The 72,089-nt window shown below is 46.0% G+C and overlaps 1 long non-coding RNA gene across 1 annotated transcript; it reads right to left on the reverse strand.

The window, feature by feature from the left end:
* Positions 1-5,697: 5,697 nt before the first annotated feature.
* LOC133227261 (uncharacterized) lies at positions 5,698-35,767 on the reverse strand. The gene is made up of 2 exons (XR_009729792.1): positions 31,131-35,767; positions 5,698-6,887 (listed from the first exon to the last, which is right to left on the reverse strand). It is a non-coding gene; the product is annotated as an uncharacterized LOC133227261 (long non-coding RNA).
* Between the last annotated feature and the right edge of the window lie 36,322 nt (positions 35,768-72,089).

Here is a 72,089-nt window from a genome sequence, read left to right on the forward strand (position 1 = left end):
TTTGTGGTGTTTTGTGACTAGCTTCTTTCACTTCGTATGAGGTTTTCAAGGTTCATGCATGTATATACTTAATTCCTTTTTATAGTTGAATAATATTCCATCTATGGATATAGCACATTTTGTATTTATGTATTCATCAGTTGATGGACATTTTGATTGCTTCTACTTTTTAACTATTATCAACAGTGCTACTATGAACATTCATGTACAAGTTTTTGTATGAATGTATGTGTCTATTTTTCTTGGGTATATACCTAGGAGTAGAATTGCTGGGTCACGTGGTAACTCTGTCTTTAACATTTTGAGGAACTGCCAGACTGTTTTCCAAAGCAGTAGCACCATTTTACATTTCCACCAGCAGTGAATGAGAACAACCTATTCATTTTAATGCCAAATTCTCATTAACTCCTATAGGAATTCCCTTTGGATAGAAGGACTGGCTCCCAGCCTTCAATGCTGAAGGAAGAAGTATTTGCTGTGGCTGCCTTTGCTTTCAGCCCTGCTTGGAACTTATTTTAGAGTATCCAGGCCACCCTCCTTGGCTTCATGCAGACTCAACCTCTGGGACGGTTAGGATGGAATGCTTATTTTCCTGTTTCTCAGGAGTATTTTCAGGAGGGAAATTCTTTGTGATCCTTGGAATGGAATAGCACAATTTTGTAGAGTCTGTTGGTGGTGGTTGCCACAACAAAAGGAATAGCTGTAATACTTAACATCATTGAACGTTAGCCTTGGAAGGGACAGGCAAGAGATCATTTAGGCCAGGCATGGTAAATAAGCTGCAACAATCAGCTCAATTGTAGGCACATGGGATTATGAAGCCTGTCCAGGCTCAGGAGAAAGGCTGGGATTGATTAACGATGTCTGCCCTGGTGACAGGAGGGCACCAGTCATGGCACATGTGCTACCTATTTGCTTTCCCTGATTGAAGCCAGCCATAGTACAGCTGAGGCTGCAGCCAAGGTCACACAGCTGGTTAATGACAGAGTCAGGGCAAGAAATCATTTCAACATTTTTTTCCTCTGAGCCATACAGCCCCCAGTTCTGAAACGTGTCTCATAAAGGGACCTGCATAGGGACAGGACCACATCTACCAGTCAGCAGATCAGTTTCCACCCTGCTATATTCAGACAGTTCTCATCAATGTCTGCAAGAATTATTCCATCAATATGAAAAAGGATATATATGTGTATAAGTGAGTCACTGCTGTACAGCAGAAATTAACACAACATAGTAAATCAATTACAATAAAATTTAAAAAAGAATTACTCCAAAACTCAAACTAGTTAATGATTATAAAGGCTTAGTAAATGCTAACTAATAAAGAGGGGCCATTCCCACCTCCTGAACCCCCATATCTCCAGCACTCACGTGGAACGCCCTTTGAAGTCCACAAATTTGATGCATTTGTACACAGGGAGTGTTGAGGGGGATGGGTTTGGACCAAAACAAAGAAGTTAAGCCACTTCTGATTTGAAAGGCAACAATTGTGTGTGCGCTTTCCACTTGAACAAAGAGAAAGAAGCTCCATATTCAGCCCTTATTCAGTAAGGATCAAGGTGATTCTAAGGGAGAAAAAATGATTTTTTATAGGGAAGAAATGAATATTATCTATAAAAGATAACTGTTTTTAAAATCCTCAAATCTGTTCACTTCATTAGGATGTAAAATATATCTTTCTCCTTTTCCACTTTATTAATGAATTAAATTAGATACCAACAAAAAATTACATGGAAGAAATCAGAGACCTTTTGTAACTAATTCCTTTTCCTTTTAAATATCATTATATAAAAACAGATATAATACAAAAATGATCTTCCTTCTCCTTCTGTCCCTCTACCTCTTTTTTCCCTTTTCTTCCCATCATCACTAGAGACCCACCATATGTCCTGTATCCCACCAGGATTCAGGGGAGTGAGCCACAGTCTCTGCACCTGAAGAGCTCAGTCCCATGGGGCCTGTGCTGCTTCCCAACCCAGGGGGAGGCAGTAACCAAGTGGTTCCAGGGAAAGGCTCTGGAAGACCAGTAGGTGGTCCATGGGCAGAAATGCAGGAGAAAGCATTCCATGATGAGGATGCACAAAGGCATGGAAGGCTTCCAGAAATGCAAAAAGGTGAAGATGCTAAAGCAGAAGATGTATGTGGAGGAGGGAGGACTTTAGAGGAGGGAAGGTGGCCTCTCCTCTCAGGCTCCTGGAGAGAACCTGGCTCCAAACCCTTTATGTGGAGAAGACTGATTTTTTCATCAAATGGTTGAAATTAAATGCTGAATGCAGGCAGGTGTGTATGTGAGAGTCTAGAGAGGAGAGAGACTCATGTTTTATTTATCCATTCATTCTTTGATGGACATTTGGATTGTTTTCCCTTTTTTGGCAATTATGAGTAATGCCGCCATGAACATTCACGGGCAAGTTTTCAGGGGACCCTGTGTTTTCATTTCCTTAAGTTATAGACGTAGGAGTGGAAATACTGGGTCAAATCAACTCTGTTTGACATTTTGAGAAATTGCCAAACTGTTTTTCCCAGATATCTTTTAAATCTGAATTTAAAAGATAATTTAAAACTTTCGAAATACATGACTTTCCTCCAACAATTATATAGCTGTGCTTCTCAAGGATTATGTGCATATTATTGTCAAATGACAAAACTAAAACAAGTTAGTAATGAGTTTGATGTCCTTTATTCAAGGGAAAACAACCCATGCCTTGGAGGAATACAGTGCTCTTCTCAAGGGATTTTGGTCAAGAGTGAGGCTTTAGTCTATTAGAGGCAACAAAGGAGCGACTTGGAAATAGGGCATGACTGGCTGGGAGGTTGGGGCATTTCCTTATAAGGCTCAGGCCTGATTTTCCAGGGTAAGGTGAGCCAGCTGAAGCTGAACTGGGGGTTGTGATTGGTGATAGCTTGCCTTGATGGAAAGGTGTTTCCTGTTAAGTGCAGGTTGATTTAGGGTTGAAACTCCTGGCTTGAGCTGGGCCTTGGGTCAGCCTCCATTCTGTGAGTCCAGATCCATGAACTAACTTTATCATTATTTAAGCAGGGTGGGGTTTCCCAAGTGGCACTAGGGGTAAAGAATCCGCCTGCTAATGCAGGAGACATAAGAGACCAGAGATATTAAGAGAAGCAGGTTCGATCCCTGGGCTGGAAAGATCCCCTGGAGGAAGACATGGCAACCCACTCCAGTATTCTTGCCTGGATAATTCCATGGACAGAGGAGACTGGCAGGCTATGGTCCATAGGATCACAAAGAGCAGGACACAACTGAAGTGACTTAGCACACATGCACAAGCAGGACATTTAAAAATATTTATTATTTGTTTGGCTGTCTCGAGTCTTAGTTGCGGCATGCGGGATCTTCATGCGTGGCCTGCAGACTCTCTAGTTGTGGCTCACGGGCTCAGTTGCTCTAAGGCATTTGGGATCTTAGTTGCCAGACCAAGGATTTAACCAGTGACCCTTGCATTGCAAGGCAAATCTTTACCTACTGGACCAGGAAGTCCCAAGCAGGGCATCTCTTAGACCTGCAGTTCAAGGCTAGAGCAAATGAGACTCAGGGGGACTAGGACTAAAAAGATCTCCATCCTACCAGGAGATCACAGGTCAGTGCCTCAGACTCGTGCAGGAGTGGCTTTCTGCCTGCCTGGCTAAAACCTCTTGCTTTTATACAGAAACAATGGCTTTGAGCAATGCTCATATCTCTTAGATCTCCCTTTCTCTGTAACTGACCAGAGTCTATGGGATCAATTAGGTTGAAGGCAAAGGCCTTCAACTTGTGGGGCTTTTGAATTCCCACAGCAACTTTGTAAACACCAAGTGAAACCCTCATCATGACCGGAAGATCCAAGCAACAGTTCCTTTCCTGGGTCCCAGGAGCCCACATTGGGGAAGGCAATGGAATGAACAAAGGGGTCATTGAGCCTAACAGCAATGGGGTAGGGAAGGGCCTAGCCCAAAGAGCTACTCCGAACCATGTGCTCTGGGTCCAGGTGCTTATTTATTCCTCTTTTTATAAAGGAGGAAACTGAGAGCTCGGACGCCCCACAGCAGTTAAAAAGGCAAGACAGAAATGAAGACAGAGTGGGTCTGCATCCCACCTGGGCCACCATAGCTGTGATCTGGGGCCTAGAGGCTGGAACAGGAGCGAGGGCCTGGCATCCACGCCACATCATTCAGGGGCCTTCCAGCACCAGCACCTGATCCAGCCCAGCAGAGCGGCTCTCCCTGATATTTTGGAAGCAATCATATATTTTTAATGACCTGCAAAATCTCCCTGTGAGAAGGGAGGGAGAGTTGAAATTACAGCCAAGCAATTTGCATTGCGAATAAGTTATCCTGCCTCCTGCTCTCCAAGAATATGCAGAAATAAATGCCTCCTAATGAACCCTGGGGGGCTGAGGCTTTGATATGAATTCTGCTGCAGGGGTAAAGAGTTCTAGCCAGACTGAAACTCAGCGTGAAGTTGGAGCAGGAGGGCTGGGGCAGTCCCCTTCAGAGAGAGGGAAAAAAGAAATTGGATTATCTTGCTAGCAGTTGGTGTTTTTCTATCTCTTAGAACCACAGATTAGTGCTCCCCTCCTTCAGATGGTTGGGGAGGGTGGGGAGAGATTCCATTTAGCCCTATTTCTCCAGCCAGCTGCTCACCTGCTTGTAACCCTTCCACCCTGGCCACTGTCAAGCTCCTTCTAGATTCCCTGGACATACAGAGACCAGGAGCTCCAAAGATTTTGCCTTTTCCGGAACTAAAAAAGACCTATTAAACATAGATGGGCTTCCCTGGTGGCTCAGACAGTAAAGAAACTGCTGCAATGTAGAAGACACAGGTTCCATCCCTGGGTCAGGAAGATCGCCTGGACAAGGGAATGGCTACCCATTCCAGTATTCTTGCCTGGAGAATTCCATGGACACAGGAGCCTGGTGGGCTGCAGTCCATGGGGTCGCAAAGAGTTGGACACAACTGAGTGACTTTCACTTTCGTTTTCATTAAACATAGATAGATGGATGGATAGATAGATAGATGATAAACAATCTTTCTATCTAAAGTCAGGTAACCTTTAGTTCTGGCTGCCATAAGGAAAACACCAGCGCCCACCCCCGACCTCTCGCCGCCCTCCCAGAGCCTACAGGGTCTGTGTTTATTCTGCACAGTGAAGTGTGTGTGTGTGTGGAGCGGGGACAAGTACGTGCTTGCAGGCCTGAGCTGTGTGGGGGCTGGCCTGTGAGCTGAGTGGTGTGGATCTGAGGGCATGTGGATGTGGTATTTGTGTGGGCTTGAGAGGTGTGGTAATGATAGTTTGTGTGGACTTGTGAAAGAGAGGAGGTGGGGAGGCCTGTTCACAGCCTCCCTGGGGAGTTGGTGGGGCTGGGCAAAAGCCCAGGTCGGACAAAGGGAATCCATTCGCAGCAGACCCAGAACTCCGTGCTTCTCTGCAGCTTCCTTGTCCTCACCTCTCCCCAGGACTGCAAACACATTCGTGACCCAGATTCTCACCCTCCCCTCTGGCCCTGCTCGAGGAGCTTGGAAGCTCAACAAAGGCCCTGAGACCTTGTGCCATGAAACAGGGCCCTTCAGAGGTTAAGAAGTGGGTGCATCCATCAGATAATTTGATTTCAAAGCCCACATCCACTGATCAGAAAGAGTAGACCATATTCTTCTATCCCTCTACTTATTTCCTCATCTGGGAAAACAGAGATGGTAGAGGATGTGGTAAATGCTTTATTGTTCAGTCGCCATGTACTAATAAATATGAGTTATTGGGGTGAATGGGTTGGGACTAATCAGCAGTGTAGAATCCTATTATTGCAACCAGTGTTGGGGTAAGATGATTTAACCTTCCTTTTTTATTGAATGAAAGATTTGTTCAATTCTGTAGTGCTTTACAATTTTCAAAAGCTTCACACACATGATTTCATATAATGCCATAATAACCCTTTTTTAAATTGTATAATCTCCTATCCCTATATGGCCTCCCCTCCCCCCCATTAGTCTCTTCTCTGTTTCTGTGATTCTGCTTCTTTTTTTTTGCTTTATTCACAAGTTTGTTATATTTATCTATCTATCACTATCTATCTATCTATCACTATAGATCTATCAATAGATAAATATATCGATAGAGCGAGCTGTCTATACACCTAGCGATCTATAAATCTATCACTATCTATATGTGATAGATAGTATTTGTCTTTCTTGGACTTATTTCACTTAGCATAATGACCTCCAAGTCTATCTGTGTTGCTGCAAATGGCAAAATTTTGTTCTTTTTTATGGGCAGGTAACATTCCATCGTGCATATGTGTGTGTGTGCAAATATATATACGTCATGTCTTCCTTATCCTTTCCTCTGTGATGGACACTTCTGCTGCTTCCATATCTTGGCACTGGAAATAATGCTGCTATGAACACTGGGATACATTTATCTTTTTAAATTAGTGCTTCTGTTTTTCAGATATATACCCAGCAGTATAATTTCTGGGTCATATGGTAGTTCTATTTTTAGTTTTGTGAGAAACCTCCATACTTTTTTCCACAGTGGCTGCACCAGTTCACATTCCTACCAACAATGTAGAGGAGCCCCCTTTTCTCCATACCTCGTCCATGTTTGTTATTTGTGTTCTTTTTGATGATGGCTATTCTGACAGGTGTAAGGTGATATCTCATTGTATTTCCCTGATGATTAGCGATATTGATCATCTTTTCACATGTAATTTAGCCTTTTTAAGATACTCTGAGGGACAGCAGGCAGAGGTTTGTGGGTTAGGGCCATACCCAAGGACATAAATAACCCTTGTTATAGGAAAGATCTGTGCCGGCAAGGGTGTTTTCAGTGTATCCGTGCTGGTGATGGCACAGTGTACATTTGTTTCAGGAGCTTGTCTACATCAAGATGTCCCTGGAAAAAAAAGAGGAGCCATTATAGATTAAAAACAAACTTGAGCCATATTAAATCAAATGAACTTGGGAGCACTGATTAGATCCTGATTTAAATGAATCAAGTATTTAAAAATTATGAGACAATCAAGAAAATATGAACATTGAATGGATATTAGATAATATTAAAAACAGATTGTTATAGAGAACAGACTTATGGACACGGGGGCAGGGGTTGGAAGGAGAAAGTGAAATGAATACAGAGAGTGTTTGGAAACATATACACTAACATAGCTAAAATAGAGTGGGAATTTGCTGTATGACTCAGGGCACTCAAAGCAGGGCTCTGTGACAACCTAGAGGGGTGAAATGGGGAGGGAGGTGGAAGGGACGCTCAAGAAGGAGGGGATATATGTATACCTGTGGCTGATTCATGGTGATGTATGGCAGAAACCAGCACAATATTGTAATTATCCTTCAATTAAAAATAAATGAAGGGAAAAAATAAAAACGTATTGTTAATATTTTTAGATGTGTGCATGGCATTGTGGTTAGACTAAAAGGACAGACAGTCTTTATCTCTTAGAAAATATACTGAAATGGGTGGAATGATAAAATGTTCGGGATTCAAGTTAAAATAATCTATCTTGAGGTTTGGGAAGCAGGGAGAAGCAAATCAAATGAGATTGGCAAGCTGATGGTTCAAGGGGTTCCACTATACAATTAGATTTTCTCTAATCTCGTGTGTTCAAACATTTCCAAAATTAAAATATTAAGAAGGAAAGAAGAAGCCCTTTCTGGAGTTGCCACTTGGAAGGTGGCTTCTGCCCTCCCCCAGTGTCACCAGGACAATTCAGGCCCTTGACCAACAGGGAGGGGCACAGCTGAGCAGGGCATCCTAAGCCCTATAAATCAACAAGCACAGCTGAAGCCATTTAGTAGGAAGCTTGTTAATAAGAAAAATCTGGTTTAAATGGGTCATTTTATTGGGAAGAGGGAACAGAAGATGATGGATACCAGGGCCGCCCTGGCAGTGGGGAAGTTTATACTAGTGCCAAGCTCTTCCTCACAGGTTCCGATTGGATTGCATTAACTCCATCACCACCCTGAACCTTTTCCAGGATGGTGAACCCAAAGTGGGAGCAACAGGAGTGGGGGCTGGGCCTGGAGCATGTACAGGGGAAGGTACTGTTGGGTGATCAACTTCCTCATAGATGGGGGGTGTCTCCCAGGGGTGCTGGGAGTTTTCATATTCTAGAGAAGCCACATCTGGAATCTAGCATAGACTCTCATGGACCCAGGGCAGAAAAGTGAAGGAGAAAACAGTCAACTCGAAAGACAAGAAGGTTTTAAGTAGAGCACGTGCTCAGTCACTTCAGCTGTGTCCAACTCTTTGCTATAGACTGTAGCCCACCAGGCTCCTCTGTCGGGATTTTCCAGGCAAGAATACTGGAATGGGTTGCTGGTCCCTTCTCCAGAGGATCTTCCCAACCCAGGGAACCTGCATCTCCTGCATTGCAGGCAGAGTCTTTACCACTGAGACAGCAGGGAAGCCCATAAGTAGAGTAACCTGAGCCAAAGACAGAGGGAAGGCCTCCTGTAGGAGTGGGACTTTGAAGGGGGATCTTAATGGAAATAACCCAAGAGGGACCCTGAGAAATAATGTAGCCAAACCCAGGTGAGGATACTTGTGGTTAAATTGCACTGGAAAGTGGTTTTGATGAAAGAGGCCTTGGAGGGTCACATGACTTGGCTTGCTCAGCCCAAGGCCTAAGAAGACCTAAGCACCTGAATCCAGGGCTTTTAGGTAGTGACAGGCCGAGGCAAGGGACCCTGGAGGAACCAGGAACTCAGCTTTCTATCCTTTCTGAATTTGCCAGCAACCCAGGGCTGCTGCAAGGGTCAGAGGAAGAGTGCTGAATTTGGAGTTAAAACACTCAAGTTCCAGCTTTGCTATTTCCCAGTGGCAAAACTTTGGGAAAGTGGCAAATCACTTGCATTCCATCAGCCTCAATTTCTCTATTGGCAACAGGATGAATGACATGTTTTGTTTTGTTTTTTAACTTTTTATTTTATATTGCGATATAGCCAATTAACAATGTTGTGATAGTTTCAGGTGAGCTTGAAGGCACTCAGCCTTGCACACACATGTATCCATTCTCCCCCAAGCTCCCCTGGCATCCAGCCTACCACATAACATTGAGCTGAGTTCCATGACCACACCTGTTTTACAGGTTGCTGAAGACAGTTATTTATGCAGTAAAAAGTGCATAGGATTTGAAGACAAGCTGTGGAGGCTCAAGCGCAGGCCTCACCAACCATGAGCTGTGGGCCTCTGAGGCCCTATTTCCTCATCTGAAAAATGGGAGAAGAATACCAGCTTAACAGGAAGACATATAGGGGAAATGTAATCAATTTATCACAGTGCCTAGCTCCGGAAAACACTCAATAATATTAGCAATTGGCATTAATAATATAATACACAAGAACAGAAAAGAGGTTAAATGTAGGTAGTCTCTAAGAATGACATAGAGAAAGCACCCTGGTTGAGAGAAGGAGCTCAGATCTTCCCAGACTTCGGGCATCTCAGCATTGACTTCGGGCACTTTGCTTTTATCTTTTCACAAAGAGCACAGGGACCACCCTGTTATAATACAGGCATCCTTCTGCATTGACAGGTAGCAGACCTGGAAGTGCCTATTAGATCAATAAAGTCACTTGATTGATCTGAGATCTTTCTCCACAGGCAGAAATGTACAGAAACTGTAGCCTGGGCATGATCAAGGTTTAAGAGAAGAGATAGGGAGCTTCAAAATTGGGAAAATAAAGGCAGACTATTGTTTTAATCTTGAGATTAACTGGGTGCCTTCAAAAGAAACTTTAACATGAACAGTGATTTGTAGGTCAAAAATCTTAGCATGAAGCAAAAAAAAAGAATCTTGTTTGCATTATTCATACTCATGGGGGGTGTGTGTGTGTGTGCATATATATATATATATATATCTTTAAATAAGACGTGCAGTCATTTTTCCCAGAGTTTGTACCTTGTGGTTACTAAAGAGACAGTTATGACACTTCCTTTGCTAAATTAAACCACGTCCACTTCACCCACATTTGTTCCTGGCTCTGCCACACAGTAACACCCCTCCGTGTCCTGGCCAGGCCTCTGCCTGGGCTGGTCCCCACCCCTCCCACAGAGCCGGAGGCAAGCCCAGCCGATGGCGGGATGTTTTCCTTCCCGTCTGCCCCACGGTTCCCTGATGGTAGACGCCTAGGGTGTGAAAGTGCACACCTCCAAAGTCAGCCTTCTGGTCCAAGAGGCCTCAGGAGGAAGCCAGCAGTCCCTCCATTTCCTGTGGGTGAAGGATTATGTGATGGAAACAGATCGCCCCCCATTCCTCTTCCCAAGTCACACACGCCCAGCCCAGCGCCTGAGTTAGCAAACAAATGACATCCAATTAAGGCTGGACTAAGACCCCAGAATTTAAAAATAGGTGTTTGGACTTTCAGGCTTTTTTGTCTCCTTCCGGCTCCATTGCCACACTCTTCTCTGTAGGGAGATACTGAGCTGGGAACAGTCCCTGCATGCACAAAGGGTTACTCCCCTCGTGGAGGGGGGCTGGAATTCTACACCCCCACTGGTTTGCTTGCTGCTGTTTTCCTGTTGCTTTTCTTCCATTTTTCTTCTATCTTGAAGGCTCATTAGGAACTCTGTGAGTTAGAAGACGTTTGTGTCACCAGGCTCTGCACTGCCAGCTGGGCACCAGGCAGGGTATACGCACCCTGTTGACACGGGCCAGCACAGGCCAGGGGGCCTCACAGGCCCGCAGCACTTTTTACATGGAGATGAGCTGCCACTTGGCTCCTTCTGTAACTAATCACCAGTGTTGTTGAAATATTACTACTTCTGTTACAACCACTAATGCCCCAAATGAGGAACAGGTGCTTTAGGGTAACATCAAGCACGGATGTTACTTCTCATTGGGAGCTCCAGCCCGCCCAGTGAATATCCAGGGAACCCGTTTGATTTCAGGGCCATGTTGCTGCCTCTGTTGACAGAGTTGGAACAGTGCTGGGATCGGCAGATACAGGATCCCTGTATCCTGTATAAACCCAGGCTGCCCTGAGGAAGGTTTGAGGAGCACAAGATCTAAAAATAAAAAGAGAGAGACACAGGAGGAGGGAGTGCTAAGGGCATGAGCCTTGGAGTTCACCCAGCCTCAGTTTGAGTCTTAGCTTCAGCCTTCATTAGCTGTGAGACCTTGGACCACTACTTTCCCTCTCTGAGCTAGTCGCTTCATTCAAAACACAATAATATCAGGGTTGTTATGAGGGCTCAAAGTAATGTAAGCAGGTGGTGAGCACAGTGCCTGGCACCCAGTAGGGGCTCCATAATGGAAGCCGTTACAGTTACATTGCGCCGGGTGGCTGATGCCTTTCACAGAGCCCGTCCCCTCCTCCACACACACACACCATGCCTGACATGCCCAGGGTCCCTAGCAAAGTAACTGGCTTATGATTTATACTTCTCTCCATGCTGACCCCATATCCAAACCAGATGGAGATCATAGTCATGCCAACAACCAGCATTTGCGTTTCCCTTCCTGGCTTATAAAGCACACACATCCACATCCCACTTCTCCATTCTCAGAGCTACCTTGTTGGGTATCTGTGCATCCATACTATTTTCAGAAGAGAAAGTGAACGCTTAGAGAGGGTAAGCGAGGTGCCCAAAGTCACACAATGTACAAATGGCAGACCCAAGACTGAAGTTCAGTGTCCTTTCTGCCACTGCAAACTCCCTGTTGCTCAGCACCCTGCCATGAAAGGAGGAAAACATACCCATCCCCTCTCCGAGACAACACTTCGCATCTCTCCAGGGCTATCTGCTAGGAAATTAACCAATTTACCTGTGACAATGCAGAAGCAGCTGTCAATAGCTTACCCTTCCCAAGGTAAATATTTGTATTTGGATGAGGATCTTTTATTGACTGGAAGAATTGATGCTTTTGAACTGTGGTGTTGGAGAAGACTCTTGAGAGTCCCTTGGACTGCAAGGAGATCAGCCCTGGGATTTCTTTGGAAGGAATGATGCTAAAGCTGAAACTCCAGTACTTTGGCCACCTCATGTGAAGAGTTGACTCATTGGAAAAGACTCTGATGCTGGGAGGGATTGGGGGCAGGAGGAGAAGGGGACGACAGAGGATGAGATGGCTGGATGGCATCGCTGACTCGATGGACGTGAGTCTGAGTGAACTCCGGGAGTTGGTGATGGACAGGGAGGCCTGGCGTGCTTCGATTCATGAGGTCGCAAAGAGTCGGACACAACTGAGCGACTGAACTGAACTGAACACAAAGGAATTATTTTCTGGTCTTATGCTGAGGGAATTACAATAACCCTCTAGGTGACTGCTTTTCCTTCTCTGTGGAAGACGTGTTACACACGTTGAGGCTATGACCACATGAAATGAAGGGAAGATATCACACAATTATAAAGCTGTCAGCAGGAATTCCCTGGTGATCCAGGGGTTAGGCCTCCACACTACCCCACTGGGGTCCTGGGTTCAATCCTTAGTCTGGGAACAGCAAGCAGTGTGGCCAAAAAAAAAAAAAGTTAGTAATCTTTAACTCAGTAAAGCATAGCCCAATAATTGGATCACTCTATACTAGATTTAATTCCATCTTCTCCCCCAACTAGACTCAGTACTGGGCTCTGGCTGAGTGGCTCTGGCCAAAGAGTACCAGTTTAACCTTTCTGGGCTGAGCTGAGGGAACCGCGAGCTTTTCAATGACATCCACATCTCTGATGTTAACAACACCCTGTGAGGCTGTGTGAGGTAGGTGCTATTTTCCCTTACACAGATAAGGATACAGAGAGGTTCCAAAGGCATGCCTGAGGTGCCCAAGATCCCAGGCTAGCATGCAGTGGTACCCGGACCAGTCCTGCCCTTTCAGAAGGGTGCCTCTTCTACTTCTTCCTGCAGACCTCGTACCTCCTGGGTGTTTGTGAAGTGAAGCAGCCACAAGTTTATTCTCCCACGTTACTCGGCACTGGCCATCTGCAGACGAAACAGTGAATCATGGAGACAAGTAGAACCCATGGAGGCCACCCTGTCCACCACCGCATTATATCTGAGTGTGGACCCTGGAACTCCACTGTGAGGTGGGTTTGAAGAGTGCATGGAGACAACTCTCTCCCCAAATAGAAGCCATGGGAAGTAAGCCTTAGCTGTCTTGTTAGCTAGGGTCGGGGGTTAAGGGAGGTTAGAGGTTGACTTAAGACATACTCTCTAAGAATGTGAAGAGTTAACTGTGTCTGTCATTTTCTTAGGACAAGGCAAGAAGTTGTGGGTTTATGTCATGATGCAAAGAAATAGGGTAGACATTAGAATGGTCTGACCATGAAGACCACTAAAATAGACTCATTCAAAAGAGGAGAGGATGCTGCTTCTTTGGAGATTTGTAGCAAGTTGGTTAGTTGCTGGGTAGGGTAGCATACCCATCATGGAGATGAGGAAACTGAAGTTTAGGATTATTAGATTTCCCTTTGAGCCTTATGGCCAACAACTGCTAGAAGATACCATATAAACAAAAAGCATAACTCACTTATTTTTAATTGAATAATCGTTACTTCTAATTTGGGATGATTTCAACAATGATTCTTCTTGTACTTCTATTTTGGCTCTCTAGGGGCAATTTGAAGTTTCCTGGTAATTTATCATTTTAACCACAGTTTTCCTGAGGCAGTAAGTTTATATGGGAAAAGAGTTTACTCCAAATCTTAAAGTTTTTTCCTACAGTATGATTTACCCTCACACTAAACACACATGTCATTATCTCATAAGCTCATAATTGCCTACTCCTCTAACCTTGACATCTCCAGAACAGGTAGCCTTCTTCAAAGAATATATCATCGTAACACCAGTACAAAATGCAGATGACCCTGCATGACAGATAGAGAAGTTTTTTTGTTTTTTTTTTTAATGGAAATAACACCCAAGAAAGAGAGAAATAAAAGGCGCTCTGTGACCCTGACTTTATACTTTGTCCTCCATGGATTGGAAGTTCCTGCCCTTCGTACCCACAGATGAGGAGGCTGATCTGTACCCGGAGGGCAGGTGCTCCATAGCCTTTCTGGGAGGTGATGGTTTACACAGATCCAGACACACTCTGGTCCTCCCTCCCTCATTCGTGTGAGACAGCTCCCTGAGGAGCAAGTGGGGGACTAAACTGCCAGCCTTTGGGGCTGAACCTGTGGCTTTATTTTATCCTGTGCTCACCAGACAGCATGAATGATATAGAAACGAATCGAATCACTGACTGAAACTCTGGTACACAATAGAGCAGCGTCTCCCAACCTTTCTCACAAACAGGCATATAGAAACAATCACGCACCATAACAATAACATGATAATAATCCAGAGAAAGCAGATAAGATTGCTAGCAAGCAATTGCATGGCTCCTGCCACTCCAGGACGTTCCTGACCTGCAATGGGTGAAGGGCCAGTATTTTGTGCCACCTACTGGGAGGCTCTGGAGAGAGCACAATGGTTAGAGCAGAGTGGTACCAGGTGGGAGACGGCTGTGCAGTTAGATGAGTTGGATTTTTTTTTTTTTTGAAATATAGTTGACTTACAATGTTGTGTTAATTACTGCTATACAGCAAAATGACTCAGTTACATAAACATATACATACATTCTTTTCCATATTCTTTTCCATCATGGTTTATCACAGGATATTGAATGTAGTTCCCTGTACTATATGGTAGATCTTATTGTTCATCCATTCTGTATATACCAGTTTGCATCTGCTGGGAGGTATTGGGGGCAGGAGGAGAAGGGGACGACAGAGGATGAGATGGCTGGATGGCATCACTGACTCAATGGACGTGAGTCTGAGTGAACTCCGGGAGTTGGTGATGGACAGGGAGGCCTGGCGTGCTGGGATTCATGGGGTCACAAAGAGTTGGACACGACTGAGCGACTGATCTGATCTGATCTGAACCTCAATCCATCCATCTCCCACTCCCCTCGACAACCACAAGTCTATTCTCGATGTCCGTGATTCTGTTTGTTTCATAGATAGATCCATGAATTTGTGGCATATTTTAGATTCTACATATAAGTAATATCAGACGGTGTTTATCTTTCTCTTTCTGACTTGCTTCACTTAGTATGATACTCTCGAGGTCCATCCATGTTGCTGCAAATGGCATTATATCATGCTTTTTTATGGCTGAGTAGTATTCCATTGTATATATGTATCATCTTTATCCATTCCTCTGTTGATGGACACTTAGGTTGTTACCATGTCCTGGCTATTGTGAATAGTGCTGCTGTGAAATAAGGATGCATGTATTTTTGAATTATAGTTTTGTGGATATATGCCCAGGAGTGTGATTGCTGGTTCATATGGTAATTTTATTTTTAGTTTTCTGAGATGGGTTAAATGTGAGTCCTGGCTCAGTCATTAATGGTCTTAGGTGAGTTGTTTAATCTCTCCTTGCCTCAGTTTCTTCACAGGTGTAATAGGATGAATAATAGTATATACTTCGTGGGACTATTTTAAGGATCAAATGAGTTAATCCATGTAAAGTGCTTACTAAAATGTCTGGCACAGAGCAAGCAACTGGAGAAATGGCATCTGCTGCTGTTACTGCTGTATTCACTCCACAGTCCCAGGGTCTGCTTCCCAGCAAAGAGCAAGCATAAACAGTAACGTGCTCCCAATCCAGTTAGAAATCACACTCAGATGATTCATGGTTTTCTCAAAATCTGTACCTGCTTTTTTCTTCTCTATCAGTCCATCTCTAATATGGCCATAGACGTCTAAGAGGGAGCAGTAAAAAAGGAAAGAAAATGGACTTGGGAGCAGGAATTTCACATCCCAGTCCTGGTTCTCCTGCTGGATAAATCACCTCACCATTCTGGTCCTCAAACTCTTCATGGATCAAGAGATGGTGGTTGACCAGATGACTGCAGAGATCTTTCCTGCTCTAAGATGTCATGGAATGCTTTGTGAATTAGAATTGGAGTATGAGGTGTGTGTGCTTGGTCACTGGTGCCTACATCTGCATCACTGATTTCCAGGAAGATTAACACAAAAGGAGTTAATGTTTTCTCTGAGTCAAAACACCCAATACATCCCACCTGCCATAAGAACATATCTTCAACTCACCGTGGTTGCCCTCCCAATAGCTGAATTCTAAATTAGAGGCTTTTATAACTCAAGAATGAATCCGTAAATATGTCTCCTAGGTAACATCTTGTTAGCTTCATTGCTCAAAGCCCTTGAAAATAATAGAACTGCATTTCTTTTTAAAAATAGTAACTCAGACATCTCATTTAGGCCTCCCACCCAATTAGTCTGAATTAGTAAAATGTGTTCATTTCTTTCCCGATGAGAACATTGAATAAAAACATTGGATGAATACATTGTATTCATCCATGAGAAATACATATAAAATGTGATTTCCCAGCACCTAGGATTGTTCTTACCTAGCTCTGTTTTTTCAGAGGTGGTTATAACATGTACATCCTTCTTGCTATTAAAAATTAATATCTCAGCCCATATAGTCACTCAGAAATAACAGCCAGAGCAACATCTCAATTTAATCCTGGTCCTGACAAGAACCATCTCCCTCCTGCAGAGTTTGAGGAGAATTTTCTCTCCCTTTCTTTTTCCCCATCCTTCTAGAAAGGATGGCTCTCTGAAGCCATTTCTCCGACCACCTGTGTACCAGCTGTACTGCTCCTGCTGAATGTCAGAACATCCCAGCCCAGTGAAGAGGGGAGGTGGGGCAGAGCTATGTGGCCTGAAGGACTTGGCAGAACAAAGCCCCACTAAGCAGGGCCCTGTGTTTTCACTGACATGAATGCCCAGTGAAATGCTCTGGGAAGCCCAGCCCAGGCCTGTGTCAGAAAGACTTTCCTGGAGTTTGAACACATACCACAGGCTCAAAAGACCACCAGTCTCATCCAACCAGTAGAACAGTGTTCTACTGAGCCTTGGAGAGAGCTCAAACCTGCTGCTCAGGATGGGCTGGTAACCTGAAGTGGAGCCAGGCCAACAACTGGGTGTCCTCAGAGACGTCAAAAGGGTGTGGGAGAGCCACAGGGCCTGCAGGGGTGGCACTCATATGAGGACCAGCATCCAGGCGTGGGGAGGAGTAAGATGAATGTGGCCAGGACGTTTACTGCCCACTGCCTTTGACAAATGACGATGGTCAGCAGAATGAATTCACCAGCAAAGAAGACACAACTCACAGGGCAGCCACGGAGCCCTTTAAGAAGTGCCTTTTTTCTCCCCTAGTGGTGTGGCCATCACCAAGGCAGAGAGAAATAGGCCCCCAAGAGTGGCCTGGGTCAACCAGACTTCCCCATGACTTGCTTCCTGTGATAGGCAGAAGGGTGGCCCCCAAAGATATCTAGGTCCTAATCCCTGGAACCTGAAAACATTCCCTTACCTGGTGAAAAGGAATCTGCTGATGCAATTGAACTGAGGCTCTTGAGATGGAGAGATTACCCTGAATTATCTGGGTGGGCCCTGAATGTCATCACAAGTGTCCTTATAAGAGAGAGGTAGAGGGAGATTTGACTACAGAAGATGAGAGGGTGATACGAGGCCTGAAGCAGAGATTGGAGTGACGCTTCTTGAAAATGGAGGAAGGGGACTTCCCCTCCCATCTAGTAGTTAAGACTGCGCAGTCCCACTGAAGGGAGTGCAGGTTCAATCCCTGGTCAGGGAACTAAAATCCCACATGCCACATGATAATGGCCAAAAAAATGGAGGAAGGGCTACAGGCTAAGGAGTAAGGCAGCCACTGGAAACCAAAAGGGTAAAGAAGTAGATTCTCCTCTAGAGCCTCCAGGAGGGCCCAGCCCTACTAACACCTTGATTTCAACCCAATAAAATTGATTTCCCACTCCTGGCCTCTGGTAAGTACTGTAAGAGTATAAATTCATTTTATTTTAAGCCACTAAACGTGTGGCCATTTGTTTCAGCAGCAATAGGAAATTGCAAACGTTCCCAAGAGTAGGGGATGCCCCAGTGGCAGGACCTTCTTTTATGGCAGAGAAATTCCTGAAAGACAAAAAGGAGAGTCAGTGCACTTTTGGGCAGATACACCCCAGCCTAAACACCATGCCTCTTTGGCCAACGCTGGGAATGCCTGGGGCAGGGGTGGAGGAAGAGAACTGGCGTTTATTGAGCACCATATTTAAGCCTCACAGCAGCCTGGTGAGGTAGATGTTAGGACTCCAGGTTCTGGTGAAGAGCACTAAGCTGACATTTTGGTCATTTGTCCAAGGTCACAGCTCATCAGCTGCAGTTCCCCAGGGAAGTTTGCTCCCACTCCTCTGCCCTGTGTGCCCTTTGCTTAAGGATCCTCCACAGTGAGAGATGGGGGCAGGCAGTTGCTGTGGCTACAGTTTCAAGGAGCTCATTCATTCATTCATTCACTAAACAGTTAGCCAGCACCTCCCAGTTGTTAGGTCCTGTGCTGGAGGAAAAGAAGCGACCTTCTGCTGCAGGCCACTTACAAGCTGCTGCTGCTTCAGTCGTCTTCGACTCTGTGTGACCCCACAGACGGCAGCCCACCAGGCTCCCCCATCCCTGGGATTCTCCAGGCAAGAACACTGGAGTGGGTTGCCATTTCCTTCTCCAATGCATGAAAGTGAAAAATGAAAGTGAAGTTGCTCAGTTGTGTCCGACTCTTCGAGACCTCATCGACTGCAGCCTACCAGGCTCCTCCATCCATGGGATTTTCCAGGCAAGAGCACTGGAGTAGGGTGCCATTGCCTTCTCCGACTTACAAGTCAGGAGCAGACTTTTACAACACAAGTCGTGTTGTCATTTCCCTCTGAAAACCCCACGGCCCACCTCAGGCAAGGACGGTTGGCACAAAGGCTCACTCACAGTCCACAAGGAGAGTTCTCTTGTTTTCCCAAGAAGGAGCCAAAACTTGGCCTTGTTGGTGACTTTTCAGAACAAGGAATGCCCCTGTCTTGCACTCAGGGCACCTTCCTGGGGGTGCACATAGGTTTTCACCCCCACCCACCAGGGGTGAGTTCTGACTAATGATCAGTTTAGGGACACAGTCTGTGGCCAGTGGATCACACCTGCTACACTTGATCCAGAGTTCACCCGGCCTTATTCTATGACTTTAGGCTCTATGGGAGACCACTGCAGGGCCTAAGACTTGCAGTTGCATCAACTGCTCTGTCCCTCAGGTGTGGACCCGGAAGGCTCTGCTGAGTTTTGACTGGACGTCTCTCTCTCTTTCGTCCTCTCCCATCAATGGTGCTGACTTTGTGTCCTGTTTGGTCTTCTCTTGTTGGTTGTTTCACATAGGATATTTTCAGTCTCAAATAACAAAATCCAATCCAAACTGTCTCAAATAATCAAGGTATTTTATTGGCTCCATTTAACTGAAAAAGTCTAGAGGTAGGGCTGGTTTCTAGGGAGGCTTGTTCTAGTGCTTCAAGCAATGCAGCCAGGCCATTTGTTTTCTCTCCATTTCTCAGCTTTGTTTCCTCATCAGACTCTACCCATATGAAGTTCTCTTCTCATGACCCCCTAGAGTGGCTGGCAGTACCCAAAACTGAGTCTGGTTGGCTCTTATGGGCAGGCTAGGGTGACGTTGCCAACTGGGAGCCAGTCTAGGCTAGGAGAATTGTTATGCACTGATGTTTTAGAGATGATCACATGCTCCCTATATAGCACTAGGGGAGGAATCATAGCTGAGAAGGGGAGTGTGATTTCCCACAGGAAACTGGGGCTGTCCTGAAGAAAGGGAAGAGAAGAATGGATGATACTGGAGATCCAAACCAGAAAAAAAAAAATGTCTATGAAATGTCTACAAAACTGATAGGATTTTGTTGTTGTTTTGATCTTAAATGAACAAATGTTCTACCCTTCTTAATACTTCCTTAGAGTAAATAATCTTGCGAGGTCTTCCTTAATTTAGTACTTATAATATCACATACTCCATAACACCCTGGTGACCAGATTTCTTTTTCATTAGGGCTACTAGGCTTTTAGATGCCGACTCTTCCCTCTGTGAGCTCTGCATGTCCCCTAAAAGAAGCAGTGCTGAAATATTGCCCTTGATTAATCACAGCCCAATTATCTAGTTTGTGGATTATCAGGGCTCCTCCTTTTTTCTTCCCACATCCTGCCTGCCTTTTAGTCAACCCCTGCTCATTAACAAACCTGCCTGAAAAGATAGGGTAAAAAAAAAAAAAGAAAAAGAAATGGAAATGGAAATGGAACTCTAAATCAGCCAGTTTAGCTTCTTACCAACCCTGGTAAAAATGTTTGAGGAGGAAGTTGAAAAGAAGTGATGGCATGAGATTTACCTTAAATTTCCAAGATCTGTGATAACTTTGTGAACCCCTTCCACCCTTTTGTGAGCCTCTTCCACCCCTTACCCGATCCTTCTTAGAGATATTGAAAACAGCTGAATTCTCAGAAAAGGCACATTCCTCAGATACCCAGACATTTCAAACGGCTCCCAAGTATCTCAATAACTTTTTAAAATAAACTTTCTTTTTAAATCAAGATGATTGGTTTCTCTCTCTCTCCTTCACCGGAGTGTAGTTGTTTTACAATGTTGTTAGCCTCTGCTGTACAGCAAAGTGAATCAGCTATATGTATACATATATCTCCTCTTTTTTTGGATTATCTTCACATTTAGGTCACCACAGAGCACCGAGTAGAGTTCCCTGTGCTATACAGTAGGTTTTCATTAGTTATCTATTTTACATGTAGTATCAATAGTGTATATACATAAACCCCAATCTCCCAATTCACCCCACCACTGTCCTTTCCCCCTTGGTATTCATGCATTTACTCTCTGTGTGTGTCTCTATTTCTGCTTTGCAAATAGGTTCATCTATACCATTTTTCTAGATTCCAGATATATGCATTAATATATGATATTTGTTTTTCTTTTTCTGATTGAAGGGAAGACCTGTTGAAAGGATAAGAGCTCAAATCCACTCCCAGATGGAGAATTCAGACCCCACAGCTCAGTTTCCTAGTGTGTGGGAGTCAATAACACTTGTTTAACCTGGTAACCAAAGTAAAGGGGGTCGGGGGCAAGGTGGAGCTAGCAGGAACCCCTTCCAACAAACCAGAGTCCTTCTATCACCTTCACTGAGCATCTGATCACTATTTCTACCTGCCACCCTCATCTAGCTGATTTCTCCTAATTCTGGAGGGCTGGATAAGGATTGATGACCACCTCTGGGTTTTCATGTCTCCTTAGCAAATTCAAACAAAAGAGAAAAGGACATCTATTTTTTAAAGAACATTCTTTCCCAATATCTAAAAACAAGTCATTTTCCTTTGGACTTATCTTTCTCCTGACCACTCCTGGTGGAACAGACTTCCAATTCGACTACTACTGGAATTGGTAGGAGAGAAGAGCCAAGATTAGAAAGACCCAGCTCCCTCATGTCATCTTGTGAGAGTAACTCAGTGGCTTGAGGTTCAGTAGTGAAACTGGGGGAAATGTGTTCAAGTGTAGTCCACGCATCCCACATTCAGCCTGTAGGTCTGAGTAGACAATCAGGGTTGGGGGCCTGTTTCAGTCTATTCAGGCTGCTGTAACCAAATAGACTGATGGTATATAAAAAACAGACAGTTGTTTCTCATAGTCCTGGAGATTGGAAAGTCCAAGATCAAGGTTCCAGCAGATTTGGTGTCTGATGAGGACTGATGCGTCCCTGGTTCATAGATGGCTGCTGGTCTTTTCACTACATCCTCACGTGGTATAAGGGGACAGTTCTTGAGGGGGTCTCTCTTTTTTTTAATTAAAGAAAATTTAACAAATTTCTACATTCAACATGGTCATGCCATTTTATAAACATACAAACATTCCATTCAGTAGCTCAGTCGTGTCCAACTCTTTGTGACCCATGGACGGCAGCATGCCAGGCCTCCCTGTCCATCACCAACTCCCGGAGTTTTCTCAAATTCATGTCCATAGAATTGGTGATGCCATCCAACCATCTCATCTTCTGTCGTCCCCTTCTCCTCCCTCCTTCAGTCTTTCCCAGCATCAGTGTATTTCAAATGAGTCAGTTCTTCACATCAGGTGGCCAAAGTATTAGAGTTTCAGCTTCAGCATCAGTCCTTCCAATGAATATTCAGGACTGATTTCCCTTAGGTTTGACTGGTTGGATCTCCTTGCTGTCCAAGGAACTCTCAAGAGTCTTCTCCAACACCACAGTTTGAAAGCATCAATTCTTTGGTGCTCAGCTTTCTTTATACTCCAACTCTCACATCCATACATTCCTACTGGAAAAACCATAGCTTTGACTAGGCAGAACTTTGTTGGCAAAGTAATGTCTCTGCTTTTTAATATGCTTCCAGGTTGGTCATAACTTTTCTTCCAAAGAGCAAGCCTCTTTTAATTTCATGGCTGCAGTCACCATCTGCAATGATATGGAGTCCAAAAAAATAAAGTCTGTCACTGTTTCCACTGTTGCCCCATCTATTTGCTATAAAGTGATGGGACCAGTTACCATGATCTTCATTTTCTGAATGTTGACGTTTAAGCCAACTTTTTCACTCTCCTCTTTCACTTTCATCAAGAGGCTCTTTAGTTCTTCTTTGCTTTCTGCCATAAGTGTTGTCATCTGCATATCTGAGGTTATTGATATTTCTCCCGGCAATCTTGATTCCAGCTTGTGCTTCTTCCAGCCCAGCATTTCTCATGATGTACTCTGCATATAAGTTAAATAAGCAGGGTGACAATGTACAGCCTTGACATACTCCTTTTCCTATTTGGAACTAGTCTGTTGTTCCATGTCCAGTTCTAACTGTTGCTTCCTGACCTGCATACAGATTTCTCAAGAGGCAGGTCAGGTGGTCTGGTATTCCCATCTCTTTCAGCATTTTTCACAGTTTGTTGTGATAAACACAGTCAAAGGCTTTGGCATAGTCAATAAAGCAGAAATAGACATTTTTCTGGAACTCTCTTGCTTTTTCCATGATCCAGCGGATGTTGGCAATTTGATCTCTGGTTCCTCTGCCTTTTCTAAATCCAGCTTGAACATCTGGGAGTTTATGGTTCATGTACTGCTGAAGCCTGGCTTGGAGAATTTTGAGCATTGCTTTACTAGCATGTGAGATGAGTGCACTTGTGTGGTAGTTTGAACATTCTTTGGCATACAAACAATATCTTCCATTAAATTACAATGTGCTCAGAGACAGTCATGTGTCTGAGTCATGTGGCCTCACATGTGGGGTTTAGGACAGCAGTTTCCTCAGAGGAGAAATTCAAATAAATGGTCATAGAACTTGACAATTATGGAGCTCTAAGGCTTCATAGAGGAGGAAAAGGAGGAAGGAAGGAAACCATATATGAGGGAACCTTTGAAAACATCATGGAAGCTCACAGTTCTGTTGTCATAATCCATAATCCAAGTCTACCCAGAGGCCATTTCACATATTGAATTAAAGGTGGGGAGTTTGTGAAAAGACTATAATGATTATTCACCTTCCTAGAAAACAGAAGAAATGCTTCTTCAAAATCAGTACTGATATTAGTATGGCTTATCAAGATGTCTCTACAGACTCCCAGAGTCCAGTTGGAGGAGTGTGTCCAGTAATACCTCTGGGAGGTGAGGACTGAGCTCCTTCCTGGGTCTATTTTATGAGGGCACTGATCCCCCCTGTGAGGGTTCCACCCTCATGACCTAATCCCCTCCCAAATGCTCCACCTCCAAATACCATAATTTGGGGGATTATGCTTCAGCATATGAATTTTGCTGGGACACACATGTTCAGTCTACGGCAGGGCTGGCACTTTCTTTCACCAGCAGTGGAGTTTGGTGACTTGCACATTTATGGACAGAGAGTTAAATCAGACATTGCTGGCAACTTCTCCCAGCAATGTTTAGAAGGGTCATAAGCAACCCATGCCCTCAGCAATGTTAGAGGTGTCTGTCATCATGATAGCATGATGCACTGCTGGACTCAGAAAATAATGGACTTCAAATCCCCATTTCTCACCCAGGCCTGTGGCCAAGTGAGGCAAATAATAACCTCTCTGAGCCTCATTGTCTCATCTGGAAATGTGAACTTCATAGGTTGTTCTGAGGATCAAATGCATTCATGGACATAGATGTGTGCAAACCACACTCCAAATCTGGATAATGATAATGACAATCAGGATGCCTGGATAGATGCCGTCCTCCTTATGGCCACAGTCAGTAAGTGAATAAACTTGGGAGGAGGGATGTTCCACCTGGACCACCCCCAGATGCCTTCCCTTGTGACAGTAATTGTCTCCTTAAAAACTCAAGCTTCAACTCTGCTCCAGCTGGGTTGACTTCACAGCTGCCTCCCATCCTACTAAGAGACATGCCCTCTCCCCACTGCCCATCATTTACAGTTCCCTCCCTGGTGGTAAGATGATAAAGAATCCACCTGCAATGCAGAGATACAGGTTTGATCCCTGGCTTGGGAAGAACCCCTGGAGAAGGAAATGACAACCCACTCCAGTAATCTTGCCCAAAGAATTCCATGGAGAGAGGAGCCTGGCAAACTACAGTCCATGGAGTTGCAAAAAGTTGGACACCACTGAGCGACTAACACTTTCACTGCCCACTGAGGGCTGAAAACATCTGCCTTGGGCAACATGACTTCATTTGCTTATCCAGTCTCATCACTGCCCTAGTGATGGGCACCAGGAGTGTCACACATAGACAACATTATGTAATCCTTATTTGTAGGTGACAGTATAGTAACAGTTGTTATTATTACCCATTTTTACATGGGAAGAATCTGAGACCCAGAAAAAGATTAGGCTGCTTGTCTTGGACCCTAACAAAGCTAGAGCTTCCCTCCAAGAAGCTGACAACTCCTCTTTAGGATGGTTGGTCCTCTGAGCCCCTGGAAGTTTCCTATAGGACCTCTGGACTTAGCTCCACTAAGTTCCATGCAGTTGTACCCTGGCCCCCACCCAACAACCTCACAAATGAACAGATGCCCATGAAGGAAACAGATCCTACTCCAGCTGGGTCTCAGGAACCTGAGGATTAATTTCCCTGCAAGCCAGTTTGTTAGACACTGTGTTGGCAGATGAGGAGAGAAGCTATCCGTTCAATTCAGTTGCTCAGTTGTGTCCAGCTCTTTGCAACCCCATGGACTGCAGGATGCCAGGCTTCCTTGTCCATCACCAACTCCTGGAGCCTGCTCAAACTCATGTCCATCGAGGCAGTCATGCCATCCAACCATCTCATGCTTTGTTGTCCCCTTTTCCTCCTCCCTTCAATCTTTCTCAGCATCAGGATCTTTTCCAATGAGTCAGTTCTTCACATCAGATAGCCAAAGAATTGGAGTTTCAACTTCAGCAACAGTATCAGTCACCCAAAAGATGCTATAGAATCAGCCAATTAAGCAGCCAATGGTGCTGAACTAAATGTGACCTTATATTTAATTGTGGACGTTGTTTCTCAGAAGTTTCTCACTAGTCTGGGTTTGGGGGAAAGAATGGGACAGTAAGGGGAGTGTGAGGGTCAAGGGGAGAATCCCATTTATAAGGACACACGTCTGCTCTGCTCATGACTCTCATTTCTTTCTTTCTTAAGGGGACAGTAGTATCAAGGATTCAGTGATCTCTACCACAGGGAAGTTGGGGAGGTATAGCCAATCTCTCAGCTGTAACCCAGGGGCAGCAGGCAAATGACAAGGGGACGAGGCCTCGTCAGTTGCATGAAACATTTACCTAATAGGCCGGAGACCCAGTTGCAGAAGCACATCTCTAACAGGGGTTAGGGGACAGTAGTAGAGGCAGGAGCCTGGGCTGTACTCTGCAGAAGCTCACACACAATTTGAAAACTTTTCTTTGCTGTGTACTCAGGCCACCAGCTTCGTGATTGGGGAGCCCTGTTGGTCCCCTCCACACTTTCTCAGTAAAGTACTTGGAGCACAATTTCAGAAAATACGTGAGCCTAGAGAACAGTGGAGTTGAGGGTTCAGAGGGAGAATAAGACAATAGTGCTTCCATAGCTAGCTGGCACGAGTCAATCTGGCTGCTTCCCCAGGGCCTCTGTGGCAGCAAGGGTTGCCCGCCATTCAGGTCTCCCTCCGAGAAACAACTTGCCATTCAGCTGTAGGGAGTGCAGTGAGAGGACAGGTTCCACCTGTGAGAGCTTCAGGCCCCACCTCAGTTCAGAGGCCATGCTCCTCCTGGGGCACCCCAACCAGTAACTGAGCTTGGAGGAGCACAGGGGCCTGAGGGATCCTCTAACAGGCAGTCTTGGCTCCAGAGTATGAAGCACCAGATGTATAACAATGGTGCTTGTTGTACACAAGGGAACTCAGAAGAGTGAGAGATTAACTCAGCTCAGGGGGACTCTGGAGGACTTCTTAACAGGCAGTATTAGTGTTCAGCCTTGGATGGTAGGAAGGGTGAAGTATTATAAGCAGAAGGAGGGGCAGAGATCCAGGGTCAGCAAAATTCAGGAGGATTCCAGGCACAGTGACCAGCCCTGAAGCATGGAGTGTATGGTGTTTTAAAATGGATATAGTTAAATTATGGAAAAATTCAAATGCTAATGTATTTGGATTTTATTCTGTTGATACTAGGGAGTCATGAAGAGATGCCACCATAAAAGTGACCTGATCAGATCAGAATTTTAGAACTATATGTTCTTGACAGGACAAAAATGCAGAACTTGGAGATGGGTAGAACAGTTAAAGACTGTTCTAACAGTGAGAGCGAGAATGATAAGAACCTGACTAGGTCAGAGGAGTGACCATGGAAAAGAAGACTAAGAATGAGATTTATTGTAGAAGAGAATGAGGAGATGCAAAGAAGACATTGGGGTCATGAGTCTGAATTTTCTACAAAGTAACCTTAGAATGGGATTGAGTCAGAGAGAAAGAGCATGGGTGTCTCTAATAGGCTGAGGCTGAGCTAGAAGCAATTCTAGAGTTTAGGAGAATGGTAGGAGTAAAGATACAATTCTGGAAGTCATCTCTACTATCATCTTCCCATTTCTGGTCCAGGTGCTGAAAAAGAGAGAGAGTGAAAAGAGAACAGAATTAAAGACCTAATCTTGAGAGGGCCTCCATTTATTAAAGCATGAGTACTGGGAATGATTGAGATGACATCCTCAGAGTGTGACAGGGCAGATCTGCAAAGAGCTCCAAGCAGAAGGTGATGTTCAACAGCGTCAGGGCTATAGAGAGATCTTGTCACCAAGGATAGGGATCTGGACCACCGAGAGACTGTCAAGTGGAGAACACTAGGGTGGGCGTGGGACCTTCAAGAGAGTACTTATAGCAGAGAGCTGTGGGCAGAGGACAGCCTTAATCTAAACATAAACCTTTTTATTTGAAAATAATTTCAAACGTGTGGAAATGTTGCAAGAACATAAATTGAACATAGAATGTCTATTTACTTTTTACTCAGTTTCTCCTATTGTTAACATTTTACCCATTTGTTTCATCATCTGCTCTCACGCTTTCTCTCCTTTATATATATATATATTTATTATATATATGTAAATTATATGTTTACATGGATATATATGCACATATATGTAATATATTTTTCTGAGTCTTTTGAGAGTAAATACATGCGTATGAAAGTGAAAGTGAAAGGCACTCAGTTGTGTCTCTTTGTGATCCCATGGACGCAAGACCCCTGCCTGCCATGTTCCTCTGTCCATGGAATTCTCCAGGCCAGAGTGCTGGAGTGGGTTGCCATGCCCTCCTCCAAGGGATCTTCCCCACTCAGGGATCAAACCCATGTCTCCTGCATCTCTTGCATTGCAGGTGAATTCTTCACCGCTGAGCCACTGGAGAAGCCCAAATACATACATATATCACAGCCTTTTACCTCTAAATATATTAGTGTATATTTACTCAGAATACAAAGCTTCTCTTACATAACCATAGCATATTATCAACTTCAGTAAATTTAACATTGACACAATTCTTTCTCCAATTGACCCAACAATGTCCTTTTTAGCACTTCCTCCCCCCACCAAACTGGGTGAGTGTATAAGCTGTCCTTTGTTCTTGGGTTCTCAGGAGCTGTGGCCCCAGGGGTGAGGTGAGGTCTAGGTAGAAGGGAATGGTTTCCTCCATTAGCACCTACTTAAGCCACATGTCAGTTACCAACGGCCCTAGCTCCCAAGGACAAGGCAGGATGCAGGTCTACATAGGAGGTTGCTGCTGCTGCTGAGTCGCTTCAGTCGTGTCCGACTCTGTGCGACCCCATAGACGGCAGCCCACCAGGCTCCCCCGTCCCTGGGATTCTCCAGTCAAGAACACTGGAGTAGGTTGCCATTTCCTTCTCCAATGCATGAAAGTGAAAAGTGAAAGTGAAGTCACTCAGTCATGTCTGACCCTCAGTGACCCCATGGACTGCAGCCTTCCAGGCTCCTCCATCCATGGGATTTTCCAGGCAAGAGTACTGGAGTGGGGTGCCATTGCCTTCTCCCATGGGAGGTTGAGTACAGGTCAAAGAGCAGACTTGTGTAGATGTCAGTCAGGCTAGCTTCCACATGGGCTAAGCTCATGGCCTATGTGTTAGAAGAATTCCTTGCTAATTTCCTTCTCAGTTTTACACAAGAAAAAACATTTGTGAGTCTTCTAAGGCTTATTCAGCAGGGTAAACAGTACCTGACTTTGGCTCTATATTCTCTCTGGGCCAAGGAGGCATTTTTGAGCCTGTGTTAATACATCTATGTCAATGAAAATGACTTGTTCATGGAATCCAATGGCATCTCAAGGACTTTATCACTTGCTTAAAGGAGATTCCACTGAAGCTTTTTTTGGGGTGATGGTATGTTTCTCTTCATGTTCCCACAGTCTCTGGCCCAAGAGGGATGCATACGGTTTTCATCCTTTTTGAGGCTGTTTACTTCCTGGATTGGCTATTTCTAACTCTGAGACAGAACACACCTGGTGCTAAACCAACTATAAACACAAAAATCAGCCTGAGAGGGAGGCACTTACAGGGGAGTTTCTGACCAGAATACTTTTACTAGGGTTCTTTGGCAACACAAAACTTTGTTCTCCTTAATAATTGTCTTCGTGGGTCTTGGTAATTCCCATAATTCCACTCTGGTATTCATCTTTTTACCAGATAAAATTATACAGCCACTTTGGGTTTCCTATTTTGTGTGGGTTGCCAGAAATCCCAGAACTACGTTCAGTATTCAATTACAACAAATATATCAGCATAGATTTTTCTTATATTTATATCTCCATTTACCATATATGTGTTATGGTTTATGTTTCTTAAATATATATGTATGTATAAATAGTAAATGGAGAATATGTATGATATCTACACATAGCATTTACTATTTTTCTGTGGGTTTCTATGTACGACTATCTATTTACTATGGTTTTATTGTACGTATGTCTTTAACATTAAACATCCTAAAATCATTTTGGGAAGCAGACAGGCCATGACTCAGGAATATACAGTTCTTTACAGGACACTTGTTTCCTTCTGGCCACTTATTCTAGCCATTCCACATATAAAAGCAAGTCCAAGACATTTTCTCTTGAGCCTGTTAACTACCCTCTCTCTCTTCCCATTATAAATGGCCTTGCCACAGAAGGCAATCCAGTTTGGGGTAGGAGTTCTTAGTTAAAATAGAAACTTCTCCCATTGGATTACATCCTGAGTTCTTGTGTTTATCCAATTTCTTCGGGGAATTCAAGTCTGATGCCGACAAAAGCCAAAGGGAACGCTGGTGCACAGGGGCACCGCCTTCCCAAGCTGACTTTTGTAGGAGATAAAGTCTTGCCCTGGGGAGACCTGTGCTCCCCCAGCCATGGCAGAGGAAGTGGGGAGGGTCGGAGGACAGAGCCTCCTCTCAGGTGACCTCAGAAACAATGTGGACTCCTACTTGATTATCCACTCAGGCCTACAGAGTGGGACCAAGAACCAGGGACAGGCGGGTCTGTGAGGAACTTTCAAGGCACTTCTCCCCGTGACACCGGAAACATCCCAAAGCACAGAAGATGCTTTTTCTCACAGTTGATTCTAGAGCCAAGTCTATGCTGGCTTTCTACTAAACACATATTTCTAGGAGGAACAAGAGAGGCTATAGAATATATACATAGGTGAAGTCATTTTACCTTTTCTCCACCATAGAAAAATATTGAGTTAGCCAAAAAGTTAATTTGGGTTTTCCTCAATAATAAAATAACCGACACTTGTACAAACTATCCAAGAGCCAGGCACTGTTCCAAGAACGTGTGCGCACACACACATCATCATCATCAACATCGTCATCCATAAAATAGATATATTATCATTATTCCCATTTTACAAAGAAGGAAACTGAGGCTCAGAGAGGGACACAAGTTGCTCAAGGTCATGCATCTAGTAAGATGGCAGAGGGGGCTCTTGTACTCCAGGAGTCTGGCTTCTGAGTTTATATTTCCTACCATCTACTCTACTTATCTAGTGGCCCCTGTCCCATATAAGCCATAGGGAATAGACCCCCTGGGACCCAAATAGGGTATAATATTGGTCTCAAGGCCCTGAAAATTCCAGAGAAGATTTGTTTAGTCGGACTGTGTCAACTTATTTCTTATCCACTGGCCAGAGATAATATAAAGTGTGCCCACTTAGAGTCTATATCTCTTCTGAAGAATTTCAGAAATACAACTCTTCAACTTCTAGAAGAAAGAAAGAATTTAGCTCACTCACCCACCCATGTTCACCACATGCAATGCACTTTGCTGGGTTCTAGAGAGATGATGATTCAGCCTCAGTGGTCCCTACGCTGTGAGAAAGGTGGTCCCTGTTAGTCCCAGATGTGACATAATGGGGGAAAGATGGAAGGATGCATCACCAGGTGAGGGAAGGCCTGCGGTAGGGAGACCCTCCTGCCCTTCACCTGCTGTGTAACCTCACGTTAACCCTCTGGACCTCAGTTTCCATGGCTGCAAAGTGAAGGGGTGGTTCAGGAGACTACTTAAAGAGTGCTTCTAGCTCTAAAGTTTGATGCTAACAGTGGTAGCTGTTAATGCTATAAAACATTTACATCTTCTGTACCAGCCATTGAGACAGGCTCTGTCCATATATCTCTTATTTTTCAAACAGGCATGAAATGCAGCAAACAGTGAAGATGATTCTACTCAGGCTATTGCAATAGGAAGAACATTCATTAATGAGGAAGGTACAAAAGAAAAGGAAGGACCCTGAGGTTTTATGGAGGCAGGAAGACAAGGGAGTCATCGCCAAGTCTTTTGGGAGTCAGATGAAAGAATTACCTTGGAATATTCCATGGCAGACAGACGGTCTTTTGTAGTTACCCATTTGCAGAACAAACAGGGTGAGGGTTTCCTTAGCTGTTGCTGTTTTCCAGAAATGTAGAGCTTATGTACTGTCTCAGGGGCCACATACTTCTGTGATGCACAAATGTATAACCCCATGGTAACTAAAACCACAAAATAAACATGGAAAATCTTCCTAAAGTATCTATTTTTACTTAAAACTGTGGGGGCAGTATCAATATTTTATATAAAACAAACGCCTTAAAAAGGAATGAAAATACGTACAATTTTAAAGTTTAAATCTTAAAGAGATTTTATCCTTAAATAGGGCCCCTTCTCTCTCTCTCTCAGCCATCGGTGTACCTCTATGAAAAAGTTTGAGAAGCACTGGTCATTTATTCTCTGACTAAATTATCAACAACAGCTCTTAGGTCATACATATGTTTTTTTGTCAGTACTTTGTGGGGGTGATGATGTTATCTTTTATGTGATGTTTTGTTTCTTCATGTGCCTCTATAACTTTTTCCCTAACCTCATAATTTTTTTAATGATGTTTTATTCTGTAATATTACAGAAATGTTGCAAGAATAGTACAGAGAGTTCCTGTATACTCTTTACCTATATACTCCTTTTCTGCTAATGTTACCATCTTACATAACCATGGTATTGGATTGGCCAAAAGGTCCATTCGGGTTTTTCCATCTCAGCTTATGAAAAACCCAAATGAACTTTTCGGCCAACCCAATACACTGGTTAAAACTAATATAATTAACATTGGCCATTACTTAGGTAAACTACAGACTTGATTTAAATTCCACCAGTTATTCCACTAATGTTTTTTCACTGTTCTGGTATCTAATTCCACATTGCACTTAATATAAATGCCTTTTGATTGACTGAAAAAATCTCATGAAGCCTACTAAGTGCCAGTGGGCTTCCCTGGTAGCTCAGATAGTAAAGAATGTACCTGCAATACAAAAGACCCGGGTTTGATTTTCCTGGGTTGGGAAAATCCCCTGGAAAAGGAAATGGCAACCCACTCCAGTATTCTTCCCTGGAGAATTCTATGGCCAGAGGAGCCTGGTGGGCCACAGTCCATGGCATCACAAAGAGTTGGACACAACTGAGCAACTAACACACACACAAGTGCCAGGCACCACCCTACGTCTTGGGAACCAATGAAACCAACCGTCCTGGGTTTATAGCATATAAAGGACACTCACCATGGGGAAAGCAGCCCCTTGTGGTTCTGTGTTACACAGACCTGAGGAATCTTAACTATCAAAGACTGTGTGTGTGGATCTGAAACCATCTGCAAATAGGTGTGCCAGCTCTGGTACACACCCATGGGTCTTCACATAGAAGGCCCCGGGTGCTGACAGCAGTGGGGTTCCCCCAGCTCCTGCTCCCCAACTCCAGGCAGCATTTCTGAGCCATAATGTGACCCCCATTGGTCTCTGCATTGGGCAGCCCCCTTGGAGCCCAGTGCTGAAAAGTTAGCACCTTTGAAATCAGATAAAGCGCATCAAGCCACAGCTGTGTTTGTTTTATAAATTAAAGGGCGAATCATTAAAATAATTGTTTTCCTGAAAATAAAGAGATTAAACAAGTCTCCCTTCTCCCCTGCAGCCTCCCTCTTCTTTTCCCAATTTGTCTGCAAAGGACTCCAACTTCAGGTTAAAGAGCAAAGAATTATCTCTGTTTCAATCTTAGGGACTGGACTGGCTCCATAACAGTTATAATCTCTTATCTGAACCCGCCTGGAGGCAAGGGGCCCACTAGAGCTGAATTCTTTTCAGCATTAACTGCCATTCAAATGGATTCAGAATAGTTGAGCTTTTCCTTTAACGATGGGGGCCCTCAAGGTGATTCTCAAACTTCCCTGTTTAGTATTGCTTTTCCCCTAATTTCTCTTCTGTAGGAGGTTTGGTACATGTTGGGGATTTAAGATTTTCATACAGAAAAGGAGAATGCATGTAAAAAGGGCTTAGAAAATCATCTAACAAGTAAGTGCTCGATAAATGTTATTGTTACTACGTGGGCTTCCCAGGTGGCTAAGCAGCAAAGAATCCAACTGCCAATGCAGGAGATGTGGCTTCAGTCCTGGGTTGGGACGATCCCCTAGAGAAGGAAATGGAAACCCACTCCAGTATTCTTGCCTGGGAAATCCCATGGACAAACGAGCCTGACGGGCTACAATCCATACGATTGCAAAGAGTCAGACATGATTTAGCAACTGAACACACACGCATTGTGACTCTATCGAAAAAGATCTATGAGAGACATTTGTACCTAATTTGGAAGTCAGTGAGGAGCCTTCAGGGTTTTTCAGGAGAATGATACGGTTGGATCAGGTAGGTGGTCCTTAAGGAGCTTAAAAACTAGTAAGGTCTTGGGATTTCTCTGGTGCCTAAGACTCTGTGCTCTCAACGCAGGGGTCCTGGGTTCGATCTCTGGTTCAATTCAGTCATGCAGTCGTGTCTGACTCTTTGTGACCCCATGGACTGCAACACGCCAGGCCTCCCTGTCCATCCCTGTCCATCCCTGTCCATCACCAACTCCCGGAGTTTACTCATGTCCATAGAGTTGGTGATGCCATCCAACTATCTCATCCTCTATCGTCCCCTTCTCCTCCTGCCTTCAATCTTTCCCAGCATCAGGGTATTTTCAAATGAGTCAGTTCTTTGCATCAGGTGGAGTTTCAGCTTCAGCATCAGTCCTTCCAATGAATATTCAGGACTGATTTCCTTTAGCTTTGACAGGTTGGATCTCCTTGCTGTCCAAGGAACTCTCAAGAGTCTTCTCCAACACCACAGTTTGAAAGCATTAATTCTTCAGCGTTCAGCTTTCTTTATAGTCCAACTCTCACATCCATACATGACTACTGGAAAAACCATAGCTTTGACTAGGCAGAACTTTGTTGGCAAAGTAATGTCTCTGCTTTTAAATATGCTTCCAGGTTGGTCATAACTTTTCTTCCAAGGAGCAAGCCTCTTTTAATTTCATGGCTGCAGTCACCATCTGCAATGATAGGGAGTCCAAAAAAATAAAGTCTGTCACTGTTTCCACTGTTGCCCCATCTATTTCCCATGAAGTGATGGGACCAGATGCCATGATCTTAGTTTTCTGAATGTTGAGTTTTAAGCCAACTTTTTCACTCTCCTCTTTCACTTTCATCAAGAGGCTCTTTAGTTCTTCGCTTTCTGCCATAAGGGTGGTGTCATCTGCATATCTGAGGTTATTGATATTTCTCCTGGCAATCTTGATTCCAGCTTGTGCTTCATCCAGCCCAGCATTTCTCATGATGACTCTGCATATAAGTTAAATAAGCAGCGTGACAATGTACAGCCTTGACATACTCCTTTCCTGATTTGGAACCAGTCTGTTGTTCCATGTCCAGTTCTAACTGCTGCTTCTTGACCTGCATACAGATTTCTCAGGAGGCAGGCCAGGTGGTCTTGTACTCCCATATCTTTAAGAATTTTTCACAGTTTGTTGTGATAAACACAGTCAAAGGTTTTGACATAGTCAATAAAGCATAAATAGATGTTTCCGTGGAACTCTCTTGCTTTTTCAATGATCCAAGGGATGTTGCTATTTGATCTCTGGTTCCTCTGCCTTTTCTAAATCCAGTTTGGACACCTGGAAGTTCACGGTTCACATACTGCTGAAGCCTGGCTTGGAGAATTTTGAGCATTACTTTGCTAACCTGTGAGTTGCGTGCAATTGTGCAGTGGTTTGAGCATTCTTTGGCATTGCCTTTCTTTGGGATTGGAATGAAAACTGACCTTTTCCAGTTCTGTGGCCACTGCTGAGTTTTCCAAATTTGTTGGCATATTGAGTGCAACATTTTCACAGCATCATTTTTTAGGATTTGAAATAGCTCAATTGGAATTCCATCACCTCCACTTTGTTTGTAGTGATACTTCCTAAGGCCCACTTGACTTCGCATTCCAGGATATCTGGCCCTGAGAGATCACACCATCATGATTATCTGGGTCGTGAAGATCTTTTTGTATAGTTCTTCTGTGTATTCTTACTACCTCTTCTTAATATCTTCTGCTTCTGTTAGGTCCATACCATGTCTGTCCTTTATTGTGCCCATCTTTGCATGAAAATTTCCCTTGGTATCTCTCATTTTCTTGAAGAGATCTCTAGTCTTTCCCATTCTATTGTTTTCCTCTATTTCATTGCATTGATCACTGAGGAAGACTTTCTTATCTCTGGTAGGGAACTGTTAAAAAATCCTGCATGCTGCAACTAAGACCTGGCGAAGGCAAATAAATAAAGATTAAAGAAAAAAAAAAAAAACTAGTAAGATCTAAATCATGCATACATAACAAGACATAAAGCAGGGAATCTAGTAAATATCTAATAATTATGCATTCATTTCACCTGCGTGATGTCATTTTAGCCTCATATCAAGCCTATTCAATAGCCGTTATTTTATCCCCAATTTACAGATGGAGAAATGGATGTTATGAAACTAGAAAAAGTAGAGCTCTGAGCTCAGGTGGTCTCCACATTTTCCTTTCTCCCAGAGAGGTGTGGTGGGAGTCCTCCGTCCCCATCCACTCTCCACCCAGCTCCCTCACAGCAGCATCTGTTGGTGTCTCTCTTCCCTCCAGACTGGAAGCGATTTAAAAGTAGAGTCTATGTAGTCCCATTTCACCTCGAGGGGCTAGCACAGAGTCCACCTCATGTGGATATTCAATAAAAAACAGCTTAAATAAACAGGCAAAGGGATGCGAATCTCCGGCATCTCTGCCTAAGAACTCCTTGTGTGCTTGTTGTGTTGATTCATCTCATGCTTCTGTTCTCACTTCTAGGACAACAGACTCTGTGGCCTATTTTACCAAAACGTCATGGACAATTAGCAATGGGAGCTCTAAAATGCTCAGAGAATGCAAAAACACAGCCAGGGTAACTAACTGTGGTCAGTGCCTCGACCTCTGTCATGAAAGAAGATCCTTAATTTTTTTTAAACAGGAAAATAAAGAGCCTTCCCCTTCAAGGAAGCATGGAGGTTCTACCCCATGAGCAAAGGCTGATGTGGCCTGGGAGATGAAGTCTGAGAGTCAACTTTAAGCCTGGAGGTCAGTCTACAAAGAGAATGTGCTCTGAGGGTCATTCTTGTGCCCAGGTGAGACTTAGAGAATTGGGGTAGACCTCAACCACAGCCGCTCTTCTCCAAAACAAGACGTCACACTTAACATTGAAAAAAAAAAAAAAAAAGAATAAACAACCACAAACCTGGTAGGGTAGGCAGTGAATAGAAGAAAATGAACTCTCCCAGGCAACATTAACAAAATGGACTCTTCCAGTCAACGTTAGAAATTCTTATGGGAAGATCCAAGACTGAGCTCAATTTCTGGAGCCCCCTCCAGGCCTCCGAATGACCCACCAAAACATCCCTAGGGAGAAATCACAGGAGCAAAATGACAGACTGACAGAAGAAGGCCACTTTGCATGGTTAAATAGCAACAAAGCCCTCCATTTTAAAGGTACAGCACTCAAGACTTCCCTGGTGGTCCGGTGCTTAAGGCTCCCCACTGCCAACCCAGGGGGCAGGGTTAGATCCCTGGTCAGGGAACTAGGATCCCACATGCCCTGTGGTGCCGCCAAGAGATACAAATAAGTAAGGAAATTTGGAAAAAGGCATATAAACTTGACATTATAGATTATATGATTGTACACCTGAGATAAGCAAGAGAAATAAATGGGAAAGCAAGAAGCATGGAAACACCATGGGAACAACAACAAAAACCACTTCTGAAGGACAAAAGACGGCATCAGCAAATGGAAAGGCATAGTATGTAGGACAGGAAGACTAAATATCAAAAATGTAAATTCTTCAAATTCCCTCTGTAGTATGAGTCCAATAAAAATACCAAGAGGACTTTAAAAAAATACAGTACTCAACGTGCTCAAAGTGAAAAACCAAGCAACCCCTAGAAAAGGCACGAAAACCAGTCTGAGCCAGACCAGACTTCCTGGGGAGGAGGCAGCCCGAGGTACCAGCAGCTGGGTGGGAGCCTGATGTCCCACTTCCTTTCCTCCATTTGCCCCTCAATTTTGGCTTTATGGAGATATAATTGAAAAATAAAATGGAAGATATTTAAAGTGTACATTGTGGGGGGGTTGATAGGCATGTAAATGGTGAAAGGACGGTCCCGATCTAGTTAGTGAACACATCCATCACCTCACCCTCACATAGTCATCTTGTTTGTAGTCACTCAATCATGTCTGTTTGCAATCCTATGGACTGTAGCCCACCAGGCTCCTCTGTCCATGGGATTCTCCAGGCAAGAATACTGGAGTGGGTTGCCATGCCCTCCTCCAGGGGATCTTCCCAATCCAGGGATCAAACCCAGGTCTCTCTCATTGCAGGCAGATTCTTTACTGTCTGAGCCACCAGGGAAGCTCCTACTCTCTTAGCAAATTTCAATTATACAATAGTGTTATCAACTGTAGTCACCATGTTTTACATTACAACCTCATGATAACTTTCTTTTAAGAAGTGAAAAATATCAAACATTCAAAAAAGTAGAGAAAAGAATACAATCAATCCCCATATACCCCTCATCCAGATTCAACAATTATCAGGATTTTGCCACATTTGTTCTGTCCCTTTATTTTGTTTCCCCCTTTGCTAAAATGTTTTATTTAAAGCAAATCCAAGAGAGCAAGTCCTTTTATCCTTCCATGCTTCAATATGCGTCTCTAAAATAAAATAAAGCTGTTTCTGACACAACCACAACACTAGTATCATGCCCCCCCAAATAAACAATAATTATTTGGTATCCTCTAATACTAAGCCTCTCCTTGTGACTAGAAGAAACGACACCTCAGATCAGAATCAGGGCTAAGGAAAAGCTCTCCCCTCGACCCCCAGGCATGCTGTTTATGGGAGAAGAGCCACTAGCCACATGTGGATTCTCCAAGCCTCAATCCAGAGTCTTTGCCCTGGTTTCACAGGATAGACACTTCCCAGGCAAGTGGGATGGCTCTCTTTAGATCAAGAATTATTTTGTATTATTTATTGTTATTTATCTACTAATTTGGCTGTGCCAGGTCTTAGTTGCGGCATGCAGAATCTTCCATCTCTGTTGCAGCACTGGGTCTCTAGTTGCAGAATCTGGTTCCCTGACCAGGGATCGAACCCAGGCCCCCTGCATTGGGAGCATGGAGTTTTAGCCACTGGACCATTGGAGAAGTCCCTAAATCAGGATTTTTGCCCCATGACCTGACCTCATCCCTGAACCACTGTGTTTGTTCCTCAGAGCAGTTGCTGTCCTGAACTAATGTTAGGCCTAATTCCCCACTTCTTTCAAAGGAGTTGCTCTTGGGTCTTGGATCCCTTTCTACACTGAATCCCTAGCTGACCAGCTGGTGAGTGAGCCAAATTCATTAACCTATCAACCCCCAGAGGAGGCCCTGCAAAGATAGACAGAGTAGGCATGAAGGCCCCACACTGGGTGCCTTTATCCATCCATCCACCACCCAAATATTCACTGAGGGCCAATGAAGACGAGGTACTGTTCTAGTTACTGTAACACTGCAGTGAGCCAAATAGACAAAATCTGTCTACATGGAGGTTACATTCCACTGGAGGATACACACAATGAACGGGTAACTGCATAAGACCCGAATGAAAGGGTCCAAACAATGCACTGCGTAAAATGTGGGTTATTGTGGAATTAATGAAGTGGAGACAAACGTGCTATGGAGGACAGGAACCAATCCCCAAATGCTCTGTCCAGGTCAGGTTAGAGCAAGATGTGAGTGTGATTAAAAGGCCTGACTGAATATTAAATAACGTAAACGAAAATACTGAGAAAAAATAATAAAGCAAGGCAGAAGGATATAAAATGTCAGGGGAGGTTAACATTTTAAATAGATTAATCTACACAGTAAGTAGAATGCCTCACTAAGAATGTAACTGGAGGATGGGAGCATACCTCCCCAGTGACAAGAGAAACCCAGAAACACTGAGGAGTCGGAAGAGGAAATGGAGGGTCTCTGAAAAACCTTCAGCAAGCAGAGTTAGGATTTCAGTCTCTAAGGGACCAGAAACTGATCCTCCAGCCATTGATGCTGTCCTTTCAGGCATCCTTTCAGAGTCAGGGGCTTCCCTGCGTGTCACCTGGTAAAGACTCTGCCTGCAGTGCAGGAGACCTGGGTTCAATCCCTGGGTCGAGAAGATACTCTGGAGAAGGGAATGGCAACCCACTCTGGTATTCTTGCCTGGAGAATTCCATGGACAGAGATGGGCGACTGTCCATGGGGTCGCAAAGGGTCAAACATGACTGAGTAACAAATACTTTTTTTCAGAGACAGAAGGAAGGTGACACTCCAGGTAGGTGGAACAAGACAGGAGATGGTTCAGAGGTAAGAAAAAGCAATGTGTTTTCGGAGGATACGCTTTCTGGACCGGGTCTTGAAGCAGGGGTTAAGCTAAGCCAGGGAAATGAAAAGTGTGAAAATCCAAGATCAGGAAGAACAATTTTCTCTTTGGAGAAAAGTCCTTGGACGCATCACAGGTTTGAGACGTGTAAGAAAGCCTGGCCAGAGGACTGCTTCTAACGAGCTGGCTGTGGAGGTGGGAGGGCTGGGCAGGGTGGCAGCAGGTGCTGGGGGCCGCCCTGGCCCCTTTGTCTCTCCAAAGATTCGTGGGAGGCAGCGAGGGCCAGAGGTTTGCTCAGCTCCTGAGCATTCCTGTTTATTCTTCTTCCTTTAATAATACAATGAGCTCATGGTCCCCAGAGGTGCCAGGAATGAATTAGCCATTCAGCTCACTGCAGCAAAACCACGGAGCATGAATGTCCTGCAGCAGGTAGGTCCCAGCTGTGTGTCTGAGGACAGCCAGGTGACACCACGACATACACACACACACACACACACACACACACACACACACGGTCTCTGCCTTCCAGGAACCAACAACCTACCCATTGGCTCTACCGGCCAAGCAACAGGGGTGGGGCAGGGGTGGGGTCATGGCCGCTGGGGGAGGGAGAGGGAAGCCAGGTTGGCTGTTCAGACTACCAGGGAACAAAATGTTCCACTCCTCTTTGGAGGAAAATAATCCAGGAGATTCATTTCCTCTTTCTTTTTTTAATCTTCTTGCTTGCTATGGCACAGCCTCAGACTCTCCGAGGAGAGACACACTTACATCACCTCTTTCTTTCCTACGTCTCAGCTCTGTCCACACTCCCTGCATGTATGTGAAACCCCCACGCTTACCCGCAGGAATCCTCATTCCTAGCCAGCTCTGCTGAATCTTGACCTGCTCTTATCTAGGGGTTCTCTTGAGCCCCCACCTTTCCACAGCACCCTGTGGAAACCCACTCCATGGTCCCTTTATTCTGAATTTTCCCCTCACTTTAACCCAAACCTGCTGACACCGGTCACCATCCTGCCACTCACCACCTTGCCTCCTCGTGGGTCCCCAAGACAAAAGGGGAAGGAAGAGCAAGTCAAACCTTGCCGAATGGTCACAGTCACTAGGTCCTTATCATCTGGTCACACCATCTTCTCTGGGTCCCCACCACTTCCTGGTTTCCATTTTCCCTTTAAGCATCCTCAGTGACCTCAGCCTTCAGGTCAATGGCCTGTTCAGTACCCTGACCACTCTCTTCTCTGCTCTACTCTACCCTGGTGACCTTGTCCCATGGGATGGGGGCCACAGCCAGACCACGTTTCACAGTCTGCCTCCCCTCAAGACCTGGAGAATGGTGCTGTCTTTTAAACCACAGCTTCCTCACCTGCTGACAGTCCCCACTGCCTCGCCCTTCCTAGACCAGGTCTTATCCTCACGGAGTCCTCTCATTCCTTGACCCTTCATAACTCACACAGTCTGACATCCCTCTTTTGTCTACACCTCAACACACACACATGTCCGCACACACCTCTCTGGGCTCTACCATGCCTTCTCTCCTGGTCTCCTTCCTTGCCACTGATAAACACTGCTGAACCCAAGGAAGAAATACTCTATGCAAAACTACCTTCTCTTCCCAAAGGATATTGATATGTATTGTGCCCTGACTACTGCCTAGATACTATTTTGTTCCAAGCTTTTCTTGTGGATTGTTTCACTTAATCCTCACAATAACCCATGAGGGTTATACAGCTAATACTCCCATTTTACATGGAAGAAACTGCCAAGCACAGAAAAGGAAATGAATTTGTCCAAGATCATGCAGTTGGAGGCTTTTTTACTACCATCAGCCACCTCTAGCCCCCACGATATTGTTTTGCCTTAGTAAAATGGCAGTAATCTTGTGCCTACAGATTTCTTGTGACTCATTCAAATCTGTTGTGTGCTTCACACAGTGGAGGAATCAATAAGGACATGTTGCTGCTGTTGTTGTTAAGTCGTTCAGTCGTGTCCAACTCTTGGTGACCCCGTGGACTGCAGCCTGCCAGGCTCCTCTGTCCATGGGATTTTTCAGGCAAGAATACTGGAGTAGGTTGCCATTTCCTTCTCCAGGGGATCTTCCTGACCCAGGAATCAAATCCAGGTCTCCAGCTTTAACAGGCGGATTCTTTACCACTGAGCCACCCAGGGAAGCCCCTAAGGATATGTTGGGAGTATTTAAATTACAAAAATCTGACTTGTGCATAAAACTTTAGATCACTCAAGTTCATGAAATGACTTCCAAAAGTGGGATAGCTAAAAAGAGGGATGTTTGGATGAAAGGCATAAGCATGCATATTGGGAAAAAATGTTTCTATTATACTTGGATTATCAGACTGTAAAATGTTGATGACATTTTAATGCTCATTCAGACACAAATTTCCAAGCGTTGATACACATAGATCCATTTAAAAACAAAATCAATGCTTGGAATAATCAGCTTTGCAAATATTATCAGAAATTTCTGAAACTTGATTCTTTATGTGATCCCAGGAAATGTGACATTTTCTGTCTCTAAAAACTGACCCCTGGAACAAGATAGCCAGAGATTTTAAAAAAAGAAAAGGAAAAAAAAACTGTTATGCTCAGTTAACATAAGCATACAAATGCAGGCTTTAGTGCTGAAGCAAAGGATATCTGAGAACTATTGGGATCTTGATTGGCTTGTGGTTTACCAGGAAGTCGTCATTCTCCCTGCCATGTGGAACAATGGCATAATGACATGCAGAAGCTCTGTCATCACACTGAAAAATACCCTCGACCACTGCAAGAGAAAGTTTCAACTGGATACGTGTCTAGAATTCTGTCTTCTCTCTCTTCTCTCTCTAGTAATTCCTCCAACATCAAGGCAATTACAAGTATACAGCAGCTGCTCCCTGCCAGCCAGGTAACCAGAGTGACCCAGCTCTCTGAATTGGTCAAATTTACTAGCATCTCACATGCTAGTAAAGTAATGCTCAAAATTCTCCAAGCCAGGATTCAGCAAGACGTGAACCGTGAACTTCCTGATGTTCAAGCTGGTTTTAGAAAAGACAGAGGAACCAGAGATCAAATTGCCAACATCCGCTGGATCATGGAAAAAGCAAGAGAGTTCCAGAAAAACATCTATTTCTGCTTTATTGACTATGCCAAAGCCTTTGACTGTGGGGATCACAATAAACTGTGGAAAATTCTGAAAGAGATGGGAATACCAGACCACCTGACCTGCCTCTTGAGAAATCTGTATGCAGGTCAGGAAGCAACAGTTAGAACTGGACATGGAACAACAGACTGATTCCAAACAGGAAAAGGAGTACGTCAAGGCTGTATATTGTCACCCTGCTTATTTAACTTCTATGCAGAGTACATCATGAGAAATGCTGGACTGGAAGAAGCGCAAGCTGGAATCAAGATTGCCGGGAGAAATATCAATAACCTCAGATATGCAGATGACACCACCCTTATGGCAGAAAGTGAAGAGGAACTCAAAAGCCTCTTGATGAAAGTGAAAGTGGAGAGTGAAAAAGTTGGCTAAAACCTCAACATTCAGAAAACGAAGATCATGGCATCCGGTCCCATCACTTCATGGGAAAGAGATGGGGAAACAGTGGAAACAGTGTCAGACTTTATTTTTCTGGGCTCCAAAATCACTGCAGATGGTGACTGCAGCCATGAAATTAAAAGACGCTTACTCCTTGGAAGGAAAGTTATGACCAACCTAGATAGCATATTCAAAAGCAGAGACGTTACTTTGCCAACAAAGGTCCATCTAGTCAAGGCTATGGTTTTTCCAGTGGTCATGTATGGATGTGAGAGTTGGACTGTGAAGAAAGCTGAGCACCGAAGAATTGATGCTTTTGAACTGTGGTGTTGGAGAAGACTCTTGAGAGTCCCTTGGACTGCAAGGAGATCCAACCAGTCCATTCTGAAGATCAGCTCTGGGATTTCTTTGGAAGGAATGATGCTAAAGCTGAAACCAGTACTTTGGCCACCTCATGGGAAGAGTTGACTCACTGGAAAAGACTGTGATGCTGGGAGGGATTGGGGGCAGGAGGAGAAGGGGACGACAGAGGATGAGATGGCTGGATGGCATCACTGACTCGATGGACGTGAGTCTGAGTCAACTCTGGGAGTTGGTGATGGACAGGGAGGCCTGGCGTGCTTCGATTCATGGGGTCCCAAAGAGTCGGACACGACTGAGCGACTGAACTGAACTGAACTGAACTGAAAAACCAAACACAAAACAAAAAGAAAACTAACAAAAAGACAGTTCAAGGGTAAACACAAGAAATAGGGGAATATTTTCAGAAGTGGCTGAGGACCAGTGACTGCACAGAGTCAGAATAAGGCACATTGGAGCGTGTGCACCAGTAAATGAAGAGAAAGAACCACCTTTGCAACAGATGGGGAGTCAAACCCAAGTTCCAGAGATCATGGCAGTTGCAGCTCTGGCAAAACCTGTTATGCCCAAAGCAGCTTCACTTGTCTTTTAAGAACAGATGTCTCTTAGGAGTCAAGTGTCTGAAGGCAATTAACTAATCCTAACTCAGTGGGCCACTTAAGTATGTCTGCTTGGCAAGCAGCAAATGCTTCCCAAAAGGGTGATGGCAGAGTACAGTGGAAAGAAAATAAGCCGGAAACTGCAGAGGATGTGGGAAGACGGGCTTTCCAACCCTTTGCTGGGGAAGGTGGACACCATGACATGTTTGGCAAGAATCAGGCAGTACCTATTAAAGTTCCAAATGCACAAGCCCTTGGTACCAGCATTCCCACTCTGGGAAATTGAGCCTTCAGAAATGAAAGCACTCAACAGTAATATCATGTGTACAAGGCTACTGAGCGAGTGTTGTGTGCACGACCAACCAACTGGAAACAGCCAGTCTCTCGGTATAGGACTGACTGGGTGTGTGATGGGCCTCTGTTGGCTGCCAGCTCATCACCATCTGTCCCCTTCTTCCTTGCTAACAGAAATTCAATTTCCTTTAGGTGTTCATTCTCCAGGAAAGGGGACCTGCAGGCCCAGCCCCAGGGGAAAACCCATAATAGTCCAAAGTGAAAGAGATTTGAGATCTGTGGCTCCACTCTTGTCCCACCACTTCCAAGCCCTATGAGCTGCGTGTCTTCTAAGATTTGTACCAACTTAAATGGCAATCCACTCCAGTACTATTGCCTGGAAAATCCCATGGACAGAGGAGCCTGGTAGCCTACAGTCCATGGGGTCGCAAAGAGTCGGACACGACAGCGACTTCACTTTCCTTTAAATGATTATAGATTTTGAAAATGGCTCCTGTGTATATATGTTAAACAGGCCCACAGTCACACTTGCTCCTTAACCCCAGACGCAGCCCACCAGGTCCCGAGTATGCCTATGGGCCACCTGTCCCCTTCCTCATGAGAATCCAGTAAACCAGCACTTTACCTTCTACATAAAAAATGCTAACGGCTGTAGGACCAGCTGCTCTCGCTTTGGAAGGGATTTCTCTGCCTTCCCAGAGTTTTCATTACGAAGATATTCCATGCGTATCTATCACCTTTCCAGAGGGGAACATTTAAGATTTGCTTTCAGATCCCAGTCACCGTCTCTGCACTTATGACCACAGCTGCTGATGTAATTTGAGGAGATGTAAACACTTGCTGGCCTTTCTCCATTTATCCCCATTCTTCTCTCACTGTCCGTTTCCTCTCATACCCCTATGATTTTCTCCTTTTCCTGACATTAACTCTCTTGCCTCCACTGCCCCGTGCTCCTTAGTTGTCTCTGAACACTTGGTTTTTCTGAAATGCACTTTTCCATTCTCTGTTCATACAAAACTGATGGCTTCTTCTCCAGTGAGCTAGGAATTAGCAAAATGTGCCCCCAAAGCTGCTGTTGCATTTTCTTTTCTCCAGAGATGTCATTCTGGTATGTTTGTGTGTGTGGGGTGTGTGTGTGTGTGTGTGTGTGTGTGTGTGTGCATACACATGAGTGTATTTTTAAAGACCTGAGGCTGCATCACTTGAGGATGAGCTGGTATAATGAACTCGCAGAACCAAACTTGATCTATTCGGTTATAACAAAAAGTTGTTTTCTCCCAAGAGTAGCTTTGAGGCCTGGACAGAGGAACAACAGATTGGGGAACAAGCAGAGATGAGAGGGGATCCCAGCAGACCTGGGAGAAACACTGGAGGTGGCCAAGGTTAAAAAGAAATGGGACTTGTTGCCACTTTGCTCTTGGGATGCAGGACTCTAGGACTCCTGCCCTCAGCCACCCTTCTCCTGCCTGGCTTCACGTTCTCTCCAGAGTCTGAGGCCAATGACCCTCAAGGAAATGTCACAGAGAGCACCTAGGTGGTGGAGTCAGACAGACCTGGGCTTGAATTTTAACATTGCCCCTTGCTATGGCCTTGGGAAAGTCACCTCTCTGAGCCCCAGGGGCCTTCTCTGTGAAGGGGGAATGAAAAAGAAAAAAAAAAAATTTCATATGGAGACCCCTGCTCCAGGAGTTATGGGCTCGGCTGCACAGGCCTCAGAATAAGGGTTTGCCAAAGGCTAGGGGCAGCTCATTCTGCCCTTAAGGAGACAATTAGCCCTGTTAAAGGGAACACAAAGCCAGCCCTTCACAGTAGGCATTAATTGCAGCCCTACCGTAGGAACTGGCTGGTGCATCGCTCTGCCCTTTGACAAGTTTGTTCTATTTTTGTCAGGCTCCGGTCTAACCCTCTGACTCTAGGTCTGCATTTCTCCCTGGATGGACAGTTATTTCTTTTTTTAAGAAGGCATTTGTCATTTGGTATGCGCTTAAGCGAGAGAAAACAATTTGTCTCCATCCATTCACATTGCAGAAGGGGCCCAGCTTAGCCTCCCCCGCATTATGGCCTGAGGTTCCCTGAGGATTTCCATGGTGACCTGGAAGAGAGACTGGTGTCTCAACCCAGATGCTGCGCTACTTGTGTGACCACAGACAGGGGAGTGACCCTCTGCTTAGGGCCTTGAGTGTTCACATGAAATGAAGCATTGGAAGAGGAGCGGTCTGCAGTTTCTTCCATCACAGGCCAATCTTGCCACATCCAGGCTCCTCCACTTCTCCACGAGATGACTGAGTCTGGGTTGCTTCCATGTAGAAGGGCCTCTGCCCTGCACTCCTATTTCCTCCTTATCTGTGACTGTGTCCGGAGAGCTAGGTGATCATGTATTTTAGAGAGAAAAGAACTCGCTCAACCACGCCTCCCAGGGGTCGCAGGAGGCCAGGCCAACCGTGCTCCTGCCCGTTCCCTTATAAACACGGAGCTCAAGTGGCAAGGGGGTCCTCATGCTCCACTGAAATTCACACAGACCTCCCTGCAGCCTGGTCTCAGAAAGTTAACAGCCTGTATCCTCTGCGAACACCTGATGCCAGCAGGGCTTGGAGCAGGAGGGGCGGGAGGCAAACCTTGCCAGTACTCTCTCTCAGAGCCACAAAACTTGTAGCAGGAGGGCTGAGAAAAGATAAGCATAACGTTTTCATGGATCACAGGGCAAGGGGGAGAAGACATGGCTCCTCCGTTGTGTGCTGACAGCTAAACTACCCTGTCCCACCACTCCTCAGCTGGTCCCACGACCCGGGCCTCTGTCCACGGCCCCCTTCCCTTCAATAGTCGGCATTGTTGGGGGAATCTCGTCCTTTTGTTTTTCCATCCATTTGTACCTCGGCTCATTTGTTTTCCATTCTTGAGAGCAATTCATCTGCTCCTGGGCCCCACAAGGTCTTTCTCCCCTTGATTCCTAGACAAGATGCTTGGACAGGTCCATTGTCTTAACAGTGACCGACTCGCGGCATTTAGTAAAAGTCGTGTTTTAAAAAGAAAACCCAATGGAGATTCCAGCTTCTATCCATGGTAACTTCTGGGCGGTTCGGTGCTGCCGCTGCGTGGCTCAGCCTTTGTCTTCTTGTCTTCATCTGGGCTTTGGCATAGACCAAGTTCCACAGGGAAATCTGGGGAGATTCCCATGATGCCAGGACAATGGGCAGAGTTCTCGTCTGTTCCTCTCTGCCATCCCACGGCATGGTAAAGGCATCGGAAAATTATTCCATATTGAGAATGAAGGGGAGAGGGTATGAGGTCTTCTCTCTGCTGCCCTGTGGACAGACAGCCCTCTGTGTCTGTTCAAGAGAAGTGGATCAGAGGACAAAGAGAAAAAGCCAGTGCGGTTCAGGACGGTTTGGATCCAGTTTATACAAGGGAGAGGCAGAGGCTAAGAAGAGGTGTTGCAAAGACCTGGCCCAGAGATCCCAGAGACGGCCTTCATCGTGCAGGGTTTTGTCAGAGCGCTAGCAGGTTTTGCCCTGGGTGCCCCAGAGAAATGACTGTTGCTGGGATGATTATGGGTGCAATTATCCCAGTTATTAATTCTCCAATGACTGTGGGAGTGGAGGGCGTGTCCTGCCCCATCCATGGGCTCTTTTGCTTCAGGTTTCCATTACCCCGCAGAGCAGGGGGCCTCTCCATGATCCCAGAACTGTCAAGACCACTAATGGCACCTCTTATCCCCAACAGAAAGTCTCACAGAATTACCGATAGAGGAAAGGATGCTGAAGAAGTGGCCAGAAGAGTCTTAAAGATTGGTTCTTCAGGAATAAAAGAAAAGAAAGGAAAATAAGAAAGATATAGCCCAAAGGGGAATTATTCTTTACCTAAGCCTCTGGTTTTCCAGGTGAAATAAGCTGCAGATAAGGAAAGCATTTCTAAGCAAAGCTCTAGGGTAGCAGAGAAAGGGTCAGATACACTGCCCTCCGCCTAAGGCTTGGGGTTCATGATGTGTGGTGTAAGTGCACACACACACCTCGGTTCAGGTCCCAGGTCTCCGCGGTGGTCAGGAGATGCCACCAGCCTCGCTGATGTGTGGGGAGGCTGTCTCGGGAAGGCAGCCGGCACAAAGTTGCCTCTGCATCATGGCGGAGACTCAGCACTCTTGGCAGAGACACCCAGTGCTGGCAGGAAATCTCAGCAGGGCGGCTTGTTTCCGCTCATCAAACACCAGTAGCTTTCACCGAGAGCAGCAGAAAATGGGAGAAATGTGTCTGATCGCATCCGGGCTGTGTGTCAGCACTTTTCAGAGGCAGAGTTAGTTGGGAGCCTAGCTTTGAAGAAGAGGTTGTTACTCTCTTCTGTCCCACAGTATCAGCCAAGGAAACAGTTGGCAGGAACTTGCTGGAAACTCAGCTGCCCTCCGCCTACCTCTGAGCAAACCGAGAGGGTCAGTTACTGAGATACAGGAGGTAATGACAGCCTTCACTCTCACCCTGCTCATCACGAAGCTTCCAATTACTCGAAAGGAAGGACTGCCCAGGAACAAGTGACTCAGGTCTCTCCTGCACCTTCTCCATGACCATCTTCCACTCCACCTCCTGACTGTTTCCCTCTTGTGGGTCACACCAAAGGCTGAGAAAGGACCCCTTTCATCAGTAGGGCTTGCACGTGTGTGGCAGCTCCCCATGGGAAAACTCAGTGAGACAATCTGAGAATTATCAGTGAATCAGTTTCCTGAAGATGCCCAAGCGTCCCCCCAAAAGGAAGTGTTCCTGTAACCAAGGACCCACAGCTGCTCCCCTCATAAGAGATCCCATGAATCTTCTCCCTGCACAATTTCCTGCTCAGACTAGGGAAGAGAGTGGCTGTGTGGAGGACAGGATTTGTGTGCCAGAGTTGGATTCACTCCTGAAGGCCCAGCTCATATATCCAGCCATATAAAAGGACGTCTTTAGAGGGTATTATGCCCCACATGCTCCAGAATGCTGCCTTGGAGAGTCAGAACTCTTTTTTATTTTTTTAATTGGAGCCTAATTACTTTACAATACTGTGGTAGTTTTTGCCATATATTGACATGAATCAGCCATGGGTGTACGTGTGTCCCCCATCCCAAACTCCCCTCCACCTCCCTCTCCATCCCATCCTTCTGCGTCGTCCCAGTGCACTGGCTTTGAGTGCTCTGTTTCATGCATTGAACTTGGACTGGTCATCTATTTCACATATGGTAATATACATGTTTCAATGCTATTCTGTCAAATCATCCCACCCTCACCTTCTCCCACAGAGTCTAAAAGTCTATTCTTTATATCTGTGTCTCTTTTGCTCTCTCACATATAGGGTTGTCGTTACCATCTTTCTAAATTCCATATATATGTGTTAATATACTGTATTGGTGTTGAAAGTCATAACTCTTAAGAAGAATGAGTTTAAAGAGATGACCAATCAGGGTGATCTCTGAAGTACCCTCTTACACATCCTGAAGTCCAAAAAGGTTATCACACAAGGAGCATCAGGACAAGCAATTCATGGGCCTCCCCAGCAGTCCAGCGGTTGAGATTCTGCCTTCCACAGCAGGGGATTCAGTTTCAATCCCTGGAGAACTAAGGTCCCAGCTGACAAGGAACCTTAAAATTAAACCAAAAAAAAAAGACAAGCTATTCAAGACAGTGGTAGAGGACAATGTTCACCCTGTTTTATGACTTATTGTTTGTTTTCTTTATGCTTTTTACTTTTTTTGTTGTTTTTTTTGAGGTAGAGTATATACATTAAGGAGCTTCCTCGGTGGCTCAGTGGTAAAGAACCTGCCTGCCATGCAGGAGACACAGGTCCAGTTCCTGGAAGATCCGCGGGAGGAGTGCATGGCAGACCACTCCAGTGTTCTTGCCAGGAAAATCCCGTGGAGGGAGGCGCCTGCAAGCTACAGTCCATGGGGAAGCACAGAGTCGGACATGACTGAAGTGACTGAGCACACGGGCACACACACATATCAAAGTGCACAAATCTAAACTAGATAGTGACGGACTTTTTACAGATACACACAGGCCTGTACCCCCACCCACATCAAGCTATAGACCTGCCCCAAGAGACTCTCTCAGGCCCCTTCCCCGTTAACCTCTAGCTCCAACACTTTGGCCACCTGATATGAAGAGCTAACTCATTGAAAAAGACCCTGATGCTGGTAAAGATTGAGGGCAGGAGGAGAAAGGGGACAACAGAGGATAAGATGGTTGGATGGCATCATCGACTCAATGGACCTGAGTTTAAGCAAGCTCTGGGAGATGGTGAAGGACAGGGAGGCCTGGTGTGCTGCCATCCATGGGGTCACAAAGAGTCGGACAGGACTGAGCGACTGAACAACAACAACCAGGAGGAACTGCTTGTCTGCCTTCTGTCACCATGGGTGGTGCTGCCAACCCACCCCACAGAAGTGGACTCAGGACACTCTTTTTCATCTGGCTTCTTTTACCCAACAGTTTGCTTGTGACGCTGGCTCGTGTGGTTGAATGGAGGGGCAGCTCCGTCTTCCTCATGGTTGAGTTGTATTTGTTGTGTGAAATACCTTCATCTGTGTTAGTCCCTCCTGGCGTGAGTAAGGGAGAGCTGTGTGGGCCCAGGGCTTCTCCTGGCCAACCCAGAGATGGAGGCTGGAATCCAGGCCTTGGAAAGAGGAAACAGAAGGAGAAGACTGGCTGTAGAATCCTCAGGGAGGAAGGAGGGGAGCCAGCATGCGGTCTTGGGCCCTTTGTCCTGGGTGCTCCCACAGAGCTAGGAAGGACAGTTTCGGCCCAGCCTCTCTCCTGGCCCTTGCTCCTCGGCCATCACCCCCACGCCCACCCAAAAAGCCAGCTCTCCAAGGGCAGGGGGGATCCAGAGCCTTAAAGACTGCCCCACAAACCAGTATAAGGAGAGGCTCCTTATTTCATTCCTTTCCTTCTGGCTGACTAGCCAAACCAGTCGAGCATGACAACAGTCTGCCCATTAATGCCAGTGCCAGCCCCAAGCATCTGTTTCCATTTCTCTCCCATTTCCCGTGGGTGGTGGGTGGGAGCTCACTCCAGCTCCTCTCCACTTTTCCCTCCTAATCACAATCATTTGTTTTAACAGGACTGCCAGCGACTGTAGTACAAAACCCAGGCTGTGCCCACACAAAGCAGCGAGCACCAGCCGTGCCCACATCCCCAGGTTGGCCTCAAGTGAAATGAAAACAGCCCACTCTGCCATTATCCTCCTTCCTGCTTGTCCTTCAGGCCCCTGGCTAGTTTTAAAGTTTTCCCACTGCCTGATGTGGCCTCCACATATCTGACCATCCCGCCTCTGGTTTCCAAAGACAAGTGCCAGGACCTAGTTTACACATGCCCAGTGCCTAGAAGGTCTGAAGACCAAGGAATGATTCTTTGCAAGGCAGCTTACCACAGCTGCTCTGGAAAGCAGGAAGCTCTCTCTGGGTGTGGGTTTTCTGAGGGAGTCTTGGCCTCAATCGAAACAGAAGGGAGCTTCTGAACATGTGAAAAGAGGTTGATTGCCTGATGGCAGAGCTGCCCCAGGCCACCCTTGACTATCCACTCTATCTGCCCTTTTCCACCCCAAACGATAGCCACCCAAACCCCTATCAAGGGGTCAAACACCAAGTCATCAGCCTGGTCCCCTAGCCATTGCCACACACTGAGTCTGATCCCAGGCCTAGCCTCTAAGCCTCTCTCCTTCAATTTTCTACCCATCATTCCCCCTACACACACACACTTGGCCCATAAGGCCATGCTTTACCCTTGACCTCAACCTGTGCATTCATTCAGAAGCAGAGCCACTGCTGGTGATTCATATGTGAACTCAAGGATGTTGGGATGCAGGATGCTCATGCACCTGGATTCCTAGGACCAGTCCTCCTGACTGATGTTCACTCTCCATGTGACTTTGGGCTCAGTCTCTGTGCTGAGCCTATGTTTTTACATATGCAAAATGGTGTAGAAATCAATGGACTTCCCTGGTGGCTCAGACAGTAAAACATCTGCCTACAATGCGGGAGACCCGGGTTCAGGAAGATCTCCTAGAGAAGGAAACGGCAACCGACTCCAGTATTCTTGCCTAGAAAATCCCATGGACAGAGAAACCTGGTAGTCCATGGGATCACAAAGAGTAGGACATGACTGAGTGACTTTGGGCTCAGTCTCTGCACTGAGCCTATGTTTTTACATATGCAAAATGGTGTAGAAATCAATATCTTCACAACCTACTCCATAGAACTGTTTCTCACTGCAAAGTAACACATTTGTTGTAAATGATGCAAACAACCACAGCGTTGGGGAGTTAGGAGGTATGTAGGGGTGAATCTCAATTGTTGCTTTTTTCATCACTGGGTCCAGGTAGCTTCTGCCTGGCCAATTCCCTCCTTCACTGGAGGTTTGGTCCTGACACACAGTTCTTGGCTGTCCAGGAATAATAGTCAAGTTCCCAGGCATCAGGTCCTTACTGTATGCCAGGCACCATGCCAAGCAATTACATCCTCATCTCATTTAATTCTCACAAAATTTCTTTGAGGTAGGCATTGTTAATCTCACTGAATCTAGGAGGAAACTGAGAAGCACAGAGAGGCTAAGCAACTTGTCCAAGATCACACAGGAAGGGAACGGAGGAGCCAAGATTTAACTTTAGAACAACTTCTTTCAGTTACCAGGTTATACTGCTGTTACGAGATAAATTTATCCTCCCAAAACTTTTAAGTTGAAGCTCTAATCCTCAGTACCCCAGTCCCTCAGAAAGTAACTATATTTGAAGATAGGGCTTTCAAGACGTAATTAAGTTATAACAAGGCCATTAGGGTAGGCCCTAGTCCAACCTGACCAGTGTCTTTATAAGAAGTGGGAGAGACACTAGGGATACCCTTACACAGAGGAAAGACCATGTGAAGATGCAAGCCAGAGAGGCCTCAGAAGAAACCAGACCTGCAGACACCTTGAACTTGGACTTCCAGTCCCCAAAACTTCCATTATTTAAGCCACCCAGCCTGTGGTATTTTGTTAACGCTAGCCCTAGCAACGGAGAAGGCAATGGCACCCTACTCCAGTACTCTTGCCTGGAGAATCCCATGGACAGAGGAGCCTGGTGGGCTGCAGTCCAGGGAGTCGCTAAGAGTCGGACACAACTGAGCGGCTTGACTTTCACTTTTCACTTTCATGCATTGGAGAAGAAAATGGCAACCCACTCCAGTGTTCTTGCCTGGAGAATCCCAGGGACGGGGGAGCCTGGTGAGCTGCCGTCTATGGGGTCGCACAGAGTCGGACATGACTGAAGAGACTTAGCAGCAGCAGCAGGAGCAGCCCTAGCAAACCAATACAACTCCTTCCTACATTTCGAGAATGTCCTGAACTATGGTCACTGCTCTAGGTGGCCCCACAGACCAATCAGCACTCAGAGGAGGAACGGAGAAATCTGGGGAAGGAAAGAAGGAGGAGGAAGGAAGCCACGCCGGTCTCCAGCCCTGGGCCCACTCCCACTGTCCTGAGCCCTTTTCCACCCAAGTGTCCCTGGGGCAATGTGACCTCTTGGTGAGTCCCTGCTCAGTGGTGGAGTCTCTCTGAGCCCCCTGACTTCCCCTGATGCAAGAGGACTCCCTGTATCCTAGCCAACAGGACCATGGATGCGTATGGTCACTTGGGAACAAACATTGTGGGGGGATCTGTACTGAGGCAAACAAATCTCAGCACAAGGAGATGGTGTGAAGTCCTGGAACGGAATGTGAAGGAGAGAGACCATTTCAGAGAGCTGCTACAGGCACTGGGGAAGCCTCTAGAAAGGCAGAGACAAGAGAGGCTCCCTGGGCTGGTATAGGAAGCTCTGAATAGGAACAGGCTTCAGAGCTGCCTCTGTGGCCCCATTTCAGCCTATCCACCACATTGGCTTTCTCTCTCCCCTTCCCCACTTCCGGACATTAGCCCAAGGCCCTGGGGCTCACTGATTTAACCCAGCCCAGCAGGTCAAGAGCCAGTATTGTAAAGCTCCTCTGGTTCATGGCAACTTGTACAATCATTTCCTCTCCTCTCACTCCCGAGACCCTGTCCCAGGCCCTTATACCATTTCCCATTGCTGCTGCAACAAATCAGCACACATCTAGTAGCTTAAGACAACACACTTTTATAATCTTCCTCTTCTTTAGTCAGAAGTATCACATGGGTCTCACTGGCCTAAAACCGAAGTAAGGGTGGGGCTGCGTTCCTTTCTGAAGGCTGCAAGGCAGGATCCATTTCCAGCTTCCCACAATCCTTGGCTTGCTCCATCTTCAAAGTCAGTGGTGGCTGGACTTTCTCACATTGTATCACTCTAACTCCACCCTGCTGTCTCCCTCTATTACTTACAAGGACCCTGTGATTACACTGGGCTCCCTCAGATAATTCAGGATTATCTCTTTAAGTCAGCTGATTAGCAACCTTAATTTCCCAGTGCCAAGTAACATGACATACTCCTGGGTTCTGGGAATTAGGACTTGGACATCATTGGGAGGCCATCAGTCTGTCTATTATACCCCTGAATTTACTCACTCCCCACAGAGGCCAAGGTACTATAATAAATGTATTCCACCTCCCTCCCCTTCTCTGCCATCTCCCACCTCACTTTCCCTTCAGAATAAACTCTATCGCTTAGCCCACCCCAGTATGGAAACAGCATGTCCGGGCTCTGTGTGTCCCTCTGGATCCACTGGGCACTTCCTTTAGGATGCCTGTCCATGTGGTGTGTTGTCCAAATCCAGGACTGGCCGCAGGAACAGATGGCTGCTACCGATGGCTAAGGAGGTCCAGCTAGTTCTCCTGGGCCTCCAGGTCTTACACCTCACAGACAGGATGTCCCACTGGGTTAGGAATCCCATTTCTCAACCCTTGTGACCATAACAGTCCAATCATCCAAAAGCAATTAATTTCTGAGAGACTTAAATCTGCCAAAATGTCAGGTTTCCAATCCCAGAGGCAGGGCAGGGCATTCCTTCTCCATCTTGGAGCTAGAAGACTGGTTAGCACAGAACCGTAGGAAAAAGCACTTCAGTTGTCTGGAGGGTATGTTTCCATCAGATCATGGAAGCTTGATGACTCACATTTTCCCAGCATCCAAATACTCTTGTTAAGTGGCCTGAGAGTTTCTTACTGAGTGTTTTAAATGAGTGCATCAAATATACAACCTCTTCCACCCTCACAACTCCAAGATAACCCCACATGTGTGATTTCTTCCTTCCGAGCCTATCAAAGGGGCTTCTCAGGTGGCACTTGTGGTAAAGAATCTGCTTGTCAATGCAGGACACTCAGGTTCAATCCCCGGGTCAGGAAGATCCCCTGGAGGAGAAAATGGCAACCTACTCCAGTATTCTTGCCAGGAAAATCCATGGACAGAGGAGCCTGGAAGGCCACAGTCCATGGGGTTGCAAAGAATCAGACATGACTGGGCACATACTATGAAAACCCCTCACAACAGGCACCCAAGGGCCACATCCTCGTATGCTGAAGCTTTATCTATCCCCAGGTGTCTGAATGAGCTACCAGCCTTTGGTGCAGGTGGACAAGCAGATAGGAGAATGGGGGTGGAGGGATGGGATTCACCTTGTCCCTATTTGAGAACATTTCTGGTGTGCTGTGAGGTAGAACTACAGAATGGGAAAGTTGGAAGAAGAAAGAGAGATCTCAAAGCTCACCTAATTAAACCCTCTCTTTTTAAAAATATAAGAACAGTTTGAAAAGCTAAAGCTTGTAAATGATTATTGCTCTTGTCAATTTCCTCACCATCACCACTGTGAGAGAGCCTGGATTCCACTATGCGCTGAGAATCACTTTATTCAGGGTCTTTTCTAGGGAACTGCATTTTCTCACCTCCCCTGATGTAGAGTCACTATTAACCCCTCTGGCTTTTAAAGGCAGAAGGAAAATAGGCTCACTTTTAGGAGCTTCCCAGGTGGCACAGTAGTTAAAGAATCCCCTTGCAATGCAGAAGACTTGGGTCAGATCCCTAGGTTGGGAAGATCCCCTGGAGAAGAAAATGGAAGCCTACTCCAGTATTCTATGCCTGGGAAATCCCATAGGCAGAGAAGCCTGGTGGGCTACAGTCCATGGGGTCGCAAACAGTCAGACATGACTGAGCACACGCATACACACACACACACACACACACACGAGTTGTCAGAGCACTTACTCTTGGGTGGAGCTGCTATGGGCATGCACTGGCCCCTAACTCCCCTATTCTGAAAGGCTGAAAAGTCAGTCTCAGTGGGTTTATGACTCTATAGACCAATGTGGAGAAGGCTGCAGGAGTGAACGTCTGTGGGGCGACTTGAACAAATCACTCACGTGTATGGACCCCTGACGGAATTCCACAATTCCAGATCCTGGCACTTTATATGCAACTACTTCATTTGATCATCACACCGACCCTTCATAGTCACCCCGGTTTTGCAGATGAGGAAAGTGAGGTACCCAAAGAATAAGTAACCTTGACCTTTCCAAGGTCAAGAGGATGCCAAGTTGCAGATCCAGGATGTGAATCCCAGGTCCAATCCCTCATCCCCATTGGCTGGGTGCAGAACATTCTGGGACCCCATTTTCCCACCCCTTCTCCTTGTTCTCTCTCACCCCGGATCTGCCCTCCTCACAGAGCTGCCAGCAGGGTGACTCATATCCATTGCCTTGCCCAATGCCCTCCCCACCCCCAACCCCCACTCCCAGGCCTGAAGTGCTATTTCTAGAGGGAAGAATCTAGGGAGGAGCACAGGAGTGGCTGTTTTCAATTCTAAACTCTAAAGCACCCAGCATAGTGTTCTTAAGTGAAGATGAAGATGCTGTTGGCGGTGATGACAGTTAGAGGGGAGCAGGAGGCTGAAACATTAGGGACAGGGCAGGACAAATTCAGGGAGACTATCATTTGCTAAAAACCTACACCAAAATCTATGCCACAGAATTGCTGTGTTCATGACTGGACTTCCATTCCAACCCAAACGTCCTGAGCAGCCATCTGGGGGCCTCCCACCATCCTGTGGATGGAGCCAAAAGATGGCTGGGGCTCTCCGGTTCTCACAGAGCTGACGCCCAGAGCGCGGATGCTGCCTCCTCTGGGAGGCTCCAGGGAGCCTGGAGTCGGAAGCTAGAGAGAAGCTCCCCACCCCTTGAACCTGTCTCCAGCTAGAGACGAGGCGCTTGTCAAAGCCCCTTGGAATTGCCGGGGTAGGCACAATATAAACATTCATGTAGTTACAGGATAATAATTACAGCTTCCCTGTACATAACACCTCTCTTCCCCAGAGCAGCCGGCTTCTCCCATTATCTCATTAATCCTCCTGTCCCTGGGAGGCAGGGAGGGCCCCAGTGTGATCACCAGCGTTTCACTGAGGGAGAAGGGAGGGAGGAGGAGCTTGCCCGGGGTCACACGCTTAGTCATGTGGTTTAAGTGTAGTCTGTGCTGGGGCCCTGACCAGAAGTCAGAGAAATAGTAATAATGGCAGCCCTTGGTTGAGTGCTTTAGTGAGAAGACACCAGACAGCCATGGGCATGGTTTCCCTCTGTCCTCCAACAGCCTGGTAAAGCTGGGATTATTATGGTCCCATTTTACAGATGGGGAGACTGAGCTCCTCACTAGGTATCAGAGGCATACAACCCCACACACTTAACTCTTCTCTTCAGCAGACATCTAACAGTCTGTTCCTGAATCAGGTCCCCTTCCCAGAGCAATAATAGGTAAACAAAAGTGGTGTACGTTATTCAGGAGAGAGGGTGAAACCCTCCTCTCATCCCTGGGGAAGATCAGAGCTGTGGCTAAGCAAGCTGCTGCTGCTGCTGCTAAATCGCTTCAGTCGTGTCCGACTCTGTGCGACCCCATAGACGGCAGCCCACCAGGCTCCCCCGTCCCCGGGATTCTCCAGGCAAGAACACTGGAGTGGGTTGCCATTTCCTTCTCCAAGGCATGAAAGTGAAAAGTGAAAATGAAGTCGCTCAGTTGTGTCTGACTCTTCGAGACCCCATGGACTGGAGCCCACCAGGCTCCTCTGTCCATGGGATTTTCCAGGCAAGAGTACTGGAGTGGGGTGCCATTGCCTTCTCCAGCTGAGCAAGCAGGAGGCTGCAAAAGCAACTCGTTCTGTAGCTTTATGGAATCAATAGAAAAGCCTCAATTGACTGAGAGCTGCACCCCACCCCCACCCTCCTCCAGTTCTATGCCTGTTTCCTGGCTCATCCTTTTGACGGGAGGACAATTACCACTATTCATATCCAGCCGGAGGCCACCTGCCAAGGACCCATTCTCATGCACATCGAGCTAAAGATCAAGCACAAAGCAGGACAATCTGGGGTTTTCCACCAGACCTGGGAGTGGACCCTCTGTGCTTACCCGCCTTGAGGCATTTAGGGTTCTCTGCAAATTCCAGGGACCCAGCCCACCCCGGGAGACCCAGTCAGAGATGCCTCAGGCTAGCTCACTCACACCAGGGCCTCAAAAAACTGAGAGCTTCAGCCCATAAGAAACTGGTCTTTGGTGTTAACTTAAGCCGCTCAGTCGTCACTCTTAGTGACCCCATGGACTGTAGCCTAGCAGGTTTCTCCATCCATGGGATTTTCCGAGCAAGGGTACTGGAATGGGTTGCCATTTCCTTCTCCAGGGGATTTTCCTGACCCAGGAATTGAACCCAGGTCTCCCACACTGCAGGCAGGTGCTTTACCCTCTAAGCCAGAGGTGATTTGGCCACTTGATGGGTAGAGCTGACTCACTGGAAAAGAACTAATGCTTGGAAAGATTGAGAGCAGGAGAAGAGGGTGACAGAAGATGAGATGGTTAGATGGCATCACTGACTCAGTGGCCATGAGTTTGAGCAAACTGGGAAATGGTGAAGGACAGGGAAACCTAGAGTGCTGCAGTCCATGCAGTCACAGAGTCAAACGTGACTCAGTGACTGAACAACAATCACAATGAGACTGGAAGTCCTGACCCCCATGGAGTGTCCCTGAGGTGGCTTTGGAGCCAGCTCATACTGACTCAACAGAGCTGAGTGTTAGTTTCAAGAATTTTGTGAGATGCTTGATGTCATATCAGTCAGTCAGTCAGTTTAGTCAGTCAGTCGTGTCTGACTCTTTGCGACCCCACGAACTGCCAACATGCCAGGCCTCCCTGTCCATCACCAACTCCCAGAGTTTACCCAAATTCATGTCCATTGAGTCGATGGTCCCATCCAACCATCTCATCCTCTGTCGTCCCCTTCTCTTCCTGCCTTCAATCTTTCCCAGCATCAGGGTCTTTTCCAATGAGTCAGTTCTTTGCATCAGGTGGCCAAAGTATTGGAGTTTCAGCTTCAACATCAGTCCTTCCAATGAACACCCAGGACTGATCTCCTTTAGGATGGACTGGTTGGATCTCCTTGTAGTCCAAGGGACTCTCAAGGTTGTCTCCAACACCATAGTTCAAAAGCATCAATTCTTCTGCGCTCAGCTTTCTTTATAGTCCAACTCTCACATCCATACATGACCACAGGAAAAACCATAGCCTTGACTAGACGGACCTTTGTTGACAAAGTAATGTCTCTGCTTTTTAATATGCTGTCTAGGTTGGTCATAACTTTCCTTCCAAGGAGTAAGCTTCTTTTAATTTAATGGCTGCAATCACCATCTGCAGTGATTTTGGAGCCCAGAAAAATAAAGTCAGCCACTGTTTTCACTGTTTCCCCATCTATTTGCCATGAAGTGATGGGACTGGATGCCATGATCTTTGTTTTCTGACTGTTGAGCTTTAAGCCAACTTTTTCACTCATTAAGAGGCTCTTTAGTTCTTCTTCACTTTCTGCCACAAGGGTGGTGTCATCTGCATATCTGAGGTTATTGATATTTCTCCCAGCAATCTTGATTCCAGCTTGTGCTTCAACCAGCCCAGTGTTTCTCATAATGTACTCTGCATATAAGTTAAATATAGGTGGCTTAAAATCAGTCCTGGTGGGAGTATTAAGATCATGTTAATTGACAAATGCTATGAATCAGCTCCACCCCTCCCCTGCCAGTTGTTAAACATTTACCAACACACCCTCTGCCTAGTGGGAGAAGCAGGGAGCTTCCAAGAACATCTAAAAGTGTTATCAGAAAAATGAAGGCCAATCTCTCATGGAGGCCGAGTGAACGGTGTTCTTCTTTACAGCGTGGACTGCCTTTCTCTTTGCCATGTTTCTGGGCATATCTTGCTACCCAGATCGTTGCACAGTCACATTAGGCCAGAGATTGAACCATGCTTTCTGCAAGATTATTGCAAATTTTTTGGTGTATTAGAATAAACTGAATTTTTTTTTAAGTTTCAGTTTCCCCTATCGGAATCTATAGAGGATCTTCTATAGATCAATCTATAGGTGTCAGAGACAAAATTTTTGTAAGGAAAGGTTTATCTGGCTACTTTTATCAGCTGTTGCCTTTGAATTTGGAATAACAACAAAGCCTTTCCCAGCTCAGCCTTGAGAGCATTGCCTATAGCCCAGACTTCAAATGGACCTTCTCAGAGTGTGTCTCAGAGTGACACTCAGTAGCCCAGCTGATTTTTATCAAAACAATCACAATCACTTCATATGAGAAACAGACGGGCAAGAGAGACTCCTCCGTGGGTGGCTTGGAGGTAATTTTCACGGTGAAATGCCTTGTGAATAAGACAGTGAGGACAGTGACAGCCTCCTGGGGTTGCTGCTTTATGTCCCAGTATGAAGTAATTAAGAATGTGAATAAAGCCCAAGCTTGTGCCAAAACCTCCAAACACCATCAAGTGAATGTTCAGTGAAGTTGTTACAACTGCTATCTCTTTGCGAGGCATCTATTTCACCTTATTCCCAACTCTGCACCACTTCATCCTCACAGATTCCTCACATCCCTGACCCAAATCCCAAAGGCCCCTGCAGCTCCCACACGCTGTGGTTGTACAAGGAAAGCATCTCACATCCACTGGGCTTTTCTCAAGGACCCCAGACCTCCGCAAAGTCTCCCTGCTCAAAGCTCCTTGAGCCCTGGCTCTGAGCTGCCCTCTGGACGTTGTATCTCTTCAACTGGGAAGGAGGAGCCTCAAGTGCCATTCATTCATTCAACAAATGTTTACTGATCACCTACCACATTCCAGGCCTGGTTCTTCGATGGGGGTACATCGAAAAACAATGTGGACCTATCCCTGCCCTTGGGGAGACAGCTGAACAAACAGAAAATTGGGGGCACATCCAGGAGGGCTCCCTACCCAGTGTTGGTGCATCAAAGTCTTTCCGGAAAGCAACAGGTCGGATGTGAGCTAAAGGGTGAGAAGGAAATATCGAGATCAGGGCTCTGCAAACTTTTCCCATCAAGTTCCGTCCAGTCCTGTGATAGTATGACAGCCCATTTGCAAGTATTTCAAGCTTTTTGGGCTCTATGGTATCCACTGTAACTCTTGCACAGCAGTTCAAAAGCAGCCACTGGCAATACCGAAGCCAATGAGTATGTCAATGTCTCAGTAAAACTTTATTTATGGATGCTAAAATTGGACTTCCATATAATGGTCAGAGTTACACAATACTCTTGCTTTGATTTTTGTTTTGTTTTGTTTACTGTTAAAAAACATAAAAACCAATCGCTTCTCAGCCTTTTGGCTAAGAAACCATTCTTAATTCATGGGAAGATTCAGTCCCCAGATGTGGATGGAGGGTGTTGGTGAGAAGGTAGAAGTGGGGTTCAGGGTTTTTTAGGCTGAGGGCCTGGAGGTGGCAGAGAAGAAGGTGAGCCCAGATGGGACCCTGTTGGCCCTAAAAAGAAATTTGGATTTACCCTGTGAGTCAGAGATGGGTATTCAGAGGGGGAGTCACTTGTTAATGAAATATTTATTACATGTCTACTGAATGCCAGGCACCATCCAGAGGGCTACTTGTAGACTGGGTAGTCAGGAAAGGTTTTCCAAGGAGACAGCATCTGAGCTGAGATCTGAACTACAAGACCAGGTTTATGAGGTGCTATAACCCTTAATTCTTACAATTAACTGCAAGGAGAGATTAACTGATGTTCATTTTACAAGTGAGAAAATGGAGACTCAGCAAGGTTAAGCAAGTTGCCCAAGGTCACAGAGCTGAACGATGGCAGAGAACCAAGATTTCAACTGCTCTGCACACAAACCCTGCCTCTAGCCTTTATTAACCATGTAACCTTGGCTAGTGACCTCATCTCAGAGTCCCCATACACCAGTTATGAGCGCCCTTCTTTCTTCTATCAGTAAGTATGTTTGTAAAGCCTGTGCACTCAAAAAATCTGTATTGAGGGAATTCCCTGATGGTCCACTGGTTAGGGTTAGGCACTGTCACTGCCAGGCCCCGGGTTCAATCCCTGGTTGGAGAACTAAGATCCTGCAAGCCTTGCAGCCAAAAAGAAAAAAAAAAAAAGATGTCCTGAGGGCCTACTACATGCCAGGACTCTTCTAGGTGCTTGATAGGGATAATGAACAAAAAGCTCTTGGGGCAGTGAACAAAACAAAGATCCCTACACCCTCAGAGGGCAGCTATAGGGTTTGGATTGAGTGGTCAGGGTAAACCTCACTAAGGATATGACTTTTGAAAAGACTCAAAAGAGAGGAGGGACTTTGTTATAAGAGAATTTTGGGAAAGAGTTCCAGGCAAAGGAAACAGCCAGTGCAAAGGCCCTGAGGCTGAAAGCAGGATGGAATGTTCAAAGAACAACTAGGAGGTCAGTGTGGTTGGAGCAGAATAAGGGGTGTGAAAAGTGGTAAGATGTGATGTCTGAGAGGTAAAGCGGAGAAGCTGAGGAGGGGTTAAGAAAGCTTACCGTGGTTTTACTCTAAGTTTGCAGTTCAAGCCTCAAGCATCTAGATGTCCCCCAGGGCTATGATTTCATGTCTCTGTGACAAAGAATCTCTACCCATCACCGCCCACTGTGATTGTCAGCCAGGCTTCTCTCTGCACGAAGCAGTAACAGCAGGAGAGGTGCTGGCATTGGACAAGGACCAGGAGGGACTTTCCATCAGATACCCAGATGGAGAGGATTAATTCATTCTCTTCAGTTCTCTGCAGTATGAGATGGCCTAGGTTACACAGAGCTCCCTAACTTCCCAGCCCTTAGAGAGTGGGCTATGTTACAAGGGACAGGTTGGGTTTGGGAATAATGCAGGAAGGTTTCAGAGGTTTTCTTTTTTCTTTCAAATCCTCGGTATTCTGCAAGACGCAGGCGGCTCTAGCCCAGTCTTAGGATGATAAGAACACACTGAGAGGCAGGCTAGGCGCCAGACTGCTCAAAAAAGACCCCGAAGATCTCTCTTTCCACCAGCCCCCACTTCATTCATGGTTGGGGAGGGTTTGGGGTGAATATTAGAGAAGAACAGGAGGGAAGCTTCCAAAGCACCCTGGGATGCACTTGACACTCATTCCCCACTTCTGTTATGAATCTGGTTGGTTTAGTTGGCTTGTTTTGGCCGCTTAGCTTATGAGCTCTTTGTTCTCTGACCAAGAATCGAACCCATGCCCCCTGCAGTGGAAGTGCAGAGTCTTATAACCACTGGACTGCCAGGGAAGTCTCATAAATCTAGTTTACTATGTGTCCAGGCTTCCTGTTTGCTTGTTTTTTTTTTTAATGGATTTGTTTGTTTTTATTTTCTTCTATATCTGTTTCTGAGTTTAGTTCCTTTGCTTTAAATGCATCAGTGATGGCTCAAACCAGGTATGGGTTGTAACTTAAACCTTGGGGATTCCTAATGGCCTCCCTCCAGCCCCTCACTTCACTTTCCATCACCCTGCAAGTGAAGTGAAAGTCACTCAATTGTGTCCAAGTCTTTGCTATCCCATGGGCTATACAGTCCATAGGATTCTCAAGGCCAGAATACTGGAGTGGGTAGCCTTTCCCTTCTCCAGGGGATTCTTCAAAACCCAGGGATCGAACCCAGGTCTCCTGAATTGCAGGCGGATTCTTTACCAGCTGAGCCACAAGGGAAGCCCAGGAATACTGGAATGGGTAGCCTATCCCTTCTCCAGCAGATCTTTCTGACCCAGGAACCAAACCAGGGTCTCCTGCATTGCAGGCGGATTCTTTACCAACTGAGCTATCAGGGAAAGCCCCCTATCACCCTGAGGAAGTAGCAGATGGCCCCAGAGCATCTGCCAGCATAAAGGTGAGATGTCCCTGGTCTTGAGACCAGTATAGTGTCTTGACTATAGTCAAGCTCCTCTTGACTATCTGACAGAAACAGACTCTTTTGTGTGCATCCCAGGGAATTTCTTCTGTCCTTAAGGAATCTAAAAGTAGCCAGGTTCCAGTTCTGCCAAGAAATCCACTTTCTAGACAAGGAAAATTCTTGGAGCAAAAAGCATGCTATGCCACTCGCCCCAACATGCACCATGGGGCACCTATAAATAAATCCATTGTCTTGTCTGAGCTCAGTGTGAATTCCTCAGCAGTTAAAAATGTTGGTTTGTTTTCTCCAGATCTTTATAGGCTGGTATAATTTCATTAGATACATTTCCTTCATTCCTCCCTTGCTACTCCCAGCTAAGAATCCCTTTACCTTTTGACACCTTCCTTTTTTGCGTCTCTGAGATCTTCACCAGGCATTGTCCTAAGTTATTCCCCTGCAGAGAATTAACAAATAACCAAGTAGTCAGTCCACTTCCTGTTCCATTTATCCCTTAGCACTCTAGGAATGTGCTCGTTTAAGTGAAGTTTTCTGCAGGCACATCTAAGAGGGTGTAGAGATGCACAAAGAGACGAACACTGCTTTTTTTTTCCTTTAAAAAATTTTATTTTTAATGACATGAAGTCTTTTCTTTCAACATCCAGAATGCAAAGACATTGATTCCTGGGGAGAAAGATGATTGTTTCCAAGCCAGCAGGGAGAAAGATTGTCTTATACCTCCTTTGTCTTCTACCTGGGGCTCAACTGGACCAGTCAGTCCTTCAACAGAGAAGGCTCCTGTTGCAAATGCCAGAGACCAGCAGGCTGAGAATAGGATCGTTCAACCCTGAGATGGAAACTCTGGTCTAAATAAAACCCAGCCAAAATTTTTATTACCTGAACCATGAAGCCTCACCAGCCGCAAGAATCTCAGGACCTTGTCTGAGAAGTGGAGGTGCCTCTGCATTCCTGAGCACAGGAGTCAGACTTGCCAGTCTCTCTGCCTGATATCATAAGGCCACGAGATCTAGTGGTTAAGGGCATGGGTGCAGGGTTTCTAAAGCACGTGCCTAGTTTCCGAAGCCTGCCTCAACCCCTTTCTACCTGTGCTAGCTTGGATAAGTTACTTAACAGCTCTGTGACTCAGGCTCCTCATTTATAAAGTGGGGATAAAAAAAAAAGCAGCTACCTCTTAGGGTTATCACAAGGGTTAAATTAAATTATATATATATATACAGCAATTAAAATAGTGCCTGTTGCATTGTAAACATTATATAAGCACTAGCTGTTTTTCACTACTGTCATTGCAGTAATACGTGATAATAGATAAAAAGCACATACCTCTCTTGTGGGCTGCACAAAGCCAGGTTTTGGCAAATGCTTCATTCTTTAGATATTTATATGCACCAAGAGTGGGCTCAAGTGCAGAACCTTTATAAATGCACCGGCCCATGCTGAGATGCTTTCACCCTAAGGCCTCTCTGTGAGGCTCTCCTCTGGCTTCCTGCCCCTGAGCTGGCGGCCAGTCTCAGCCCCACATCAAGGTCAGAAAGGAAAGCGACAGAGGACCAGCTGCTTCATCTCCTTCAGTCTGGGGGAAAGCAGGCAGCAGTGACAGTTAGGACCTTGGCAGAAGTGAGGTCCCCAGACAAGGAATGACCAACCAAGCATGAGACAGAGACGCACTCTCCTCCTGTCACACTCCACCCCCAGCACACAACCTCACAACACCCCAACACACACACAAGACTCCCACACTACACAGTTCCCCAAGACCACACCACAACACCCCCCCAACGCTACACATCAACACACACACAACTCCACAACACCAGCAACACCCTATACAAACATGCCACCCAACACACACAATGCCCCTCACCCTACACAATAGCCCAACACGAACGCAGCTACACAACACCCCAACACACATAGACACTGACAACGCTGTCCTGTTCTCCAGCCCCTCCCTCTTTGCCTTTTCTCTAGGACAGACCCTCAGAGGGAAGCACTCCAGTCCAGTGTGTGATGTAGAACAAGAGCAGAAGGTGGGCAGAGGGGGACTTCCTGGTGGCCCAGTGGCTAAGACTCCGTGTTCCCAATGCAGGAGGCCCAGGTTCGATCTCCGGTCAGAGAACTAGATCCCACAAGTTGCCACTAAAAATCCTGCATGCAGCAACTAAAACCCAGCACAGCCAAATAAATAAATAAATGTTCTTTTTTAAAACGAGTGAAGGTGAGGGAAAGGAGTGGGACAGCATGCAGACACTGGAGTAGAGGTCCGAAGTGGATCTGGGCTCGTCTATGTACTACCCGTAGAACCTGGCAGGGGAAGTTATCTCTCTGAGCCTCTCTTGCCTTGTCTGCAAAATACTCATCATGTCTACATTAGGAGAATGTTGTTGGGATTAACCCAGATCATAAGCAGAACATACTCGGCACAGGTGCCTGGCATACAGCCCATCACCACCCCCTGTAAGCGGAAATGGTGTGGTTGTCACTGATTGTGATACTCCTGTTGCTGAAATGGGGCCGACTAAGGGAGAGGAAAGACGTGGTGAAGAAGCTCAAGTGAACCATGGAAAGAAGGATGTCTCCCCGCCCCGGAAAGAAATCAGCACCTTTGTCTTCTAAAGTAAGTTTCCACAGCAGCCCTAGGAACTCACATCTGTCATGATCTCCACCTTAGGTCCTCCAAGGGGACAGTCATTAGTAAACATATTAATTCGCATCATGCTATCAACCCAGATCAATTCTTTGACCAGAAGAATCCTAACTTTACTGGACCAGCTGCCTCTCAGCAGGCGAGAACGTGGTTGTGTTTCCTGCGATCAGAGAGTACACTAGCCCCCGTCGCGTTCTCACACTTGACCATCCTCCACTACTGAGCAAGTCCTGGCAGGACCCCAGTTCACTCCTGAGGACCATCCAGTGTGGGGACATTCATCCAGGTTCTCCCTTCTAGCCGCAGACATCCCATCATTCTCTCCCACAAGGGCTCTTCTTTTTTAAGGTTCCAGATCCCTTTAAGAATCTGGTGAAAGAGACAAAGTCTTCCTTGCAATTTTCTTCTGACCAACTTCTGGGCCCCCTTAGGCCCCCAGTTCCAGAAGATGTGGGAAATTCCAGCGCCTGTTTCCCGTCTTGGCTGTTCCCAGCAGGGCTGACTGGAGCTTGGCTTCTCTGAGGATCAGAGAGTCCTTCCACCTGGCGGCCTGCTCAGAGCCAGCTTGTTAAAGTGAGCCGCCCAGGATGCACCACACAGCTCGGCTCAGAGCCTCAGATTCCGGCAATGAACCAAAGAGGGCCAGGCAGAGCACACACACCCGCTCTGTTCCTCCAGCAGCTGGTGGTGGGGGGGTTTGAAGGGGGGTTGCAGGACCTTGTGTGTCTGTGCAGTTGTCATATTTGCTAAAATATCCCACTTTCCTGAGTAGTTCGTGCATACTCAGTTGTGTTCAACTCTCTGTGACCCCATGGACTATAGCCCACCAGGTTCCTCTGTCCCTGGGATTCCCCAGGCAAGAGTACTTGAGTGGGTTGCCATTCCCTTCTCCATGGGATCTTCTGGACCCAGGTATCGAATCCTGTGTCTCCTGCATTGCAGGCAAATTCTTTACCACTTGAGCCATCAGGGAAGCTGAAGAAAACTTAGAAAAAAGAAAAAAGCCTGGGCCAATTTCCCAATATTCTATAGTCAGAGAGGAGTATGTGGTTCTAACCAGGTATCGGGAAGAACAGAAGCCCTCACGTCTGCTATAGCCAACATGGAGTCTGGCAGGAATAACTAACTAACCAGGTGTCCATTCTGAGCGATGAGCTGTCGTAACCATTTAGCTGAACCCCCTCAACAACCTATGTGGTGGGAACTAGTATTATCCTCATTTTATAGAGAAGGAAACAGGAACACTGGGGTGAAAGAACTTGCCAAGACCCCAGCATGGAAGAGCGGGGGTCTGGCCTCAGGGAATCTTAACTCCTGAGCCCAAACTGCTAATCTCTGTGCCGTACCACCTCTGCTGTGCTTGCCTCAGCATTGTTATTGCGGAAACGGTGAGGAGAGGGCAGGAGAAAAAAATCAACTTTCCCATAGTGTTCACCTCTGGCAGGCTCTCCAATGCTATCACACACCACCAGATTCAAATCTAGAGAAATGAGGTAACAGTTTGGTCCCCTGATGCCCTCTAGTCCCTCCTGCCCATGAATTTCAGATGCCCAGAAACAAAAAGCGCAAGAGAGCTACAGGGGTTGAACTAAATACCAAAGGGCTTGCTTCTCTATCAAACTAAGCCATCCAGGCTTTTCACACTCAGACCAGACCTGGTCCCTGATTTTTCCACCCAGACCCACTCCTTAAGCAAGCACCCTGTAATGCTGCTGGCCAATCACCTTAGCGCGTCCACAATAACCAGAAGAGTAGTAACTAGACCAAGACGCTAAATACACGTCCCTGTGGCCATCCAAATGTCACCAGAACACTTGAGTCTGAGTTATGTAAAGTGAGATACAGCTTTCAACTCAAGATCTAAAAGAGAAAGGCATTGAGCCCAGGCAGTACTCTGTCCTAAGTCATTCACGAAGAACCTAATTACAAATTCTTGCCCCAAATCCCTGCCATATGAGCACAAGTTCTAAAATACAGGCTGTGCACAGAAGCCCAGGAGTCTCAGTCACATTTCTACCAATAATATCATAGTGTTGAAACAGGACTGTATTTTTTTTTTTTTTTTACCAAAATCCCTTACTTTTGAACACCTGGCAATGCTAAGAACGGCTTCCACATCCACAATGTCAGAGGGCCGCTCTGGAGATGTTCCAGATTGATTCAATAACTGCTCTGATCGATACTTGAGAACTGCATGGGAACAACAACCCATCTTTGTCACCATGCAGGGGACTTGAGGTAAAACCCCAGAAGCTACCAAGAGACATAGCTTGATTTCTTCCCCTCATACTGTCAAGCTCCTGACACCCCTTTCATTGACTTTTTCTCGTGAAGGACCAAAGTGAGAAAACAGTTTAGAAGGTCTCAATAGAACCTAGGGAATAACCTCCTTTTAGATTTGGAAAATGAGACCTGGAGAAGTTAAATCACATCTCTCAGTGTATCTATCAGGAAGGTCCCTGTGTTTGGAGACAGAAACTTTGGTGGGAGTGCTAGTTCTACCCCTTTGATATCTCACTGACCTTGGCAGAGTTACTGATAAGCCTCAGTTTTCACATCTGCAAAAGGGGACCATAAGCCCCAACTCAAGGAACGGATGCAAGGATCCCATGGGATACTGCAGCATGTGCAAGTGCTTTATAAAATGTAACAGGTTATGTCAACAGTGTATAATGAAAGGCACGTCCCACCACGCCACTCCTGTTCTTTTCTCTATTGAAAAGACCAGAGAAGCAGCGGTGGAAGTTGGGAATGTTCCTGCTGCCTCCCTGCAGGTTGGGTTCTTTTTTACTTAGGATTCTCTTTTCTTTTCCTCAGGACTGGGGAAGAAGGAGTGGGATTGGGGGTGGGGGAACCTGGCCTAGTCTTAACAGCCTCTAGACCCGCATATGTCACTGCTGTCAGCAGAGGACAAAACCCAAAAGGAGAGCAGGGAAAAATAAATCTTTTGTTTTTGAAGCTAAATAGCCCAAAATGCAGCTAGAAAATTTCCATAAAGATTTGGCTTTCACCAACACGGAGTGGAAACAAAGCTGACCCCTCCCCTGGCCATGCCCTCTGACCCATCTGCCTGGATGACCCCTTCTCTCTCAGCCTCAGGGTCAGGTTTCAGGGTTTTCCTCGGGGCAGGGGGGTGGGGGGGAAGGTGGGCTTGGTGCTTTTGGGGGGTGGGGGTGAGTGTGTTCACACTAGCCCCAGTTTCCATGTGGCTGGAGGAGTTTGCTGGTTAATATTCATGAACAGTGATCTGCGCCTGCTGCAGTTTCTCGGGGGTGGGTTTAGCGGGAGGAATATACTACAGAAACAATCCTCCTGTCATCACCTTTGGAAGTTCAGGGCTCAGGGCTCAAATTGTAAATATTGAGTAGGGCAGGCCCCTCTTCCTTCTGTTTTCTCCTCACCACCCCCTACCCTCACCCCGTATGCATTAAATCCATTCTTCCTATGTAACAAGGGCTACCGCGTTTCCTCAGGGCTCTGTTCCATTTGGGTCTGTGTCCATAGATTTTCCAAAAACATCCATAAATCCCTTCAGCCACCACAACACAACTAATGGCGATTCTTGTTTTCTGTTCAAGTTGCCAGTCCTAAAGCTGGGAAGAATATTCTGTCCTTCCATCAGACACAGGTCTACCAGTCAGAGGAGGAAGCCTGGGGCCTTCAGGATGAACTCAAGAACAAACGGTAAAGGGTAGGAGTCTGAGGTAACTTCCATTCATTTGGGAAAGCCTGGGGTGGCGGGGGTGGAAAGTGTCTTCCTCCTTTCCCATAGTTAGTCCCAATGTAGCTGGAATATTCTATCAAGTAGGAATATTCTAATTAGCAGCAGGTGAAGGCCAGAAAAAAAAAAGAGCAGGGGGCTCTGGGAAACAGAAGACTCAGTTTTGAGGCCCATCTTTGCACTGAAGCTGTCTCATCAGGAAAATGGAAGAAAGGAGACTGGCTTTCTCTACCTCATAGGAAAATGGGGAGGACAGAAGGTGATGGTGATTTTGGAAGCGGTTGGACTTCCCTGGTGGCTCAGACTGTAAAGAATCTGCCTGCAATACGGGAGACCTGGGTTCGATTCCTGGGTTGGGAAGATTCCCTGGAGGAGGGCATGGCAACCCACTCCAGCATTCTTGCCTGGAGAATCCCATGGACAGAGGAGCCTGGTGAGCCACAGTCCATGGCATTGCAAAGAGTCAGACACAACTGAGAGACTAACCCTTTGGTGAACAGCTGAATGTACATGTGGCTGCAGAGCCCTGGCTTCTGGTTGTTGCTAACTGCATGGCAACAGTAAAATAAGGACATGCAGATTCTGAGATGGACGTGACCAGAGGCTCGTGATGAGCCTTTCTCTTGGATTATCTCATTTAACACCCACATTAGCCTTGTAGGCTGGGTACTTTTCTTATCCCCTTTTTCAGAAGAGAAAACAGGCTCAGCAAGTTCAAGTATAATAACTCACTCGAGGTCCAACGACAAGGTGGTGATGGAGCCAGGCCTCAAACCTGGGTTTCCTATATGACCTTGGATGAACTAGGTCAGATCCTTGAGCCTTAGTTTCCTCATTTGTAAGAAATAAAATGGGCTGCACAGGATGATCTGTGAAACCCCTTCAGGCCTAAGAATACTGGGCTGCCACTCCCAAAAATTCCCCCTGAGACTACATCAACGGGCCAAGTCCACATTTCCTAGGTGGGGAGACCCTTAGCAAAGGTCTGGGGAGTAGACACACTGGCAGCTTGTCAGTCCACCCACACGTGCATGCACACGCACACACACACTGGCTCCCTGCTGTCTCTTCCAGCCCAGTATCTCCTGTTGGCCACAGCAGAAACCTGGCCTGTGGGGTCCGTGCCCAGTGACAGGAACTCCACAGGGCTGAGAGGCCACAGGCTACAGAGCAAGCCAGACGGACACGGCTTTTCCCAAACAGAGCAAACACTCTCCCTGGCACCCGGCCTCCCTGGCTCTGTAAGCAAACCCAGACAAAAGGCCACCCTGCCGCCGCCTGACAGGCAGCCCACCA

Source organism: Bos javanicus, chromosome 2 (assembly GCF_032452875.1).
Source record: "Bos javanicus breed banteng chromosome 2, ARS-OSU_banteng_1.0, whole genome shotgun sequence".
In the NCBI taxonomy this organism is placed as follows: Eukaryota; Metazoa; Chordata; class Mammalia; order Artiodactyla; family Bovidae; genus Bos; species Bos javanicus.